At 38.1% G+C, this 72,089-nt stretch overlaps 1 protein-coding gene across 1 annotated transcript; it reads left to right on the top strand.

Moving 5' to 3' along the window:
* Positions 1 to 37,557: 37,557 nt before the first annotated feature.
* On the top strand, positions 37,558 to 67,140 carry gramd2b.L (GRAM domain containing 2B L homeolog; the record flags this gene model as incomplete). Its single annotated transcript, NM_001095481.1, is given in 14 exon segments — positions 37,558 to 37,678; positions 49,268 to 49,387; positions 52,521 to 52,602; positions 53,026 to 53,095; positions 55,714 to 55,817; positions 56,249 to 56,344; positions 56,429 to 56,500; positions 57,011 to 57,094; positions 57,956 to 58,067; positions 58,193 to 58,300; positions 58,379 to 58,457; positions 61,777 to 61,881; positions 62,410 to 62,500; positions 65,699 to 67,140. Coding segments are annotated over 14 exon segments (1,251 nt in total). The 3' UTR covers positions 65,741 to 67,140.
* Positions 67,141 to 72,089: the final 4,949 nt, after the last annotated feature.

Below are 72,089 nucleotides of genomic sequence, written 5' to 3'. Positions count from 1 at the left end.
CTCATCTGCTTTCCACTCCGTATGTCCCAATGTGTATTATAGATTCGGCTGGGCGGCATGCTGCCCCTAAAAATTTGCCGCCTTTGTGGCCTTGCCACAAATTCGGGCCTGAGGAAAAAATCCAAAGGGTGCTTAGAATGGGTAGAATTAACACAAGTGAATAGACAAAAAATACAATTGTTTGTCAGCTAATTTCCCAATTTTCCTAATGCAACAAACAGGTAGCAAGGCATAGAAATAATCTCATAACTCCCTACATTCTCAAACTGAAAATCAGGAATTTCATTCTGAGCCCAGATCAGCCCAGACAAGTCATGACCCAATTTACCTAAACATTCCACTTTCATAAAAGAACTGAAACTTCTGGGGCCCATGATAAGCAATTGTTTCACCTAAATAGGGTCAACTGGATGGTATGGAACCTGGATATAAGTACATAGGTGTGAAATAAAAGTAATGTAGTGTATAGGCTCTGGTTAGTTTGCATGTTTACCTTTGTTTTGCACAATTTTACAACACTTAGTTACACTGTAAAAAGCATGTACTGTATGTACTCTCCGTGCTTGTATGTTTTTTCTCAGAGTTCTCTGGTTTTCTCAAACACTCCAAAAACATACAGACAGATACATTGGCATTGATAGGGATTGTAAACTCCACTGGGGCAGAGGCTGGTGTAAAAGATGTATAATATCTGTTAAGCACTGGCAAATATGTCACATCAGCTAAATAATTGTGCATGAACACTTAATAACTCTTGCACTTCTGCCCAGGGGCCTGTACTGACAATTTGTAGTTTCTTGCAAATGACAGAGGGGCTGCTGTAAGGTGACATAAACAGTCATTATTACTGGGGCAGTGGGGAGTTGGGCCTCTGTGCGCTTGAAATGCCAGACAACCCATCATGCTGAATTCACATGAATACTGAAAACACTTCATTTGTAGCCTGTTTGGCTGGGGTTCATATCATACCATCAGACTGTAAAAGTATTTAAGGGATGTGCGAAAATATTTGTGACAAAGTAAATGAATCAGTAGACTAGGTTCAGATGAGTTTAGGTTCAATTCAGTGTGTCTTCTTTTTATGAAAATGCTATTTAAGGATGAAGTCAGCAGAATCTTCATGGTTCCAGTAAGGTGATTTGATTTGCAGTAGGATATTTTTTGCATATGCCCTGGGTTCCCTTGAAAGTGATACTGTTTATTTGGTAGGTCCTACTGGTTCTAGGTCCACTACATGTAATAATTTACAACGTTTTTCACAGACAGAGAAAGTTAGAGACCTGTATTATTATAATTATTATTAATAATAATAATATAGTGAATAAAGTACCCCCTCTTGTATAATATAAGGATATTAGAAGTTACAGAGTAGTTCCATGACCATATTAAAACACAAGGCTGAAGGCTGAGTGTTTTTAAACAGGTCATGGAACTCTGAGGAGACTTCTAATATCCTTATATTTTACAAGAGGGGGTAGCATTATTTGTCGTTATACACGAGTATCAGCGAGTCATGTGACAGAAATTACATCACTAAGCTCTGATTATAACCAATGACAGCACTAAGTACAGTTTATATAGTGAATATAGTGTAAAATATAAGGATGTTATAAGTTATCGAGGAGTTCCATGACCATATATTCCTGTTTTTATACAGGTCATGGAACTCTGAGGTACAGTAACTTCTAATATCCTCATATTTTGCAACTGGGGGTACTTTATTTATTATAATACACAAGTTTTAGTGAGTCATGTGACAGAAATGACATCAGAACTCACCGTTTATAACTGATGACATCAAAACTGACCCTTTATAAGGATATAATTTACAAGACATTCATGGCTTTTGTGTATTATATCATTACAGAACATAGCTATAATGAGACAATCCCCCACTTTACAATAGAGTTTAGGTTTAAATGAGTAAAGGTAAAGCAGACCATTTTTGCATTCTAACTACAGTAAATGTTTCCCTGATGAGGAAGGGCTTCTTCCATACCATCTAGCTCTACACGTGGTATAGGATGTTCAGAAATATATGTGTCAAAGTGCATGGCTCCCTGAAAAATAGGTTCAGGTGAGTTTAAAAGCAAAATTGTGTATTTCTAGTGAACAGGCAGGCTTTTTTAATTGATACGAAAGTGGAAAACTTCTTCACAGTTTCAGAACTTCACAGTTTTCCCTGTTTTATATGATTTAATTATTATTCAATTGTAACTTAAAATTAATCTAATTCAAACAAATTAATTAATATAAACTCACGACAAGGGGACTCCGTTATTGACCCTTCATCCTCAGTCTTCCCACTGAACCCATTGTTACATACCTTAATGAAACACCAGGGGGCCCATTCACTAAACTCGAGTGAAGGAATAGAGGAAAATAGAGGAAAAATAGTTCGAATTTCGAATGTTTTTTTTGGCTACTTCGACCTTCGACTACGACCTTTGACTTCAAACCGAACGATTCGAACTAAAAATCGTTTGAATATTCGACCATTCGATAATCGAAGTACTGTCTCTTTAAAAAAAACTTTGACCCCCTAGTTCGCCACCTAAAACCTAGGCCAATGTTAGCCTATGGGGAAGGTCCCCATAGGCTTTCCAAGGTTTTTCTGATCGAAGGATAATGCTTCGATCGATGGATTAAAATCCTTCGAATCGTTCGATCGAATGAATTGCGCTAAATCCTTCGAAGTTGAAGGATTTCAATTCGGCAGTCGAATATCGAGGGTTAATTAACCCTCGATATTCGACCCTAGGTAAATGTGCCCCTAAGTGTCAGAAATTATGTAAAATGGACACAGCATTAATTCACATATGTATTAAATAAATAATCTGTTTGTTAAATTAATAGGACCTTGCCAGCCTCACCCCAAGGCAATATTCAAAGGCAGAATTCCATGAGAGATCACTACTATGCTCTGCCGTTCCTCACTGAAGACTTGAGATCAGCATTATGTCAACACTGAGTATTAGGCTGCCTCTACCTATAGAGAGGATGGCCCCAAACTCTGCTACCAGCAAGAGCTGCATCTCCCACTATTAAAAAAAGTTCAGATTATAGGAAATCCAAGCTGGCTGTCACCTAGCACAATCAATAGTAGCATCTGTATCAATCAACCCACCGTGCAGTCACAGGAGAGAACCTTCTTACTTCCTCTTCTAAAATTTCCTGTGCAGTACTCTGTCAAGATCCTACCACTACTGTGACAAAAATACACTAAAAATACATTATCATATATATACTGTTTTGATCCAGAGGAAGACAAAAAACCCAACCTGAAGGTAGTGCCAATTATGCCTCAAGAAGGCAAAAAATTCTTTCTGACCCCAATCCCTGGATCAAATATTTGACATTCACTTAACATGAATTAATACAATGCAGACTTTCACATTTATACTGTATAACCGTACCAAAACCACATGTATATTCAGAACATCCACAACCAGTTATTAATAGATAATATGAGAACATAAAGAAGAGGGTGGTTGGGATGTTTTACCTACTCAGAAGATAAGGAAGTAAACTACTTCTTCCCCTGACATCACGTCCCGCTTTTTCAGCCCCCATCCCAGCTTTCCCCTGCCTTAACTCATTGCTTCTCACCTAATCACAGCTACATCTGATTCTGCCAATCTCTAAACATAAGCCAGTGTCATTTTGCTGCTCTTATAACTCCAGGGCTTTCCTTTCAGAGTAATCGTATGAGCACTTTTGCACTGTTCATGTATATTGCTAGGGAGGCTAAGCTCAGCTAGCTTGATTTGATGGCCCAGAGTTTCAGCAAACCTGTCTTTGCATTTTGTTCTGCACCCTTACTTGAGCCAACTGCCGTATTACCAGACTTATAATGTAAATATCTCAGCAACCTTTAAAATTGTGCTTAGAGATGCACCCTGAGTAATAGTGCATCCCAAAGCCCACAGGACCCATGGGTTTACCTGTGGGTAGGGCGGGTCCGGACCGACACTCACACAAACTATGCGCATGTGACCTAACTGTGCCCCACTTCAGGCAGTTTCTATTTATAGACACATATAATGTTGTCTTTTAGGCGATTGCAAGACCTGGCAGTTTCTCTACCTGCTTTAATATGCAAACAGAGAAACAGCCAACCTGATTCCATCAGCTTCCTCCTGACCACCTGTTGTCACTAGAGACAGGTGATTTTCTATGAAACAAATGATTTAATACATCTCATGGTGGTTGTGATCCTGAAAATATATCTAGAGTCTCTGTCACAAACAAAGAAAGATCTACTTTTGACTGCCAGAAAGAAATTAAGTAAAGTAAAATTATTTAGAGATTGATGGGAGCAGGAACGCCACCTATGAGAGAGATAAGTGTAAAGGTGTGGGTGAGTGTGAGCATATGATTTTGGTTAGCAATGAGGATGTTGCTATATCTGGTATAACTCGTGGCAAGTGCAAGAGGTTCTTAAGGAGGTTCTAGAGAAGCTTCCCCTCTGTGTCACTCAGAAGGAAAGGGGCTGTCCTTGTTAGTCTATATACAGTAGAAGAGTAGTGGGCCATTTGCAAGAAAGGGGATGGCACCATACAGCCTATGATGAGCTAGCTGAGAGAGGTGACAAGGTGAGCAATATATTTAGTTTAGCTAGGGGTAAGCAAGATCTGTGGCGCTCACTGGAAGTAGTGAGAAACAGATGTAGACTAGCTAGTTTAGCAGCTGAGGCTCCACCGATGAAAAAGCAAGGAGTGAGCACCCCAGCGATACCTTACCAGTCAGGGACTCAGTGTATAGTTGTTGCACAGATAGAAAACTTAAAGCAGATCAATATCCTGTGCTGAAAACCTGAGAGCCATTAGAGCCTCTTCATCTAAAGGAAGAGTATCAGAATCGTCGGCAGCAGGAGAGGGAAGGCTGGAGAAGTGGTAGTGACTGTGAATACTCCGGCCCCCCCTGCTGCTCTGGTGCGTCACATTTCTGAGTATGTGTGCAGCACCGGGTCTGTGCACACACACGATGCGCCGGGTTTGTGCGCACACGCGTAGCCTCGTTTGTGCGCACACACTAAAAATTTTTTTCACTTGCCGGCATTAAGAAACGGATCTGGGCCAGTTGGGCCCACAAGAGCCCGGGGCCCACCTGGGTTTACAGAAATCTATAGTTAGTGTATGAGTATATACAGTATGGTTTATGTGAGTGTATGGTGGGGTGATAGGTTTCATAGGGAGCGGTTGAACTTGATGGGCTTTGGTCTTTTTTCAACCCAATCTAACTATGTAACTATGTAATATCCCATTCAGAATTGCCTGGCTTTTCAGAAAGCAATGTGTTCTTCTCAGTAATTCTTAACTATGATACATTTAAGTTTCTGCTTTGTGTTAAAAAAGTATAGCTAATTGTTGTTTTTCTAATCCAAAACGTTTCTACTATGTTGTATTTAAAATTTGACTACCATTGGGCATGTCCACCAGATATAAGACATGTGGCCAGATTCTGATGAGGATTGTCAAAGAAACAACTCCAAAACTATTTTAAAACATTCTTCTCTAGTAATAAAACTCTGTCCCAAATGCTGATCATGTCATTAGGACTCCATCTATTAGTGAGTTGTGCTCAAAATATGCAAAATTAAGAGACTGGACATTAGGTACAGTGCAGATTGTAATAGCTAGTTGATTATATTAGTGTTGCCAGGTTTCAAGACCCCAAAGTTGGCTATCCTGGTTTGCCCACCAGTTATAAATGCTGATCATACAGTATGTCAAAAAGCCAAGTTTTAAAAAACATCTTCAAGCTTTTAGGGCTAGTCCACACTAATAGCCTTGTCTTTTGAGCAACTATCTCTCCGAACTGCCTCAGCGTTTTTCCCCATAGGCTACAACGAAAAGTCGCTCGCGCTAATGCACATGCGGCAATGCGTTTTCAATAGTCGCTATAAGTTGCCTCCAGACATAGGGGTAAATTTACTTATGGTCGAATATCGAGGGTTAATTAATGATATTCAACTGCCGAATGGAAATCCTTTGACTTCAAATATCGAAGTCGAAGGATTTAGCGCAATTAGTTCGATCGAATGAAAAATCGTTAGATCGAACGATTAAATCCTTCGAAACGTTCAATTCTAAGGATTTTTATCCATCGTTCGAACAGTTTTTCTTCGACCATAAAAAGATTGCTAAGCCTATGGGGACCTTCCCCATATGTAACTCAATACAAACTCACGTGCACACTCAGGCCCTTTCAGTCACGATCACGCTCGGTGCACAGCTCCTTAGGGAGACGGCCCTCCCAAAAATTACTGGTAAAGAAACAGAAGCAGGCTGGCACACACAGCTATTCAAACCGGGGTGCAACCCCTGGTACGTTTATTGCGTCACAACGTTTCGGGGGCCACGCCCCCGAAACGTTGTGACGCAATAAACGTACCAGGGGTTGCACCCCAGTTTGAATAGCTGTGTGTGCCAGCCTGCTTCTGTTTCTTGACCTTCCCCATATGCTAACATTGACTTCGGTAGCTTTTAGGTGGCGAACTAGGGGTCGAAGTTTTTTTTAAAGAGACAGTACTTCGACTATCGAATGATCGAATAGTCGAACGATTTTTAGTTCGACTCGTTTGATTTAAAGTCGTAGTCGAAGGTCGAAGTAGCCAATTCGATGGTTGAAGTAGCCAAAAAAAACATTCGAAATTCAAAGTTTTTTTTATTCTATTCCTTCACTCGAACTAAGTAAATGGGCCCCATAATGTGAGCTACATGACTATCCAGGACTGGGAAACTGTGGTGCTTTATACTGTATATCAAGCAGCTGATTTTAGCTCTCTAACTTTATTATAATATAGTGCACAATACTTTACTTATTATCATTATTGGCATGGGATTTAAAAGTCCATTACACAAAGGCTTATGGGACAAGATATTGGGCACATGTTTTTCCACTCAAAAATGCAAATGCGCCAAACAGTTACAACTTAAATGCTGCTAAACTAAGCTAGTTGTACATTTCCAAAAGCTCTACCAAGAATTCCCATTATTTGTGGTTTTTGTCTAGGACACGGAACAGGGGACTATCACATAGTGGACCTTTAGTCACATGCATCTTTTCAGAGTAACATCTTTTCTAGGGCAATCCTTACTAGTTGTCAGAAACTTGGTGTAAAATATAGAACTCTAGGTTCAGTGGGGCTTTACCCAAATAGAAGGTGATTTCTGACTCAAACAAACCAACAGGTCCCTGTTACTGCCTGCTGGCTTCTGTTTATAAAACTGCAGGGTGGGGGGTTATATCATAGTGGACCTTCAATATAGTCCCATCTGTCTCTGTCTTTTCATTTTCATTCCAGGGTAACCCTAGCTAGTTATCTTAAACTTGGTATACAGCATGGAGCTCTTACCCAATTAGGCTTTACCCATCCCATTTTACCCATTTATCTCTAGAAGATGATATCTGACTTCAAGCTTCACTAAAATCAAATCCCAAACTGCTATAAGTGCTTATGGTTGAACTGAAGTAAGTGAACAAACAACACATACTGAAAAGATTTTGTCAAATCCTTTTCTGATACAACAAACAGAGCAATCCATGCAACCTGAATATCAGTAAACGCATTGCTCCTTGCTTTCACTTCCCCACATTGTTTTTTTGTACGATGAAAGCAAATAGGCTTGGGTCATTTTCAGTGTTTACTGTTGTTTTGGCCAATTCTATGACCTTTATTAAACTCTGAAGCAATCTTCCACAAAGATATGGCAGGAACAGAAGAATGCACTTACTGCTGTCTGATTAAATTAATATAATATTTGAAATATATGAAAATATTTAAGTTAAAGTGACAGTTCAGTAGTGCTGAAACAAAGTGTAAAATGTGTTTTTCTATGGATATTTGATGGGATTTCACCAATGGTGTTGCAGATGTCTTTGGCAGAATACTTTTGCTTGCAGAGTGCTAATGCTGCTTAGACCCTTTTTACTATATTTGGTAGCTGCTTTCAAGGCAGAATTGGGGGATATGCAGAAAATAGATAAGATGGCATGAGATGCAACCAACTTTGCATATATGAGGGTGGAGAGTTTAGTTCTCTTTCAAGCTAAGGTCTTTTGGTTTTGGTGGTGCTTTTGGTACATGGCTAACTGGCTAAAAGATTATGCTGCCAATGATACATTGGACTAAGTTTCTAAGTAGCATTTTGTAAGATTCTCTGTTGGGTCGATTTACATTAGGGGGCTGACACATCAACAGCTTTTTTTTTACCAAGCACTAAAACATTGCCAAGGGTTTTGGATGTAATAGTTTATGTTATGCTAAAAGCTCAGGGTGCTTTTCTCATTTTTAGAGATATTTTTATGTTTATATTAACTGACAACGTCATGAATATTGTAACAACAGCCACTTGCTGGTTCTTTTAACTGTACAGAAGTGTGAAGAAGTGTTCTGCTCAGGAAGGAGATGGGGAAGGGCATTTGATGCTTCTGATCTCTGTCCTGACCAGAGCAACAAAAGAACACTTCTTTGTGTTTCTTATATCGGTTATAGTTGCACAAACTGACCAGCAGTATTATATTGGCAGTTTCTAAAAACTTAAATAGCTCTTAAATGGGGGAAAATATGTTAACTGCTAAAAGTGCTTAGAAAAGCACCCTGAGCAATTTAAACATTAGATTTTTTTAATATATGCAGTCTGATTACCCCTTTAATTCTTTTAGTATTATTATACCATTGCATTTTAACACAGTCTTAAATAGCTGTTTTCCATCACGTTTGAGACTTAGATTTCATGTATTTATCTTGATTATAAGTTCAATTCATCTGTTTACTTTGCCCCAGATAAGCCTCCTTATCTATTTTACTCTCACTCTTAATCAGCCACAGGCATCACATGTAGCAGTGTCATAGTCATAGTTTATGAGCCTTTTAGAAAAAGGTAATTGGTCCTGAGGGTATATCTAGACTCCCTGCCACACACCTTAAAGAGGCGTTATTTGAAATAGACATAAAATAGAAATATTTACATGATTACTAGAAAATGGATTCCTTCATGCAAGCATAAAAGTGTCAATAATTTTGTAAAGTAAATTTCACCTCCGTTGTTACCCCAAATTACAGTACTTTACACAATTGTTTTCAGGCACATGTTAACACTTATTTATTCTGATGACAGTATGCATATAAGACATTTTATTATCCACAGACTGCACGGGCAGCATGTGGGTCATAGGTTTAATGCCAACGGGGCAGTTTCTGTATCAGTTTATATACATGGGTCTAGATTTATTTTTACATTTTGCAAGTAAGAAAATAATAATTGTAGCGCATACAGCCTACAAATTATATTTATGGATGTTAATTTTAATTCAGCATGGGACATTCCTGCTCCCTAAATCAGCCACAGTGCTGGGAACCTTATCAAGACTTGTGGTGCATATTTATGTAGCTGCCAAGAAGCCCAGTAATTTCATAAGAAAAAATATATATATTCATTTAATGGACTGTGATTCTATGGAAATTACCGGTAAGGTACAAAGTACTCTTTCCATGTGATATCCTGTTTGATTATGAAAAGGGCTATTAAGACAAGTGCAAAGTCTGTCATTCCTGTCAGCAGATGTTATAGTCAGTTTCCCATAGACTCATGTGACTCACTCACCAAAATTACATCACACCTTTAAATATGAGAAAATTACATAAAACTGACATAGTTTGTTTAAACAGATAATAGCCATAATAATAATATAGTAAGCATTATTGAAACTATAATACTATAGTTCCAATAATGCTTGTTGTATTAAACAGGACTGTCTTGTAAGATATTTTTTATCAATATATTTGCTGAAAGTATAACTGCCAACGCAGCAAACAGCATACAAAAATTTATGATGTTCATCCAAATCAAAGGTTATTATATTGGATACCAGGAAACAGAATTTACTCATTTCTGGAGGAACAGCAATATCCTTTTCTGGTCACCCTTGAGAATGTCCACTTCATATAAGACATATACCCACTGCTCAGTTAATGCAGCACTGTGGATAGTTTATGTAATCCAGACAAAATGTAGTTATTAAGCTTTTTGCTCTTATACCCTACAAATGCACATGGATAGTGATGGGCAAATTTGTCCAGTTTCGATTTGCCGCAAATTTATTCGCAAAACATCGATTTTGACGCTGGCGGCAATTCACCGGTATCAAAATTGGCGGTGTAAAAATTTTGACCACAACGCCGGTTCCAATACCGGCGTCAAAGTTTTTTTGACGCCGGTATTGGAACCGGCGTTGTGGTCAAAATTTTTTGACGTCAGCGAATTTTCGCTGCAAATTTGCAAATTGATTCGCCAGCAGCGAAACGCGCAAATTCGTCCATCACTACACATGGAACTTTCCTCCTGATCCAGTCAGTTGTTCAACAAACTGATTCATGGGATTGTATGGGAAATTACTGGTAAGATCCAAGATAGTGTCTGATTATGGAAAAAAGTATAAAGACACAGAAAAGTCTGTCAATTTTGATAAAAGAAAATACTGAACACCTGGGAATCCTTTTTCTGTAATAGATTTTAATATACGAAAATATTTTATGCTTTTTAAAAAACTGCTGGTGGCTGGTTCTATCTGCACTCCATCAATTGATGGTTTCCTGGATGTGTGACTGTAATATAGGTTACACACCTGTACTTATGATCTAGTGCTGAGGTCCCCAGCATTATTTTTACCAGTGAGCCACACTCCAATGTAAAAAGTGTTGGGTAGCCACACAAGCATGAAAAAGTTCTTTGGAGATGCCAAATACTGATTGTTTAATCAGTAGTCCCATGTAAACTCTTAGCCTATAGGAAATAAACGTATCTTTAAAAATGAGAAACAGGGCCAGAACTAGGGGTAGGCAGAAGAGGCACCAGCCTAGGGTGCAACAACAGGGGGTGCCAGGCATGTACCTGTAAAACCATCTTGTGTCTACCTCTAGTCCCTGTTTGCTGCTCTGTGTCCTGCTCTCCTCCCTCCTCTCTGTGGTTCTCTCCTCCCAGCAGATGCTCTCCCCTCCCTCCCCGACGCTCTTCCCTCTGTCCCCTCCCCTCTGACGCTCTCCCCTCCCATCCAACACTCTTCCACTTCCTCCCCTGACTTCCCTATGCAAATGCGCCTGGAAGCTGGAGGTTTCAAAGGGTTGTGGCAGTGTAGTCTGGCAAGAGATTGGCTAGAGGGTGTGGAAGGGGATAAGAAGAAAAAGCAGTGGAAATCAGCATCATTTTACCTTCTCAGCCCCTTCTGAGCCAAAAGTTGTAGCTACTGGGGTTAGGAAGGTAGTGGAGAGGACTGGGGTCATGGTGGAGGTTGGCTAGGTCTGAGGCTAGGGGTTGCAGAGATTAGCCACTGTTAAAATGGGAGGGACAAAGACATGGGTACTAGCTTCAAGAGTTTTGTTACAATGGTTAGCAGGGCATCTTCATGGGAGCAGCCTACAGCAGCCTATTTTTGAAAATGGAAAGCTATTTGATTGTTCATTTATGTTCATTTATTTAATAAAATTTTCAATCTACTAAAGAAATGTTTGGCTGTATGTTTAGTAAAAGGGGGATAAATGGTTAAGGGGGAGAGGTTCCAAGACTTGATGCAGCCTGTGTCATAGTTTGGTTACCAGGGGGTCTCATGGGTCATAACTGTTTGCTTTTGAATCTGACCTGCATGCTAAAGATCAGTTGCAAGCTCATTGAACAGTTATGTCCCATGTGGCCCCCCTTAAAGTTGCTGACTAACTCAGAGTTAGAGAGCTGAAAAGTAGTGTATCCATAATAGGCAGCACAGTGCCAAGTTGGTTAACATTGCTGCCTTGCATTGTTGGGGTTCAAAATTAAATTTCAGCCTGGGCACTATCATTGAGGAGTTTACATGTTTTCCCTGCGTTTGAGTGTTTTTTTGGGTACTCTAGTTTCCACCCACATTCTAAAAACATATAGAAAGTTTAAATGGCTCCTGATAAAACTGACCATAGTGTGTGTCAATGTGATAGGAACCTGATTGTAAGCTCCAAATATTTGAATTAAAGGTTTTAAAAGAATTTTCTAGAATGCTCTGTTCCTGGAATTTCTGGATAATAGATCATTCTGTAATGTGGATCACCATATTATTCAAATATTTAAACATTAAATAAACCCAATAGGATTGTTTGCCACCAATATGGATTCATGCAGTTTAGCTAGGACAAAGTACAAGTTATAATAAGAGAGAGCCATCAAGAAGCTCATTCTATCGGGAATGGGGTTGTGAAGCACTTATGGGGTTTCAGGCAGGGGCGTAACTACAGAGGAAGCAGACCCTGCGGCTGCAGGGGGGCCCAGGAGGTATAGGGGCCCCATGAGGCCCTAATTAATGAGCAATTTCAATATATATTGGTAAAAAAGGGCAACCTGTGGTTATGTTGGGGGCCATAAAATGAATTTGCTGTGGGGCCCAGTAACATCTAGTTACGCCACTGGTTTCAGGGCTTGGGCATCTGAATGGTCCCTGAAAAATATTAGGTGCATGCCTAAGGCCAGATCTAAGAACAGCACTCAATAGTAAAAACCTATGTCTCACTGAGACACATTCAGTTACATTGAGAAGGAAAAACAGCAGCCTGCCAGAAAGCATTTCTCTCCTAAAGTGCAGGCACAAGTCACATGACTGGGGGCAGCTGGGAAATTGACAAAATGTCTAGCCCCATGTCAGATTTTAAAATTGAATATAAAAAAATCTGTTAGCTCTTTTGAGAAATGGATTTCAGTGCAGAATTCTGCTGGAGCAGCACTATTAACTGATTCATTTTGGAAAAAAATGTTTTTCCCATGACAGTATCCCTTTAAGGACCCATGTCCAATATATATATATATATATATATATATATATATATATATATATATATATATATATATATATATATATATATCACTTTGTAATTAAAATATAACATTAATGATAATGGCTGCAGCATGTTTAACAAAAGAATGCTTTGAGGGTGAAATCCTAACACATCTCTTAACAAATATTCTGTTTTAAAGTAAAAATTGTTTCCTGCCCTCTCTTTGTATAATTCCATAATTCCTCCAAACTAAGTTAATACAATTCCATGTAGATGTCTGCCTAACAGATGATTTTGAAGATGATCCCTAAATACTTCCTTTAATTTAGAGAGACAAGCAATGGTACACCAACGAACTTCCATAATTCATTTTAAAATAATCACATTAACTTCTCTTTCTTCTTGCACAGAAACAGCTATTGTTTCCAGGAAAAAAATAACAGCCCACCATACATTAGCATTGGCATTCTAGATAACATTGTAACAGGATTCTCAGTTAAATGTGCATTTCAGAGCAGAATCATGCAAACCTGCCCCAATACCCCTACACATCTGATAATGAAGAACTATTGTACAAAGGGTTCAAGGTGCAACGTGCAACCTCCAGTATGCTGTTTTGCAGATTGTCAATACAACACTGGTTAAATTGGATATTCCATAGAAGGATTGGTATGTGGGTGTCCCATTAAACACTCCTTGCCTAAGAGGCATTTTGAAGGAGCATCAAGAAGCTAGCACCTAATGTTTGACATAAATAGGCATTAAGTATAGGGCACCTTAGTGTAGAAAGCGCTAACCACTGTGGCTTTGCTCTACCAAGGACTCAACAGGCACAAGCTGCATTGGGGCAAATTCACTTAACGCTGAAGCGTGAATACGCCAGCGTATCGCATTTTCGTTAATTTGCCGATTCACTAACGGACGCTGGCGTAAATTCGCTAGTGTTACTTCGCACCCTTACCCATTTTTTGGGGCTACCCTCCTTCGCCCCTACATTTCCTAACTCATGGCAACTTAACTATACAGTGTAAATTAACCATCGCTAGCGTAACTTTGCTTTGCTTGGCGAATTAACGCTAGCGCAACTTCGCAACCTTATGCTTCCCCTGAGCGCAACTTCGGATTTTAGTGAATTTGCGTAGCACTGGTGAAAATACGCCTGGCGAAAAACCGCCTGGCTAAGTGCGGCGAAGTGGACGCACATAGGGGCCGATTCATCAAGGGTCGAATATCGAGGGTTAATTAACCCTCGATATTCGACTAGGAATTGAAATCCTTCGACTTCGAATATCGAAGTCGAAGGATTTAGCGCAAATTCTTCGATCGAACGATAAAATCCTTCGAATCGTACGATTCGAAGGATTTAAATCCAACGATCGAAGGAATATCCTTCGATCAAAAAAACTTAGGCAAGCCTATGGGGACCTTCCCCATAGGCTAACATTGACTTCGGTAGCTTTTATCTGCCGAACTAGGGGGTCGAAGTTTTTTTTAAAGAGACAGTACTTCGACTATCGAATGGTCGAATAGTCGAACGATTTATACTTCGAATCCTTCGATTCGAAGTCGTAGTCGTAGTCGAAGGTCGAACTAGCCCATTCGATGGTCGAAGTAGCCCAAAAAACACTTCGAAATTCGAAGTTTTTTTACTTCGAATCCTTCACTCGAGCTTGATGAATCGGCCCCATAGTGTATGCAAGTGCAATATACGTCTGAAATTAAAAAAAACACACACAAAGTGACAGGTAGGCAATAGTATTGAAAACCTGTGTTTCAAACATTTCTTGTGCAAGAAAAAAGTAAGGGAACCATTTCAAAGTGAAATAATAATACCTTTCATTGCTATACCGTGTAATAAAGATATGTTAAAAGGCAGCAACCATACACAACTTATATATTGCTTTGCCTATAAACCTACAATGTTTAAAACCATCAGGTGGGGACATGCATAGTTTGTAAATACTAGGAGGGTGGAAGTTTACATTGCAATAAAAATATATTGGAGGCACGGAATGAAAATGTCTTTTGAAAACTGTTCCATTATCTCCTAAAAGCACTTTGAGAGATGCCGGCTATGTTTACTTATTTTTCTCTGGGAAGAAATACTTTATCCTCAACTACCCCCATAGTAAACAATATGGTTTTAACATAACATAGGGCTCTATTGAGCTGCTGTGTTCCTTTGCCTTTTTAAAGCAACATCTTCAAGGCCTTCTACCACCCTCCATTGCCAGAGAGCAGCCTGTTGGCATGCCATCACTGGTATTTCTGTTATTTACATGAACCAATATTTGCTATGTTAACCCCAAGTATTAGCATAAATGCCAGTTTTAATGAAAAAGTTAAAACTAAACGAATTTATACTTTAAAGTAACTAAAATTATATTTAGTAGAATTAAGAATGACCTGGTTCGGCTAGACTAATGCAGAGCGGTTGCACTGAAAGTGTAAAAGAAAAACTTAACTGCAAATCAATATGTATAGACACTGGATTGGTTTATCTGGTGACATTATTGAGGCAGCAGCAAACTCCAAGCTGTTTAAACATCAGCGCATGTGTGTGCTCTTATCAGATTAAAAAGCAAGCTGTGCTCTGGCAATCAACTTCTTTTGCATGGTGGAATATCAGCCCAGTCAAATCTGTATCATTTCTAAATCTTGCAGGTTACTTATTAACAAGCACAGAGACCAGAGTGACATAAATAGTAGACAGCTGTATATTTCCGGAGTCGTAAAAGCTACTGTTTCACGTTTATCTCCAGGCACGTTTGCTGTGTTCTACCCTTGTTTGTCAACTTTTCCATTGTTGCACCTTTATAAAACACTTTGACAATGAAGAAGTCAGTTTTGGACGATTCAGTTTTTATGGAAGACGGTGAATTGCATTTCCAGTACCAGAGCGATCACTCTCCCGTCAGCCTCGCAGAAAGTCTTGACTCAATGTTCCCAAGGTAAGTAATGATTAATTGTTTGCAGCTAAGGGCTTATCACCGCTGGGTCAGAAGCCTGTACAAGCTATTAGTATAGTATGGATAGGGGCAAATAATATAGACTTGTTCTAAGCAATTCATTGTAATTTGCATTCATGTGTGTTTTTGTATACATCATATGATATTAAATGAAGCACACACTTCCAATTATGCACCAAAAATATAGTAATGTACTTTCATATTTATTTTAACTTGGTGTCTTTGCTTTTGGTGGAGTTTTATTCTTTGTAATGCAGTTGCTTACTAAGCAATAGCTGCTTTGATCCTTGATCTTTTTCATGTACTGTAATGCCTTTTCTGTATTCTAATCAGTATACAAACTGTAATGTCTTTGTTGTATGTATACTAATCTAATGGCTGAAGCCATACGGCAACTTTATTGGCACCGATATGGTTGTTGCTAAATTACCAATTGTTAACTCAGCACTGTGCTCTGGAATTTTATTTGGAATGAAGGCCCTTCCATGCCTTCATGAGTCTTCTCTGGACACTTTTGTTTCCTCCCACACTCCTCCTAAAGTCTCAACTGGCTGCCTTTAGTACTGTGCATGTGCAATAGCCCCTATACATGGGCTATTCTGTGCCTCTTCTAGATGCCACTCCCCTACCATTACCTTTTCAGCATCAAAGCAGGTCAAGTGGGGGCTGCAGTGCTAGTGCAAAGAATGTCATTGTGCCTAACACGGCCTTAACTTAGGGCCAGCCTCTGTTGAGGGTAGCCAGTCAAGCAGATTTGCCAAAATACCAACAATGCTGTGGGTAAAAAAAGGCTATTTGATGAAGATCAAATATATCAATTTCAAGCAAATTCAGGTATCACACACCATTCTCTGCTCTTAACTAGTTGGGTGCACCTCTCCCAATGGGGTTGCTAAGACAGAAAAAGCTAGTAGGTTTGTTAATATGCTGAATGACAACTTTTTATTCCAGCTCGTTCAAGAACCTACTAGGAATAACTCTCTTTTGGACCTTATAATAATAACAATACTGAACTGTGTGGGTGAGCATTTAGGGAATAGTGATCATAACATGGTCTCCTTTGAGATTCTGTTGCAGAAGCAATCCTATAAGGGAGTAACTAAAACACTACATTTCAGACGTGCAAACTTTGACAGTATAAGGGCATCTCTGCAACATATTAAGTGGGAAATGCTTTTCACAGGGTTAAACACAGAAAAAAAATGGGAAGTCTTTAAAATGCTGCTTAATAAATATACTTGTCAGTATATTTCACTTGTAAGCAAGGAACGTTGTTGCAAAGCAAAACCTTTTTGGTTCAATAGAAGTGTTGGTGTTGAGGTGGGTAAGATGTGCTTTTAAGGCTTTCAAGTTAGCTGGGACAGCCAAATCATCATTTATAAGGTACAAGGAGGCCAATAAATCATGCAAAGAAGCTATAAGGCAAGCTAAAATTGATATAGAAAAGGATATTGCAGCAAGCAGTAAAAAAAATCCAAAATTATTTTTTAAATATGTTAATAGTAAAAAAATGAAGCAGGAAGGGGTGGGACCCTTACTATCAGAGGGGGGTCAGCTGGCTGATGAAAACAAAATAAAAGCGCAGATTCTGAACTCATATTTTTCATCTGTCTACACAAATGAGGAACCAGTAAGTGAAGGTTTCCTTCTTAACAGTCCCAATTCTAGTAATACAACTAATGATGCATGGTTCACACATGAAGAAATTCAAAAGAGACTAGAACATGTTAAGATTAACAAAGGTCCAGGGCCAGATGGTATTCATCCCAGGGTAATTAGCGAGTTTAGCTCTGTGATTGCCAAACCTCTTTACTTAATTTTTCAGGATTCATTAAGATCTGGCATAGTGCCGAGAGACTGGCGAATTGCTAATGTGGTGCCTCTATTCAAAAAAGGATCCCGTTCTCAGCCTCAAAACAATAGGCCAGTTAGTCTGACGTCAGTGGTAGGAAAGCTATTCGAAGGGTTAATAAAAGATAAGATCCTGGACTTCATAGTAAATCATAATACTATGAGTTTGTGCCAGCATGGTTTTATGCGTAATAGATCTTGCCAGACTAACTTAATTTCTTTTTATGAGAATGTAAGTAGAGACCTCGATTCTGGGATGGCAGTGGATGTGATTTACTTAGACTTTGCTAAAGCATTTGATACAGTGGAACATAGTATTTGTACCTGGATATAGAACTGGCTAAAAGATAGACTACAAAGAGTGGTGGTAAATGGAACATTTTCTAATTGGACCAGTGTTGTAAGTGGAGTACAGCAGGGCTCTGTACTAGGTCCCTTGCTTTTCAACTTGTTTATTAATGACCTGGAGGTGGGCATTGAAAGTACTGTTTCTATTTTTGCAGATGATACTAAATTGTGCAGAACTATAGGTTCCATGCAGGATGCTGCCTCTTTGCAGAGTGATTTGTCTAAACTGAAAAACTGGGCAGCAAACTGGAAAATGAGGTTCAATGTTGATAAATGCAGGTTATGCACTTTGGCAAAAATAATATAGATGCAAGTTATACACTAAATGGCAGTGTGTTGGGAGTTTCCTTAAATGAGAAGGATCTAGGGGTCTTTGTAAATAACAAGTTGTCTAATTCTGGGCAGTGTCATTCTGTGGCTACTAAAGCAAATAAAGTTCTGTCTTGCATAAAAAAGGGCATTAACTCAAGGGATGAAAACATAATTATGCCTCTTTATATGTCCCTGGTAAGGCCTCATCTGGAGTATGCAGTGCAGTTTTGGACTCCAGTCCTTAAGAGGGATATAAATGAGCTGGAGAGAGTGCAGAGACGTGCAACTAAATTGGTTAGAGGGACGGAAGACTTAATTATGAGGGTAGACTGTCACGGTTGGGGTTGTTTTCTCTGGAAAAAAGGCGCTTGCGAGGGGACATGATTACACTTTACAAGTACATTAGAGGACATTATAGACAAATAGCAGGGGACCTTTTTACCCATAAAGTGGATCACCATACCAGAGGCCACCCCTTTAGACTAGAAGAAAAGAACTTTAATTTGAAGCAACGTAGGGGGTTCTTCACAGTCAGGACAGTGAGGTTGTGGAATGCACTGCCGGGTGATGTTGTGATGGCTGATTCAGTTAATGCCTTTAAGAATGGCTTGGATGATTTTTTGGACAGACAGAATATCAAAGGCTATTGTGATACTAAGCTCTATAGTTAGTATAGGTATGGGTATATAGAATTTAATTAAAAGTAGGGAGGGGTGTGTGTATGGAAGCTGGGTTTTCATTTGGAGGGGTTGAACTTGATGGACTTTGTCTTTTTTCAACCCAATTTAACTATGTAACTATGTAATGTCCTTCCACACTTGAGGGCAGATTTACTAAAGGGCGAAGTTGCAGTTGCTAGTGAAAATTTACCAGAAATATCCTGCACAGTGACATCACCAATTCCAAGGACCAATTAGTCAATTTGCTCCTTGGAATTGCTTGTAGAAATCCGAAATCGGCACTTTTCAGCACACTTTCATTAAAAAAAACCTTTATTCTCATTAGCAGGGCAACAATCACAATAACGTTTCAAGCCTGTCATGGCTGTTTATCAAGCTAACATTCAAGCAAAATTAAATATATTCCCTGGACCCTCGCCCTACACTACACCTTCAAAATATCAAAGGGGTTGTTCACCTTTGAGTTAGCGTTTAGTATGATATAGAAAGTGATGCACTGCGACAATTTGCAATTGTTCTTTATTTTTCATAATTTGTGTTTTTTGAGTTATTTAGCTTTTTATTCAGCAGTATTCCAGTTTGCAATTTCAGCAATCTGAATGAGAGATTGGAATATGAATAGGAGAGGCCCTGACTAGAAAGATGACACACATGACACAATATATCACAACAGATCAGACAGAGATAAAGCAGGTCTGGTATATCTTCACCCCCTAGGCAAATGCAGTTCCAGAGGCAAACAGCACCCAACAGTTCCCACAAGCACCCAGAAACTGCAGCTGTCTTTTATTGCTGCAGAGTAAATCAGAACACACAAACAATGCCATTTTCAAAAATCTTATTTTCACTATATGCAATTACTGGATGCTGTTGTAGTACTAAAATAGAAGACATTCCAACGGTACTTTGTATAGGTGATCCCTGGTCATTTTTTACTGAATGCAGTGGGAAGTCTCTCAATTAGCCCTTTACATGCATTTATGCTTCGAAAACATGCCAGATATTAATGCGTTAGAGGCCTACACCGAAAATAAAAGCTTTCACAGAAACAAGACAATGGAACAAGGAGATGATACATATTGGGCATCAAGCATAAAAGAAGGTATAATATGGAAAGGAAAATAGATGTTAGGCTTTTCACTCAACTACCAAAAGTTAAAGGAACAGTAACACCAAAAAATGAAAGTGTTTTAAAGTAATGAAAATATCATGTACTGTACTGATCTGTTTGCTTCAGAAACACTACTATAGTTCATATAAACAAGCTGCTGCGTAGCCATGGCTGAAATTGAAAAAAGGCTATATGGCACAGGTTAAATAGTGGATAACAGATAAAACCATTATGTTCTACAGAGCTTATCTGCTATCTGCTGTGTAACCTGAGCTTTTACTCCTTTGAATGGCTGCCCCCATTGCTACACAGCAGCTTATTTATATATGCAATAGTAGTGTTTCTGAAGCAAACACAGCAGTTTTACCAGTGCAGGGCAACACTGCATTATATTTTCATTACTTTAAAACGCTTTAAAACGCAAGGAGAACTGAACCCTAAAAAAGAATAATGATAGAAATGTCTTATTTTATATAATGAGCTTAATGTGCCAGCATAAATGTTCAGTATCTCTATAAAAGTAATGGAAGTCTTCAAAGTTGTCACAGGAGCTCCCCATCTTGGATTTTGTTAGGAGTATCAATGACACACACATGCTCAACGGGCTCTAGGAAGCTGTTGAGATGCTAAGCTTATGTTTTTTTTGATCAAGCAGAAAATGAGGTTAATCTGTTATAGAAGCCGATGTTACCGGGCTGATTATTAAATACTGATGTAAATTGCACTGGTTTCTGAGCTGCAATGAAATGAGACTCAGAATTAATTACTAATCAGCCTTGTGTTTTTCGACTTTTATATTCTATATATACAGTATATTGTGAGTCAGTCCCTTAGCTCAGGTAACTAACAACAGCACAGAACATGAGCAGTGAATCAGTATTAAAGAAGATGGGGAGCTACTGGGGCATCTTCCGAAGCACAGATCTTCCCTGCTACAGGACTGTGACTGCCTTTGGCTGGTACAAAAGCCCAAACCATAATGTGCAACATACCATACCCTTTTTCTTTGTTAAGTTTTAGCTCTCCTTTAAGACAACTACTGAATTATATGACAACTGCCCAGCTTTGTGAGGTTCCTGTGACAGAATTACCTCTGCACTATTACAGATGACCATTTCTTTCTATTAATCTGCTTTAAGCGGATTGCCCCCCAAAATTAGGAACCTCAAGCAGGAATCATTTTTTTCCCATCACTACCCTAGGCTCCCCATTTGGAACGGTTCTCTTTTTATTTAATCAGTAACAGTCATATCAAATGGATTCCCTTGTTATTATTTTCATTTTTCTTAGCTTTAACTTGACAATATCTGTAATTTGTAATTAACTTGGTGTCTATAACATTAACGATAGGTAAAAGTAAATCAAAAATTTAATGTTTGCTATAACAAGAACATCAATTAGGTGGTAAGTTCTTATTTTTTCTTGCTTTTATCTTGTAAACGCTCTCCAAACAAAAAACAGGATCAGACTGCATATTTTAAAATACATGTTGTTTACTTGACCTATTTGGCAGTATGCCACACTCAGCAAGATAATACTGTAAAATTACTTCCGTATATACGCAGATATACCTTTGATTTGCATTCTGTTACAACATAAGGAAGAGTCATTATAACAACCCTCATTATTTCTGATTTGCAAAACACAAACGATGCATGAGATTCACAGGTCTCATATGTCCAGTTTAGGAATAGCCTAAAAAAAAATAGCATTGAATTAAATAAAATGAAGTCACGTGGGGAAAGCAACAAATTAACGGAGAGTTTTAATACATCCATTGATTATACAATACATTATGTATGTATGTATGTATGTATATTTTTATTTGTATAGCACTCCTTGAGGGCAAAGCACTGTAAAGCAAAACAATAAATTAGGATCACTGCAATAATAAGTAACAATAAGTGCATTATTAGGAATACAATTCACATAAATTTAAAATATAATTACAATACAGTGTACAGCATGTCAAGGAGACAAAAGGATGGAGGACCCTGCCGTAGGGCTTACAGTCTAAATGGGAGGGTAATTTACAGACACGGTTCAGAAGCGTATTAAAGTGCTGTAGGTTACAGTTGGTGACACTGTCAAATAAGTGCAAGTTCCCAGTTCAAGTGTTATCCAGGTGCTCCCAGAGGTAGTCTTTGAATTTAGTTCTAGACATTAAAGAACTAAACCCCCCTTTAGCCAAAAGTCCCCACTGGCCCCCCTCCACAGCTCCCCCCTGCACAGTGTTAGACCAGAATTGTGTCTCCTCTAGAAATACTGACCCGCACACAAGCACCATGTTCGCTAGCCTCAACTTCTTCTGGATCCTATTCTTGCTTTTCGGTAATTTACAGAGCTTTCCAGCTCCAACTGCGTATGCGCCATATATGGACATGTCGGCGCTCACTTAGTGAAGAAGCTGAGGTTGACAAACATTCCGCCAATGTGCTCCGCTGCCCTGTTCTGCATGTGCGGGTCAGTATTTATAGAGGGGACACAATTCTGGTCTAACACTGTGCCGGGGAAGGTGGGCCAGTGGGGACTTTGGCTAAAGGGGGGCTTTAGTTCTCCTTTAAAGGTGGATTCTCTCAGGAGAGCTTCAGGAATGGCATTCCGAATCTAAGGAGCAGCAAGACAGAAGGGTTTGATGCAGGAAACAGCAGTAGTAGTGGGGGTGCAACCATGTGGTTGCTCTGAGAGGATCGGCGTTTTTGGCAGGGAACGTATAGAGACACAAGAGATGAGATGTAGTTAGGTGCATCACTAGGATTTAAAGCACAGTCAGGGCCACTGATGATCAGCGCAAAAAAGAATTACCACATTTTTTCCATGAACAACTTTTCTAACATTGCCAATATGTATTTGAACTGTTCTTCAGAGTAACACACGGGTGCCCCCCTCAGTTCAAAATAAAACACAATAAAGGTCATGTATCAACACTGGGCAAATTTGCCCATGGGCAGTAACCCATGGCAACCAATCAAATTGCTGCATTCATTGTCCTACTTGCAGCTGGCTTTAAAAAGCTAATCACTGATTGGTTGCTATTGGTAACTGCCCATGGGCAAATTTGCCCAGTGTTGATAAATGAGCCCCAATGTTTTCTGCTAATACAGCACAACCTTATCCCAGCACAACACAAAGTAAAAGTAAAGACATTTCTAAATGGTTGTCATGCACAATAAAGGGACATATTCGTAGAAGGGAAAACAAACAGAAATTTGTTGGTAACACAGTGGGGCTCATTTATAAACAGTAGGCAAATTTGCACCTACACAGTAACCCATAGCAACCAATCAGTGATTCCATTTTTTTAAGCCAGCTGCAGGTTGAGCACTGAAAGAAATCATTTGATTGGTTGCCAGGGGTTACTGCCCAGGTGCAAATTTGCCCACTGTTTATAAATGGGCCCCAGTGTTGGTTAATTTTACATTTTTTTCTACTCGTTTGAACAATATGCTTCAGTCTATATACAGTATTTTAAAGCAGATGTGTATTTGCTTTGGAATTTGTAATGAACGAAGAAGCATGTGAGCATTTCAAGAAAAATATTCTTACAATACAGAAAGGGAAATTAATCCCTTGTGCTCTTCATATGAATAGAGTGATTGGAAATAATTGCACAAGTATGCTAGCATGTGATTTCTTCTCAATCTAAGGCTGCTCTGTCCGAGTAAAGTAGGACGCCAGTTGTATTTGTGTCACCAAGGAAACTTTTAATGAAATAAATGAAATTCTTGTGATGATCATTAACTATTGCATACAACATTATGTAATTTTATTACTATACCTACCCTTTTTCCAAGTGGAAACAGAGTTGCTGCTTCAGGTACTGGATTTCCGACTCCGCTTACAAAGTGTGATTGATAAGAAAGATCAAGTATAATCAGTGCAGACACGACAAGTTAATGTGTAGACTATGGGCAATATGAGTTGTAGTTTACACTCCCTGGAAAATATAGATATTCTTATCAATATCTTACAAGTTAATGAAGTTTACTGTCCATGCCAACTCAGTGGTTAAAAGTCCACTATAATCGGAGATTTTTTTACCTTAATTTTTCCAGGATTCTTAATTGCTTGCTCTCACTATACAAGCTCGGAGTACAATAACGGTGGTGTTATTCCAGCAGCTATACCTGGAGAAGCTACCTCTTTTGGGAAACGAAAAAGCATGTAAGATTAGGCCATATCTGGGACTGCTAGGCCACATACACCCAATGCTGGATTATCACATGTCACATGGTGTATGGGAAAATGAAAAGTTTGTGGCCAGACAGGAAGCCCCTACTAGCAATCTGCGGATTGCCACAAGGACTGCAAGGTGCCATAGACAGTAACTATTTATTGGGCCTTTGGGAGCTGTTTGCACCTCTTTGTACTTAAAATTAGGGATGTACTGAATTTTTCAGCAGAATCCTTGTGCCTGGCTGAACCCAATCCAAATCCTTAAAATCATCTGACTTTTCTTCACAAAAGTAAGCGAAAACGTTTTTAACCATGCACATTTGCATATGCATATTAGGGTTCAGATTTGGTTCAGTATTCGGCCGAATGTTTCATGAAGGATTCAGGGATTCGGCCAAATCCAAAATAGTGGATTAGGTCCATGCCTACTTAAAATGTCACTATTTTGAATTCCAATCCGGGCCTGTCAGACAGTCAGAGAACTGGGGGTCTTATACAAGACAGATGTTGCAAACTTAGTCCCTAATACAGAAGGAAGGGAAAACAAAGACCAAGCATTGAGTTTTGGGAAATGGCATTACAAGTAGTAATCAGTAATTTTTTGAAGGACAGACAATGATAAATAAATTCACTTGCTTTATATGATGTAGTAATTACTGTTGTGGTAGATGTTGTCGCTTAGATCTGGCCAAGGCTTTTGATACAGTGCCACATAAACTATTGCTTTCTAAACCAAGGCCAGTTAGTCTTGGCAATGCTCTTTGTACATAGATAGAGAATTGGCTGAATAGATGTGCAAAGAGAGTTGTTGTCAGTGGCACTGTGTAAACTAGAACAAAGGTGAGAAGAATGTCTAGCCAAGTTGGGACTGTTTACAGTGTACCTGAGGCGCTTAAGGTGGAATATGATCATTATATATAAATCCAGAAGGGGACCATATAATAATCTCTATGATGCATTTCTCACCAATAGGACATGAGGGCATCACTTGTGACTGGAAGAAACTAGGTTTCATTTTAATTTGGGAAGTCATTACAGACAGACCTCTGCCAGACCTATTTGACAAGTGAAAAAAATATCCAGGGATTGGTCTTCTTGCCCTTTTGGAATCAAGAAGGATATTCTTCTCTCTATAGCTAAAGCTGGAGATGGCTTCATATAAGGTTTTTTTTTAAACCTCTTATGCTATGTCACTATGTAGTAGGTGATGCAATTTGTTTATTAGGTGACTTTCTCCTGTAAGGTATTCATATACTGCATTCCTCGCATGAGTGAACCATTCTTATCCCTTGTACACTGCTACCTTCTTTTGATAAGGTACCTATTTGTTATAATATTGCAATATCAACAACTTTGGACTTTGGAAGTCACAGATCTTTGCCATCTTGACTCTGTACAAATAGATATTTGGTATGTCTGTGTCTAATTATTTCTGGCCTGTTGTTAGACAGGAAAACAGAAAATCAGACACTTAAAAGAAAGTGGTCTAGTATATATTATCGAAAAAAGTTATACAGCAAGATACGAAATATGGGAAGGCATTTTACCCATAGGGACTGATTTATTATTAATCAACAGTTGATGTCAGGTAATTTTGTTTTAAAGGAAAACTATAGCTTCAAAATGAGTATTAAACCAACTGATTGGGCTGGCAGGACACAGGGGAAAAATCCTGGTGGGCTCCAGCTCTTGTGGTTCTTGCCAACCCAGATCCACTCCCTGCCCAAATTTGTCACTGCTGCCCCTAACATGTCTCTCCAGGCCCGATCGCTGAAACAAAAAATATGTGCAGGGAGGGGGGACGTGGCTGCCCCCCCCCAGTTCAACCATGTTTATATTATAATAAGTGGCTTATTAAAGATTTGTAGAGTCCATATAACTCAAACTAGAAGACAACCCCCAAGCACACAGAGAAATGGAATGGCAATGGGTTTAATATGTTATTGCCCAGTGGCACTTACTACTAGAAAAGTATGTTTTTAATGAAAAGGCTTTATCTGTTTATGTGTTATAGTTATAGTGTTATAGTTTTCCTTCAAAAAAACATTAGCATGTTCAAAACAAGCTGGAGTTTTCATTTAAAATGATTTTTACTGAATTTTCAATAAACATTCAGACTACAATATGACAGTTTAGAAGAATGTTGATACACACTTGCATCTTTTTTATAATTATTGCCTTTATCCAACGGTTAATGAATAATACATCAGCCCTAGAGTGTCCTATTTAAGCATCCAATCCTTAGTTTTTGCTTTTTTTCTTTTTAATAACATAAATGACGTTTGATAAGCTGCATAAATCCATACTAGTGACAATTTAATCATACTGGGTTTTTAAAATGTAAATATATTCTTAAGACATGGGGCTCTAGAGTACAGAAAGATGCCTTATCCAAAAACACCCAAGGTTCTAAGCATTCTGGATTTCACCTGCGTAATTTGGAGGGGGGGTTAACATTTTTATTATACTATACCTTTCCTCATGTTTCTATGTACATTTGTAGCTTGCAGCTGACAGATGACAAAGTGTGTATAATGGTATTTACAATACAGAACCCTGACAGTATTTGTTCATATTATAATATATTGTGTTTTATTGGCATGTGCTTTTATTCTTTGGGCTTCATATCTAATTGTCTCTGCTCACAGCTCTCTGTAGGGAAAAACAGACTTTGCTCATTGTGAATACTGAATGCCTTTGAGGGCCATGGAGTTTATCCATTGTATTGTAAGAGGTCCGTATTTACTGAGTTATGATCTGCAAACTTCCATTTACAATCATTGTGCCTTAATCGCTTTTAGAATGGTGTTCATCTAGATATGTAAAATAGGGAAAACGGAGCTGAGTTTCCTTGGTTTTGCTAAACAAAGAAAGTGTATTATGCCACAGCATTTGTTGGATAAAATTGCCCACCTAACAATGAAATAGAACTGGATATGATAAATGCATTTGTGTGTTCATATAGATTTTTTTTTATTCCCAGGTACTAGCTCATTAAACATTTTATGGTGAGCTCTTTGAAGAATAAGCCATTTTTTAGGGAACTAAAATAATGGAAATACATTTGCATAAATAACAAAATGCATTTTGTATAATTATAGTTACAGTGTTTACACTGTGAATTGACATTACATACTCTTAACACAAATGGAAATGAGGAACGAGTTTTACAGTGCATAAATGTGGTCTTTCTATAAAACCTTTCAACAATACTCTTATGATAAGGGGATGATTTAAATGTTATTTGGAATACCTTTTTGACTCCTGCGACTCAGTCATTCCATACCATTATGCTCAACAGGAATTGTAAAGATGTGTATTTGTACATTGCTTTTGTGCAAACTTTCTTGTTGCCAAGTATTATAAAAGGACAAACACACGCCATGTCACATTTAAAAGCACATGATGACAAATGCTATTAATACGTACAATAATTTGTCTGCAACTTGAGCCTATGCATGGAATATTTTGCTAACAAGTTCTTATTAGCTACCGATGACACTTGCCTTATTTATTGGGGTGATATGTACAGAACAAGGTTAGATAGAGCATATATTATGTGTTTCATTTCTATACACGTTTGTTTGTACTGTGTACAATGTAATAGTGCTATATGCCCTGTATATGGTGCATGGCATTGTGATGTGGATGCACCACCACCTGCATTATGAATACATGTTATGAATACTTGTGTCCACTTGTTTTAGCTCATGGTCCTACTTCATTAACCTTTAACTATTAAAATTACATGTTTTCTATATACAGGTATGGGACCTGGGGTTTTCCAGATAAGGGGTCTTTCCGTAATTTGACTTAGATCTAATAAAATGATTAAAGAATTAATTAAACCCATTAGGATTATTTTGCCACCAATAGGGATTCATTATATCTTAGTTGAGCTCAATTAGAAGGTACTGTTTTATTATTACAGAGAAAAAGGACTCATTTTTAAAAATGTATATTATTTAATTAAAATGGAGTCTATGGGAGATGGCCTTCCCGTAATTCAGAGCTTTCTTGATAATGTATCCCATACCTGTACAAAGGAACAAATGTGAATAGTGTGAAGGTTAGATTGTCACAGATCAGTGTGTAAAAGAAGCTGGAAAAATGCCCTCCCAGGAAAATGCAGGAATAGAAAAATTAGAAATAACGAAATCAGATAAAAAGGAAAAAATTATACTGATACAGATTCTCACAATAGTAGTTTACTCTTAAAACTGTCAGTATAGCCTCCAGATTAATTGATGTACAATAGGCAATGCTTTATACACCAGTGAAATATTAGCAAATATAATAATTGTAGGCTTGTACAGCAAACCTGTGTTTTGTTGGTCCATCACAGAGATATATGGCAAGACAGGACATTTATGTTGGCTATATACACATTCCATTGCGTTTCTAGGATACAATTCTGAATAAAACAGTGAGGTGTAAGAAAGCATAGAAGTAACAAGCTGTTGCTCAGCTGTAACTCAGCACGGATGCGTGAAATATCTAATATAAATAAAATTAAGTGCTACAAAGTCTGTGCTAAAATTCAGGAGTGTCAAAAATGGAAAAGCCTGGTGGCTTGCAGCCTTCTAAATCAAATCTTCCTGATTTACTGCCCAGGCACTTAAATCTTTGTAAATCACCAAGAGAATAGGAGCACTCGTGATTTTTATGGTATTGTTTTTAGTACTAAATTAAACTGTGTACATTGCACATAATTCATTCTACCATTTAAAATATTATTCTTGGACCAATATATTTTTTTTTTAACTTAAATATATTGGTATGTAGGCAGCCATCTCAGGTCTTCAGGTGATTTTACCTGCTCATATGCTTTCAGAAAAAGCCAGCACTTCATGATGGAACTACTTTCAGATAAGCTATTGTTTCTCCTATTCAATGTAACTGAAGGAGCTGTGACTTGGGTTAGCTGGACTTGGATTTTTACTATTGAATGCTGTTCTTATATCTATTACTGGGTGCATTTTTATCAATACCAGTGTCAGGGAGCAGTTAGCTGGTTTCCTTCCCATTGTTCTGCTGATGGGCTGGGGGGGGAGAAAGGAAGGGGGTGATAGCACTCCAACATCACTCTAATTTTCAGTGCAGCAGTAAAGAGTGACTGAAGTTTATCAAAGCATAGGTCACATGACTGGGGGGACCTGGAAAAATTACAACATGTCTAGAGAGCCCCATGTCAGATTTTAATTAATTACATTAAACATTAAAAAATCAGTTTGCTCTTATGACAAACAGACTGCAATGCAAGATTCTGCTGGAGCAGCACTATTAACTGATGCATTTTGTAAAACATGTTTTCCATTGACAGAATCTCAAAAAAACAAATGTATCCCCGTCTTCTGTAACGTCTTGCTTGTTTTTTTACTTCTTCATAACTTCTTACCCTTAATGCACATTTATAGATGCAAAGATTCCTAGCTTTATCTTTAATATAAGCACAACAAAATATAAATAAGTTAATTCTTGCAGTCAAGAAGCCACATGTATGGCTCTGTTGTGCTAGTGCTTCAGTTGCCATTTTGTCATTGTTTTCAGAGGGAATAACTCTGATGATCACTGCTTGCTTGATCATTTTTGAGGTCTGCCTCTTCTGCTCCTTGAGCATTTGTGCATTAGTCAGGATGTCTGCCATTAATCAACTTTACCAGGTACGAGAGGCAGACAGCCTTGACAAAAACCCAAGGAAAGAAAATCTGGAGTATTTTCACAAATAATAAAAAATTTCCAGAGCACCATCAGTTTACTAAAAGGAGAGTGTGAATGCAGTTTGCATTGGTGAACATTTTCTCCAGGTGAAATGTTTTCAGTTAAAATTTGGCAATTTAGCTAAAGCATGAGAATTATATTTCTCCAAACTGCCTTTATAAAGAAAGAGCAGCCAATTTTGCATCTTAACTCCTCCACACTAACATCCCACATGTGATTTTCATTGTGATGCAAATTCACTAGCAAAATTTCTCCACTACAATTGTGTGGGGAAAACCAGAGATGAATTTTAACAGAGAATTTACGACAGGAGAAAAATTGACCAAATTTCTCTCTCACTTATTTTTAGTATATAGTACTGTAGAGATGTGTTGTGAAAATACACCTGACGAGGTGAACTTTGGTTATTCGAGTAGAAAAATCACATTTGAGTAAATATGTCCCAAGAATTGAAATTGAATAAGCACTTCAAATGTAAAGAGTGACCATATAGTAGAAATAAAATGTAGTAGAAAGCACTGTATTCTAATTAAGGTTTGCTGTTGAAAAAACAAGTGATTCCTGCTTATAATGCTTAAACGATTAGATCAAAACCTTCATTCATACTTTACATGTTATAAGAGCTTCTGCAGCATGATAGTATGGGAGAGATTACTTTGCAAATTCGATCAGAACTGAAAACTGCAATTTCATATACTGTAATAGAAGGTTAGTAAATGCTGTGTTTCATTGATCAAGGCCAGCACATACATTCTCATTGTCTAAAGCTGTTGGTGTGTTATCTGTTTATGGCATAATTTGAGTGTTTACACATGCTGATAGCTGTCACATGCCTGTTCTTATCTGCGATTATTGGCCTTTATAGCTTCTTACCTTTTGTGGGTAACTGTCCTTCCTTATTGCTTATATAATGTTACCATTTTATCTGATATCCCAATTTTTGGGTGCAACTGACAGTTCATAATATCCTGACTTGAGTCAAAACAATTATTAGGATAATGTTGGTCACTTACAGATACTTAGCCATAAGCATTGATATATACAGTAACTAACTTGCTAACTGGGCGATTTAGTCACCCCCAAATTGCCTTCCCCTGCCCTCCTGCCAGCTAGAATTTAAATCGCCGGCGGGATGGCACTCGGAGCTCTTCATTTTCTGAAGTCACCCGAATTTTCCTTGTGAGGCGACTTCGGGCGACTTCGGAAATGAAAGCTCCGAGTGCCATCCCGTCGGCGATTTACAATCTAAGTGGGTGTGTAAACTGTAGACACATTTGGGAGGCAAATACCATACCTCCCAACATTTTGGAAGTAAAAAGAGAGACAAAAAAAATGTTTGCATGTAGAACAGCAAATTTTTGACCACGCCCCATGTTCATTTTACAAACTTTGGCAGGTTATGAAAATATTTCTCCTTATCTAAACTGGTTTTTTGTGTCTCAAAATTGTTACAAAGTATCTTATTTGCACCTGTTAGCTGCTCTGTGCTCTCTTCTAAAAGCCAATTAAGTGAGAAACTTTGTTTCTTTTTCTGGCTGTTCAGTGCAGAGAAAATAGGGACTTTCCAGTACAAATGAGGGACTGCAGGTTGAGCTGTCAAAAGAGGGACTGTCCCTCAGAAAAAGGGACAGTTGGGAGGTATGAAATACATGCAAGTCAGTCACAAGGCTGGTTAATGTTAAACTGCATTTACTAAGTAATAGCAGGCTTTTATAGATCATCAGGGAACCTCCCTTCAATTTGTTTATTGCATCTCAGAGCATGTATTTTTTTCACCATCATTTTAAGAAAAGGTTAATATTGAGGTTATGGCACACATGAGCTTTTAGCAAAGAGTATAAGTGGGAGCACTTACCGGTCAGGATTTAGCTCCAATGTGCTGCACAAAACACTGTGATCCCACACAGTCAGGTTCCGCAGAAAGTTCCGAGAAAATGGAGAACAAAAGAAGCCAATGTTAGTACATTAAAATGTAAAATGTATTGAAAAACGCATTGAAAAACGCATGCCTAGGACATATCATAGGCTGCCCGCTTAATGCGTTTTGTGGCTACCAGCCACTTCCTCAGAAGCTAATAGCAGCCCACCTCCATCTTCCTTAAGAAGGCACAGCCCCCACCCATAAAACACATTAACCCCTTCCCACTATTGCAGAATAATATAGTTTATATAGTCCAGCGGTAGGCAATCCGGAGCCTCATGCGGCTCTTCATCCTGCTTGCTGCGGTTCGGTCTTGTCATCTATACAGCCCTCACATCTGCTGCCGGCTTCTTGAGTGTGAGACCGCGGTTAGCTTACCGTGGTCGCACACTCAGGAAGCCGCCAGCAGGTGTGAGGGCTGTATAGACGTCCCAGGAGTGACAGGCAAGACTGAGCCGCAGCAAGATGATTCATCATGGTCATGCGGTCACACACTCAAGACAAGAGAGAGAAGATCAGCATGGAGCTTCAGAAACAGAAGTCACATTAAACAGATGAGAACACTAGCATTTAATAGGGCTATTCAGTGTTTAATTTATTTCAAATTAGGCCTACACATACACACTGCACTTCTGTTTGTTGTATTCTGTTGTAACAGTTAGAATTAAAAAAAGGTTGCGGCTCCAGACTATTTTTCCTTAGTGGAAGAGGGGGCAACATGTCTCTTTTGATAGTAAAGGTTGCTGACCCCTGATATAGTCCTTAAAAAGCAGGATAATTAATGAGCTTTTGCATTTGTTTTTTCTCTTGGGGAAATATAAGTGGTACTAAAATCCAGTGCTGTCAAGTTCACAAATGACTTCTATTTCCCAAAGGTGCCTACTGTAATTTCAACATTAGCACAAAACTTTATAAATGATAATATATCACCATTTACTGGATTTACTGTAGCAGATATTCAGGAATATGCAGTCAAGTGTAAGTGTACACAGATGGTCAGTCTGGAGCCCACCTTCAATCCTGTGCCCTGTCTACCCGCATATAACATGAACCCCAATAGCCTGGGTGCAGTTCAAGGAAGTCCGCAAAATAATACTGCAAATGTATGGTCTTAGAAGAGAATGTTATTAAGGAAACAAAGCATGAAAGAGAAAAAAAAGTGTCACACGCTTGATGTGTACCAAGGTAGACCTAACAATACTAGCAGCTTGTGTGTAATGGGAAAGTTAAACAGTTATTTCTTTGTATTTTATGTTGATACAGTATAGGAAACTTACTATAGCAACACTTGAACTTCCCAAAACAAGCATTAGAATAGTCTATATAAATATGAGTAAGGTCTTAGAAGAGAGGAGCAATATGATAGAGACATTCAAAACCATAACGTGCCTCAGGAAACTGCCAAAAGAAAAGGAGATATCAGAGTAAGAAATTGGCTGAAAGAGAATTCTGAATGGTAACATGCTTTTGGGAAGGCTGGTGGATTTATTGCATAGCCTCTAATGAAAGGAGATAGCATATAGTAAAGTAAAACACTGCTTTCTAGACTACAGGCTCAGCCTTTCATTGGTATAGGCTCCTGTAATGCTGAATACAGAACTTGAGATATGCCTACACTGTACTTTGGAGCAGTAAATTTAAGTTGGTTAAAAGCATGACACTTACTAAGAGAGTGGCAAACCATTTGGAAATGGCAAGATATATTGGACAGTTGAGTATTTTTCATGTTTGTCTTGTTATAAATTAAGTATTGTAAGACGTCTTTACTGACTGCTACATGATAATATGAATGCGTGCTCCATTGTCTTTGCAGAGAACTTAATTGGCCCTATGGTTTTATGCTGAAAAGGGTTGGCCACATGGTATTCATTTTGCAATCAGCCTACATCAGAGAAAGTGTTAGACCATCTATTTATATTAGGCTGTTAACACAGGCAGATATGAAGGTATAAGATGCTTGACTACATTGAAAATCCCAATATTATGAGTCCATGTCAGCATGATTTTATTCGTAACAGATTTTGACAAACGAATGCAAATAATTGCCTTTTATGAGGAGTTGAGCAGAAACCTAGGACTCTGGCATGGCAATGTATGTGGTCTACTTAGACTTTGCTAAAGCATTTGATACACTACCACACAGAAGGTGAGTGGATGAATTAAGTAATATTGGCCTGGAATGTGCTATTTTTACTTGGATACTGAACTGTCTGAAGGATAGATTATAGTGTTTGCAAACATTTCCTAATTGGACCAGAGTTGTTGGTGAAGTACCATAGGGGTCTGTCCTTGGTCCTTTGCTATTTAACTTGTTTATTAATCACCTGTACGTGGGCATTGAAAGCACTGTTTCTGTTTTTGCTAATGCTACTAAATTACACAAAACTATATGTTCCACTCATGGAGCTGCTACCTTGAAGAGCAATTTGGGCAGCAAACTGGAAAAAGAGGTTCAGTGTTAATAAGTTATGCACTTTTGTAGAAATAATAAAAATGTGAGTTATACACTATATGGCAGTGTGTTGGGGGTATTCTTACTTGAGAAGGATCTGGGGATTTTTGTAGATAAGTTGTCTAATTCCAGGCAGTGTCATTTATGGATAAATTCTATGGATAAAATGGCATTAACTCTAGGGATAGAAATATAATTTTGCCTCTTTATATGTCCCTGTAAGGCCTCATCTAGAGTATGCAGTGCAGTTTTGGGCTCTAGTCCTTAAGAAGAATATTAATGAGCTGGAAAGAGTGCAGAGACGTGCAACTAAACTTGTAAGAGAGATGGACCATTTAAACTATGAGGGTAGACTATTATGGTTGGGGTTGGTTTCTCTGGAGATAAGGTGCTCATGATGGGATATGATAACAAGTACCTCAGAGCGCATAGACACATAACAGAGGATCTTTTTTCTCAAAAAAAGTATCAGAACACCAGAGAACTTTCATTTGAATTAGCGTAGGTGGTTCTTCACAGTAAGGTTGTGGAATGTACTGCCCGGATGATGTTGTGGAATTACTGTCTGTATGATGGTGTGATAGCAGATTCTATTAATGCCTTTAAGAGTGGCTCGGATGATTTCTTGAACAAGTATAATATGCGCGTGTTTGTGTGTCTGTGTGTGTACTAGGATTCATTAAAGAGATTGAACTTGTAACTATGTAACTAACCATGTAACTATGAATATTAGCTATTCCCAAGTGAACTTTTCTTATTAATAAGGTGCCAGGTTTATAAAATTGAATAACTTTACAGAAAGGTTTGTAATTTCTTTCTCTGAACTGCTATCCTTAAAATACCACAATCTATGACTATTGTGTTTTTGTAATTCTTTTTCAGCATGAATTATCACCACTGTAGCATGATAGTAGTTACACAAATTTGTTGGGGGGTCTGCCAGGCCAAGAAAAAGATCTTACCATATTGGGGCTTTGTTAGGGTGAAAGTTTGGGATTTCCAGGACAGTGTTTGGAGTTTATAATCTCGAAGTGTTACTTGAGAATGACAGTAAGGTTTTTGAACTAAATTTCAGAGATTTGTAGCCGAACACTCAAGAACACATCACCCAGTTCCTTTTTTGTGTCGTCCACTGGACTGAGCTACTACAACTTCCTGATTGATGCAATTTTGATTGGCGGACCCCCGAGTTAAAAACGGTAAATTCTGCCTAATAAAAGAAGATGTATTTTAAAGCACTTTGCAATATACAGTGATTTTCAATTTGGTTTAAATGGGTGGTTCATATTTCTGTTAACTTTGAGTATGTTATTAGCCAATTCTATGCAACTGGTCTTCATTATTTATTTTTCATAGTTTTTTTTAATTATTTGCCTTTTTTTGTCTGACTCTTTCCAGCAAATGAGGGTCATTGACCCCACCTAAAAACAAAGGCTCTGTAAAGCTACAATAGTATTGTTATTACTATTGTGTATTACTCTCTAATTCATACTCCAGTCTTTTATTCAAAGCAGTGCATGGTTGCTAAGGTAGTTTGAACCCTAGCAACCTAGCTGAAAATGCAAATTGGAGAGCTGCTAAATAAAAAGCTAAATAACTCCAAACAATTACATTTTGCCTCATAATATCACTCTCTGCATCATAGTACAGTTAAAGGAATTATGTCATGATTTTTATGATGTAGTTTTTACTTCTAAGTTATACTGTGCATTCACTTTAAAATATAAAATGTAATTCCTGAACCAGCAAGTGTATTTGATTAGCTGTAATATTGGTGTGTAGGCAGGCATCTCAAGTCACTTTGCCTGGTCATGTGCTTTCAGAAAAAGCCAGCACTTTAGGATGGAACTACTTTCTGGCAGGCTGTTGTTTCGCCTACTCAATGTAACTGAATGTGTTGCAGTGGGACCTGGATTTTATTATTTAGTGCTGTTTTTAGATCAACCAAGCAGCTGTTATTGTGTGTCAAGCATGCTGTTATCTGGTTAATTTCCCATTGTTCTGATGATGGGATGCTGGGGGGGGGGTGATATCACTCCAACTTGCAGTACAGCAGTAAAGAGTGACTGAATTTTATCAGAGCACAGGACACATGACTGGGGGCAGCTGGGAAACTGACAATATGTCCAGACCCATGTCAGATTTCAACATTAAATATAAAAAAATCTGTTTGCTCTTTTGAGAAACGGATTTCAGTGCAGAATTCTGCTGGAGCAGCAATATTAACTGATTCATTTTGAAAAAACGAATTTTGCCATGACATTATCCCTTTAAGTCAAAAGTGAACAACCTCTTTAGGAAATTGAAGCGCCGGGAGTGCATTGGTGCTGGCGTTTTTTCATTATACCCGGCGGAAGGCAGGGGGAAAGCAGTTCGGGGAGATGTTGCCCTGCAGAAGAGATTAGTCGCCAGGCGACTAAATCTCCCCGAATCTCCCCGTGTGCTAGCGCCCTAACATTATTTGTACATGGCATGTGACTGTTACATTCTCTGCACTCCTGGTACAATGTAAGCACAGGCCAACTTGCAGGAGAACTGAATGCTGCTACATTGTTCCAAAAGTCAGGAACAGACACAAGCTGCTTTCAACTGAAGCATTTACAAATAAATGTAAAACCAGTGAAACTTTTTTTTTTTTTTAGACCGTATATTGAACCTTACTGAGAAGTAGATGTTTTTCATTAGGCAAAAAAGATTAAATAAAAAAGATGTTTGTTTGGAGGAGACCCTTTGCTTTAAGCAAACTACAGAATTTGCCATTTGGAATTCGAGTCCAAGCAGGAGCTGTGGGAAGTGTCCAGCAGACAAACAGTTACTGCAGCAGCAGCAGCAAGTCTGACAGACTCATCTTGCCCTGAATCATTAAGCAACACTATTGCACATGGAGGCTGTTCCCTGGGAATGCAGCTTCCCGACTGAATTATTTAAACTTTGAGCTGCAGCGAGAAGCAAAAGAAAGATCCCGAGTTGCCGTTTATCTTCATCATCATAATCATCAAGTTCAGCTGCTCGGGCCTCGCATGTGCAGAGCAATTAGTTTCACCGCCACTTACAGAACTGGTTCTACCATCGAGCAGTATCTGGACTGCTCTGGCTGAGAGCCCGCTGTCTCGGCTGTCTTTGTTCTCGGTTAATAATAAAGGAGCCGGGGGTCGGCAGAGAGAGACTATAAATAGTTCCAGGGCCTCACCCAGAGGGTCTTCTCTCGCGTAGGAACGCAAGTTACAGAGGCGCCTCTAACTGCCCGTGGAAATGGTGGTCATGACTGAGCCGGCCTGTGAGTCTCACGAGCCAATGCTCCTTCTCTCCAGCAAGGAAAACAAACCAGTCCGCTTAGTGTAAGTACTACAAGGTAGTGGGCGGAAGGACATCAGGCTTTTGAACTTTTCCATCAACTATAGGGACTTGTTGGGCGTCTCTAACCCGCTAATACCTCTATGGCTTTGTCACAGATACTTTGTTATAAGGTTTATCTGTTGTATGGCAGCCCGCAATTCACTTTATTTATACCGCTGCTCTGCTAGGCACTTTCTCTTCTCTGTATCTGTACAATTGTAGGAACGTACATTCCTTCTTAAAATAAGTTGTTGTTGTTGCTCCTCCATGATTGTAACCTTAGTAAGATGCACGTGATGCTGCCTGAGTTCCATCAGTTAATATTGACATGTTATGGCTTCTACTAACCCAGTCACACTTTTATTAAAAGAACAGGTGGGCCCAGTGCTAAGGTTCATTACTGGGTTCCCACAGTCCTGCGGCCAATACATCTGCAGTAGAATTGCCTACATTTCTTTTTACCTATACATGCAAATTAGTAATGCTGTTTGTAGAAAGGCAGTTGTCACTAGAGAGGAAGCAGATCCTGTGATAACAGACGGGCCCAGGAGGTATAGGGGCCCCATGAGGCCCTAATTCAATTTCAATAAGGGTCAGGGGGCACACAGGCAGATTCAGGGAGATTAGTTGCCCCCTCGACAAATCTCATCTTTGGGACGACTAATTTCCCCGAATGCCTTCCAGCCAGCTAAAATGTAAATTGCCGGCACGGCAGGATGGCACTCTGTATGATTCATTTCCAGAGTTGCCCGAAGTTTCCTCGTTTGGCGACTTGGGAAAACGATTGCCATCCCACCGGCGATTTGAATTTTAGCAGCGGGGGAGGCAGATCGGGGGAATTTAGTCGCCCAGAAGAAGAGGAGACTAATCTCCCTGAATCTGCCAGTGTGCCCTGACCCTAAATATTGGTAAAACAGGTCAATCGCTTAAGTAATGTCTAGTTATGCCACTGATTTATATATAATAATCTGGGAGTAAAATAAAGTCGACCTGGCCTGCAGGTGCTGTGTACTTAAAGGAATAAGTCAGGGGCCCAGCTCAATTATGGCTTCTGTACCTTTCCAATTATGGATTGCAATGTAGTGCTATTGTACAAGTTGCTTTTTGTTTTTGTTTTTTTAATAAGGGACTGTTCCATAAAAAGCTTAGCTCCTTAAAGGGGGTTTTCACCTTTAAATTAACTTTTTGTATGATGCAGATAGTTATATTCTGCGACATTTGCAATTGGTTTTAATGTTTTTTTTAGTTATTTAGCTGTCCAGTTTATAATTTCAGCTATCTGGTTGCTAGGATCCAAATTACCCTAGCAACCCTGCACTGGTATGAATAAGAGACTGGGCTATGAATAGGAGAGGCCTGAAAAGAAAGATGAGTAATAAAAGTTAGCAGTAACCATCTATTTGTAGCCTTTCAAAGCATGTGTTGTTTAAATGGGGTCAGTGACCCCCATCTGAGAGCTGGAGAGAGTCAGAAGAAAGAAGATAATTAATGCAAAAACTATAAAAAAAAATAAAAAAAAAGTTGCTTAGAATAGACCATTCTATAACATGAAGGTGAACCACTCCTTTAACTTGAGCTAAGCTGAGAAACAAGCAAAAACTAACAGCCCACCTATACACAGGAGTGGACTTCATTTTTCAAATGTATTTCTTTATTATAAATTGCTACTTAAAGTGACGGCACTTGTGTATAAAAACAAGAAAAAATATCCCTTAGGAAAATTAGTGAGCTAACAACAATCCACCTTTGTACAAGTGCACTAGAGGTCTGTGGCCTTTAACCCCTTCTGGCAGTTGCCATCCAGCAGCCCTACTAAGTCACTGGCAGATTCTGAAACATAATATTCTACTTGAACAGTTGCACACCATAATACATAAGTCACTAAGATGTCGTTTTTACTATAGATCAGGCTTGATCTATGGCTCTACAATTGTTTTGAACATCAACTCCCAGCAGCTTTAGTGAGCTAGTTACGTTAAGCCTTTAGCAGACAGTTTGTCATTGTTTATATCACCTGCAGGTGGAAGTTGCCATAGCAAGCAGCCAGATAATGGCTTATAGGACATGTAACATGGATTGTAGTTTAAGATTAATGTACAAAAAGATTGAGTGATGAAAGGCAATGACTATCTGTTTTCATCTAATTCATTCCAGTTGTGTATAGGGTATAATTATTTTATGCATTAAAAGTCAGATGTTTTTTCACAATACTTGTGAAGGCACAGTGTTTAAGCCCTGGATAGATATTTTCCATGCAGGTTTCAGGCCAGCCGTCCCTGTGCTGTAGGTAGTAGTTAGGGCAAATAGTGAATGTTAACCAACTATGTAGCCTCCAGCTCGCAATTCGAGTGAAAGGTTATTGTGAATTTACATGCTTGTTATTACACAGAGAGGTTGCAATGATTTACTGGCAACCTGCTGACTGTTTCCTTTTTTCATTTTATCAATAAATATTTAATTGCACAAATACCTGAATACATTTTTTTATTTTTTTAATAAACATGTTTTCTGATCTAAAAAATACAGGTATGGGACCTGTTATCCAGAATGCTCGGGCCTGGTGTTTTCCTGATTTGGATCTTCATACCTAGTCTACTAGAAAATCGTGTAAACATTGAATAGACCCAATAGGCTGGTTTTGTTTCCAATAAAAAATTATATTTTAGTTTGGGTCAAATACAAGGTACTGTTTTATTATTACCCAGAAAAAGGGGATAGTTTTTTTTTTTTTTTTTTTTAAAAATAAATAAATAAAATTTGGATTGTTAGTGTAAAATGGAGTCTATGGGAGACTTCCTGTAATTCAGAGCTTTCCAGATAACGGATCCCATAGCTGTGTAGCAATTGTAAATAAAGTATGCATGATCTGTAAAGTATAACAATACGCTTCATGCTCAGTGTTTTCTAGTAGAATATTTTTCTGTGATACCTATAGATCAGCCTTTTGTTTTATGGTCTTGGCTCAATGAAATGACCCTTTGAAAGTGTTATCATCATAATTGCTCATGATTTAAATGTGCTTCAGCAACATGAACATTGCATTTGGAGCCATGATTCCTAGTATGCATACTATGCATAACCTTGTGACTTTGTGAAGTGCCACAGGCCAACAATATCGAGGTACAGCCTCTCTGGGCAGCGATGCCTCCAGTTAAGAATTGAGATGTCTCACACTTTGCTACCTACTTAGTGACCTAATAGCGAAGGTTCCAAGACCTTACACAACATTGCCAGCATTAAGTAACTGAGCTGCATTCCTAGCCAGTCTGTATTAGCATAAAGCTGTCTGTCACTCTCGTGTACATGTGCAGTTCCTTGTATAACCATTAAAAACCGTACGGCCGGCATCAGCGTGTATTAGAGTTATATACAATGCATCATAATTGTTGGATTGATGTCCAGTTTGGTTAGGACATGTTATAATTATGAGTAAGATGTGTATTGTGGGATCTTAACTGTCAGAAAATAAACCACACTTGTGTAACGTTTATGCAAAATTTAAAGGACCTGAACATTTTGTGTTTGATATTTGATCCTCTTAACATATCCTTACCAATAATTGCACCATGCAACACTTTTTTTTTTTTTTTTTTTTTTTTACAGATAAATAAAATCTTTCTCCATGTAACAGGGCTGTGACATATTATACCAACACTCTAATTAGCACTCACTCTGCAAGCGTATACGTAAATAACTGTCTCATTTACTAATACTGTGTACTGGGCAATTGTGTGCTGTTCAGTAGCAGTAATCAATTATCTTTAATCTATTATATCCATGAATTATGTGATGGGTTGATTCACAATCGTATATTAGCCTTTCATGTGGACTCAACATCACCCCAGAACCCAGTAACTTGGTAAATATTGGTGCTGCACTCTTAATAATAAAGAATATAAATGGCGCTCACTGCTGGGGTCACTCAAGGAAATAAATGAAAATGATTATTATTGCATAATAACTCAGCATGTTTTGACCCACTTGTTTCAGTGGGCTTCATCAGGGACACATTGCAGTTCCCTGATGAAAGCCTCCAAACTGTTTTTGGGGGAGTTAAAAAAAAACCTTGAGTTATTGTGCAATAAAAATAACCTTATTTACTTTTTCATTGAGTTCCCTGCTTTTAGTTACTTATTTTATAGTGCTAGTGCGCAGGTGCTCCTTCAACCAGTTATTTTATCCTCAAATAGGTTTATTGCATGTTCTAGTTTGTAAATAGCTTTAGACCGATACAGATGAAGTCCTAGCTGTGTGCTTTGTATGTACGTACATCTGTTATTCAGAAAGCTCCAAATTACAGAAAGGCCATTTACCATAGAGTCCATTTTAAAAAAAGGAATTTCAATATTTTTTAATGATTTTCTTTTTCTCTGTAATAGTAAAACAGTAGCTTGTCCTTGATGGTAACTAAGCTGCATGAAACCATACTGGTGGCAAAATTATCCTAATCGGTTTATTTAAGGTTTAAAAATTTTTTAGCAGACTTAAAGTATGATGATCCAAATTACTGAGAGGCACTTACCCAGAAAATCCCAGGTCCCAAGCATTCCAGATAATATATATTTTATACTTTTTATCATAGAGCACTGCTTCTTTTAGTTAGTTCCTATATATGTATTTTTTTGGCAAACATGTTAAAACTGTATGTTATGGATTTGGAGATCTGTTCCGTGAATGAGTAGATTGATACACAACTTCACACTATAGCCATGTATCATTTGAAACACTCGTGGATTATTTCTTAAAATGCATATTCAGTGAGAGTTCCGTGTACAACATAAAACCTATAAAATATGCAGTTGTACATTCAATAATCTGAAATTATTGTGAATTATTTTTGCTTTTTATGTTCAAGGATTTGTCACTCCCAAATCTCCAATTTCTGTATTTAACCATTTTTTTTTCATTCACTTGTGTGAAATATTTGTGTGATGGACCATTGAATTTGATCTGTAAACAAACCATTGCTTAGGTGTTTAGTAGACCAGTGAAGGGGTGCAGTAACTAGACTACCACATCATTGATGTAATTGACCTTTAATGCAGTTTAATCCTAATATTTAGTTTATTATTACTCTCTAATGCCATTGTCTGACAATGTAATTGTGAAATGACCAAACATAAAAGACTTCGTACACGGTCTGTTGAAAGGGAATCGGCTGTCAGGTAGGCTAAGCCTGCCGTTCTATTTATAAGAGGTTATTGAAATTGAGCGCTTGCATGGTAATGACGTTTAGGTGGCTCTGATGTAAGTCACAACAGTATTGTGTGAATATCCTGCAAAAATATATCTTTTGTATAAACAAAATAAGTTGTGCTTGGTGATGTAGTTTGTCACATGACTCTCTTAAAGAGGTTGTTCACCTTTAAATTAACTTTTAGTATGATAGACAGTGATATTCTGAAGCAATTTATGTAAAAAAAAAATATTTTGGGTTTTTTTTTTTTTTTTTTTAGTTACTTAGATTTTTATTCATAAGTTCTCCAGTATGCAATTTCACCAACGTGGTTGCTTTGATGAGTGACTGGAATAGGAGAGAGCTTGAATAGGAAGATAAGTACAGGTAATACAATGTAGCAATAAAGGTCAATTTGTACAGAGCATTTGTTTTTTTTAGGTGGTGACCCCCTGAAAGCTGGAAAGAGTCTGCAAAAGAAGGCAAATAATTCAAAAACTATAAAACAGAAAAACTGAAGACCAATTGAAAAATTGCTTAGAATTAGCCATTCTGTAACATACTAAAAGTTAACTTAAAGGTGAACCACCCCTTTAAACTTGTGTATTCTATATATTAATAGGCACCCAGGAGGTCATAAGCTGTAGGCCTCATGCAGTAGAGTTCCTTGGCGACTTCCACTATCCTTACTGAAATAAACTCTTAATTTCATATGCAGTGCTTCATATAACGTATCGGAATTGCGCAAGTAATGAAGGAATAGTTCTTAAATGTAACCTAAATGTTGCTGACCTGATGATTTAATGAGTCTAACCTGCATGTGTTTCCAGTAGTGATGGGTGAATTTATTCGCCAGGCGTGAATTTGCGCAATTCGCCGCCAGCGAATAAATTCGCGAAACGCCCGCGAAAATTCGCGTCAAAAATTCGCCGGCGTCAAAAAAATTTTTCGAAAAAACTGGCGCCGGCGCCAAAAACGGGCGCCGGCGTCGAGAAAACGGGCGCCGGCGTCAAAAACGAGACGCCGGCGCGATTTTGCGAATTTGACGCAGTTTCGCGAATTTCGCACGAAATTCGTGAATTTTTTGCCGAAGCGGCGCAAATTCACCCATCACTAGTTTCCAGCCAGTACAACAAACCTCATCAGCTATAGAACTATCAGAAACCTCATTAGTGTTTAAATTTGTTACTCTGCTGGTAGTAGAGGAAATCCATGCTAGAATAATAAAAACCTAACAGTCTGTTTACATATATTTTCTGAGATAGTCATGGCTTTGAGGATGCAGTTGATTTTCATAAACACATCCATGCAAACAGACCTCCTTTATAGTAGAAACCGCAACTGCAAAACTTATGTATGTAGTGTATATCCACCCATAAAAAAAGTCATAGAACCTGTTTTAGAGCCCACATTGGTGGCATTGTGACATGCGGATATGTAAAGAGGGAGCTGCTTGGTAGGATGGTTACAGACATCCTGCTTGATGGAATTTAATCAAATTTGCATTTTAAGGCAATGGTGTTTGTTAAGCCTTCTATCCTGCACCAGCAAGTCATTAGCTGCAATGAAGAAAAACTCTCCCTCTATATTGCGCACCCGTACTTTCAATAGTTATTTAAATATTGTGTACCCATTTTGCCTTTGGTTTACTAATTTGAATAAGGTTTTGACTTTAAAATAGTCTGCCTTTAATGTAATGAATGTCCGAAAGACTTCTACTCTTCTCTTCATTTTTTTGCAGGACAGTGCCGATTTTGACACGTCAGCCTGCAGTCCTGGGTTGTTACAGAAATGTCCCGAGTTTCTCTTTTAAACTCCTACACTGACCCCAGAAAAAGTTACAAAATTTCTGAGAGCCCTGAATACTCAGGACCTGCACCTAAATACATTTGTAACAATTTAAAATGAGCAAAGATACAAGTGTAACTATTTAAGATAAGCCGATCTTTTGTCAGAACTGAGACTTGCAGCTTAAAGGGCAATTCACCTTTATTAGCAAAACTGTAATAATAACACAAAACATGACCCTAAAACTCCCAGGATTTTTGCATAATGAAAGACAATGCAACTATAAATTTTTCGATGCCGAATTGCTGTTTTAGCCTATGGGGTACGTCCTGGTATCAATTTGGAGTTGTTTGGAGCCATACTAAAAATCAGAGGAAAAAAAACTGTATTTGAATTTATTTCGAGCTTGCGGGTCGATTCCATTCACCCGAGTTTGAAAAATTTCAAACTGTATTGCAAATTTATTCGCCAGCAGCAAAACTTGGGAATACGCCACAAATTCACGCCTGCCTAGGCATATGCCTAGGGCAGGATGAAGAAGTGCTAGGCACAAATCTCCTTTTATCCACCACTGGTCTGGGCATTTGTTCCTGTCACTGCCACTCACCTGTGCGCACTCCCACCCCTGTGCTTCCTCAGAACTTGTATGCATCCCCCCCCTCCTGCCTGTGCATCCTTGCAGCATGTGAGCCTCCCTTGGTGCAGCTGCCCAGCACGTGCACAATCCATTGTGTATACGGGGGAGTGGGCAAGATGGCCGGCCTGGTTTCCTAGGACACCCGGTTGGCTTGGCCCGGCTCTAATGTTGACACTTTCTAATGTTAATACAAGTAAGGGAAACCCAGGAAGCTCAGAATTACAGAAAGTCCATCTCCCATAGGCTCCATTTTACTTAAATTTTTTAAATTTTTTTTTTAAAAATGATTTCCCTTTTCTCTGTAGTAAAAAAAAAACCCAGTATCTTGTACTTGATCCTAACTAAGATATATAAGTAATCCTTATTGGTGCCAAAACCTAAACTATCTATTGGGTTTAATTAATGTTAACGTTTTTTTCAGTAGACTTAAAAGTATGGAGATTTACGGAAAACCCCAGGTCCTAAGCATTTTGGATAACAGATCCTATATCTATCTATTGGATCAGTTATCCAGAATGCTCTGGCCCTGGGTTTTCTGGATAAGGATCTTTCCATAATTTGCATCTCCATACATTGTTTACTAAAAATAAATTCAACATGAAATAATGGTTAATTGTATCTTATAGACAAATACAAGAGGTCCTCTGCACTCAACCCATTATCAATATATTTAAGACAGCGACATTTTGTGCATACTGCTACTGAAAAATGCCTTACCCTTTAAACAAAACAGGGATTGTTTGTCCATATATTGCAATATATTTAAGCTGGCCAACTACGTCAAAGTCATCCCATATCTGGCCAGTCCTATGCTCAAATTTTCATCTGATTCATTAAGAATTCTATTGCTTTATTATACATTTTACAAAAGGGACCTGCAACTTACTTGCTGCTTTCAAAGTAAAACTCCCAAACTTGGCTGCCCTTTTATTAGACACCAGTGGGATCACCTGACTATAACTGGGAAGGGTGGGAGCTACAACATGGAGCTGGTCACTGCTCCTGTATAAACTAAAACAAGGGAAAGTTATGGGACTGGCCAGATATGTATTTTGTGGTCACAGCTTCATTGCACCCCCCGCCTAATGGTTTTAAAAATTAGTGGTGAGCACAACTTTCCCTTGTTTGTTTAATTGTACCTTAGTTGGGATCAAGTACAGCAAGGTACTGTTTAATACAGAGAAAAGAATATATTTTAGAAATATTAATTGTTTAAAATCTGTGGGAGACTTGGAGCTTTCTGTATAACAGATCCCATACCTGTAACAATTGTAAAAAGCGGTCATCATTTGACACGTTTTTCTGTTGGCACAAATATGCCTTTTCTTACTTTTCCATTCCACATAGCAATCAACGTGACAAGTGCTGTACTAGTAGCACTGCAGGCTCTGATGTCTTTATTGCTCGGGACACTGTATTCCTGAATGAACCCGATGGGTGATGCCAATCACATGATCTTCAGTTTAATTTTCACTTGTGAGCCATGCAGCGGCCGCTGTGCTACTAACTGCATTTTTGTGGTGTGAGTAGAGAACACGTGAGGCAATAGACAAGGTGTTGGGAAAATTGTGAGTCATGCCCCTATAGAGAGACTTCCTCTTGTGTCACTCGTGAATAAAGCAGACCGACATTGTTCATTTGACAGCAGCTAGCACATAGGGAAGGTAAGACTGACTTTGTCTCTTCTGATTAATTCACTTGCGTTCTACTGATGTGTATTTTGCCTGCACAACTTAGACAGGAACCCAGAATTATGTGCTTTTAAGGGCAAGACTTTTAATGGACATATACCTGAATAGTACATGGATATTCCTTGAAACAAGAATGATTTTTGAGGTTTAAGTTACTATTAAGGTTGCAAACTATTGGATTTTGTATGAGCGGTCCTGATATGCTTTTTGGATTCCTTTTTTTTCATTCTTCTTAAAGAAAGGTAGGGTTGAAAATCGTGTATTTCAGTAGTACTGCAGTCGGCAATTTCAAAATAGGTTTTATTTGTTATGATTGACAAATCATTGTTTTTTAGTTCATAAGTAAAAATCTTTTTTTACAAGGACCAGAAATGTTTGGTAAAATATATCTGTCTATATGTTAGAGGGAGGGATATACTGATGGATGTACCAAGTGTAATTTGATGAAGGGCAGTTATTTACAGAATTAGGGCTAGCTGTAATCTAACCTACCATCAAGGTTTGTATCGAAGTCACACTAGGCAAAGGCACATTTTAAATGGATTTGGATGTAAAGCTGTCCACGTTTACATGAATGAATATTCCATCAGTTGGTTTTATAGAAACCCGACAATAGGTAGAAGTGCTGTGAATATAGAAGTTTTTCTTTTTGCTGTTTAGATGAATGCAGTCGACTCGGCACTATATCTATCGGTGCCTTTTATGCACTTTTTAAACTTGTGGCACCAGTTATGTCCCAACATGTGGGAATAAATAAGAAGTTTACATTTGAAGTCTCCCTATTTAAATTAGGAATTGTATCTGTTGCTTATCAAAGCCCATGTTATGACATTTCTGATGTTTGTTGTACAAAAATTCACCATAATCCAGCCCTTTCTATACATTTTATCCTATATATATATATATATATATATATATATATATATATATATATTTATATATATATATATATATATATATATATATATATATATATATATATATATATATATATATACACACATACTGTCATAGCAAATGTGCAATTGTCACGCTTGCTTATGCAATACAGTTCTACAACAGGACTTGTCATTTCATCACCATACCTTAATATTTGCACATTTTTCATTCAAAAGCTGTATATAGTAATCACTGTGCAAGCAATTCACATCTCCTCCTGGCCTACTTCTTTGCCTGTACTCCTCCTCCTTTCTCTCTCCTATTCTCCTTGTTCTGTTCCTTGTGCTTGTTGTTGCTGTTGGCCGGCTGGTATGAGGCCATGAAGCCTATAATGTGACGGTGAATCTCATGGTTTTCTTATTATAATGATATTTTAGACCCTTGTCTTACCGATCTGTTAATGTTTTCTTTCTGTAATTAATGGTACAGGTATAGGATCTATTATCCATAATTATCTGGACCAAGGGTTTTCAGGATAAGGGATTTTACTGGAATATCAGACCTTATATCTGAAAATCATTTTAACATTATATAAACCCAATAGGATTTTAGTTACCATTAAGTACAATGTATTGCTTATTACGACAGAGAAAAAGGAAATGACTTTAAATTAAATAATTTGCTTAAAATGCTTTCTTGAATAATGGGTTTCCAGATAACCAATACCTGTATTGGAAATGTACATTAAAGGGGTTGTTCACTGATGCAGAAAGTGATATTCTGCGATAAATTGCAATTGGTTTGAGTTATTTAGCTTTATATTCTGCAATTTCCAATTTTGCAATTTGGCCAATCCAGTTGCTAGAGCCCAAATGAATAGGCCAGGGCCAGAAATATGAATAGAAAAGGGCCAAAATAGAAAGATGAGTAAGCCTTGCAGAACATTTTTTTTTTTTTTTTAGATGGGGCCAGATCTCCATTTTAAAGCTGGAAAGAAAAAGGCAAATAATTGATGAAAAAAAAACATAAAACCATTCTGTAACATATAACATACAAAGTTACGTTGAAGGTGAACTGCTCCTTTAACAGTTTATTAAAAACTCACTGTGCATTCAGAGAACATTACAGACAATTTGGAATACTCTGCATAAAGCAACTTGTTTGTTGCTAAGTAGGTGGCATTTAACTTTGTATTTCAGTGAGGTTTAGGATCTGATGTTGTGTAATATAGTTCAAAATCGCAATGGCTGGCTGTTTAAGAGTAAAGAAGAGACCATATTAATGGGAAGATTCCTGCTGATGACTTTAAACAAATGAAATGTTAACTATTATAAGTCAAGTTCAATCATGTCAACCAAAATTAAAACCCAATTAAGTAGGATTATAACCTTCATAAATTCACTTTTTATTTTCTTTACAGCTCTGAGACCGAGAATGGGACAGAGGAAAGGAAAATTGGTAAATCACCATGCACCACTCCACAGATTCGGATAAATGATGCAGACTTACTAGACAGCAAAGGAAAGCTACGTTTTTCAGGGTAACTTCATTAACTCATCTTTTAGTATAATGGTGCACTTGTTCCAGTATCTGAGAAAATGAAAAAACAAACCTATTGGGGGTTTATTGTTTAGTTAACCACCAATGCCACTTCACTATACAGAGAAATATATTGCCTTACAGATAATGTGCAGGAATATTCTTGCACAACTGAACTGTAACTTTCTTTATAAAAGACACTTTTAGTTACAAAGTTTTTTAAAGCATGCATAAGCTGATGTGCCCCGTCAAGGCAGCGTCCATGCGTCAGTCCTATCCTAAGTGAAAAAAATAGTTTTATCTTTGGTGGGAGAAAGACCATACCTGCTTTTCTCTTTATTTAGCATGATCTCTTCCAAAGATACCATTTGGCGGGGGCTGGGAGAGTAGTTCCAAATCAAGGGCCAGTAGCTCTAAAAACGCTTAATATTAACATCTATAGAAAATATGTATTTTATTGATCGGTATCAAATAAGATATTTGTTATGTAATCTGTGTACAAAGTGAATGACATTTAAAGGAAAACTAAAGCTTAAAAGGATTCTGTCATGATTTTTTAGATGTGTTTTTTATTTCTAAATTACACGGTTTATGCTAAAAAATAATTCACTCTACAATATAAATTCCTGAACCAGCGAGTGTATTTTTTTCAATTTGTAATATTGGTGTGTAGGCAGCCATTTCAGGTCATTTTGCTTGGTCATGTACTATGAGAAAGAGCCTTTAACTATTGAGTGCTGTTCTACCAGGCAGCTGTTATCTTGTGTTAGGGAGCTGCTTTCTGGTTACCTTCCCATTGTTCAGTTGTTGGGCTGCTGGGGGGGGGGTGATATCACTCCAACTTGCAGTTAAGTGACTGACGATTATCAGAGCACAAGTCACATGACTGGGGCAGCTGGGAAACTGACAATATGTCTAGCTCCATGTCAGAAGTTAAATTTCTCTTTTGAGAAATAGATTTCAGTGCAGAATTCTGCTGGAGCAGAACTATTAACTGACGTGTTTAAAAAAAAAAAAAAAGAGAGAGAGAGAGAGAGAGAGTAAAGTACCCCCTCTTGTAAAATATAAGGATATTATAGTTTTTATACAGGTCATGGAACTCCGAGGTAACTTCTAATATCCTCATATTTTACAACTGGGGGTACTTTATTAATTATAATACTCAAATTTTAGTGAGTCATGTGACAGAAATTACATCACTACTCACCGTTTATAACTGATGACATCACTACTCACCGTTTATAAGGATATAATTTACAAGATATTCATGGCTTTTGTGTATTATATATATATATATATATATATATATATATATATATATATATATATATATATATATATATATATATATATATATATATATATATATATATATATATATATATATATATATATATATATATATATATATATATATATATATATATATATATATAACTTTTTTTTTTTTTTTCCCCTGACCGTATCCCTTTAACTAAAGTAGGGCAGAAATGTACATTATGATTTGAGCTTTTGTACGAGCCCAAGGGACCACAGCCCTTTAACTGTAAAGATCTGTGCCTCTGAAGATGCCCCAGTAGCTCCCCTTCTTCTCCTGATTCACTGCACATGCTCTGTTCTACTGTCACCTACTAAGCTTAGGGACCAGCACACTGGAGATATCCATCTATCAGGCTGAGGGTTAGTAAATAAATATAAGTACATGGCAGCTCAGAAGCCACCACAGTGGGCATCATTTTAATAATCAGCCCTGTAGCATCTGCTTATATGACAGATTAGCCTTATTTTGTGCTTGATTTGCGACAACCCTTAAATTTAGCTTCTCTACAGCTGCTCCGAGCCCACTGAGCATGTGCAGTATCACCTGTAACAAAATCCAGATGGGAAAATCCTGTGACAACTTTGAAGGCCTGGGTCATTACTACTTGGAAATGCTGAACATGACTAGCCCCATGAAGCCTTATATAACCTATATTAGAGCTTCTGAAACAAACCTTAAAGGGATCCTGTCATCGGAAAACATGTTTTTTTCAAAACGCATCAGTTAATAGTGCTGCTCCAGCAGAATTATGCACTGAAATCCATTTCTCAAAAGAGCAAACAGATTTTTTTTTTATATTCAAATTTGAAATCTGACATGGGGCTAGACATTTTGTCAATTTCCTGCACCTTAGGAGAGAAATGCTTTCTGGCAGGCTGCTGTTTTTCCTTCTCAATGTAACTGAATGTGTCTCAGTGGGACATGGGTTTTTACTATTGAGTGCTGTTCTTAGATCTACCAGTCAGCTGTTATTTTGTGTTAGGGTAGGGACACACTGGGCGATTTGGGGAGATTTAGTCGCCTGGCGACTAATCGCAGCGACTTTTCTCCCCGAATGCCTCCCCTCACTCTGCGCCTGGATAAAATGAAAAGTCGCCGGCGCTAATCACACACGGCGATTCGTTTTCCGAAATCGCCCGAAGTTGCCTCACAAGGAAACTTCGGGCGACTTCGGAAAACAAATCGCCGCGTGTGATTAGCGCAGGCGATTTTTCATTTTATCCAGGCGCAGAGTGAGGGGAGGCATTCGGGGAAGATTGGTCGTGGAAAGTTGCGGCGATTAGTCGCCAGGCGACTAAATCTCCCCAAATCGCCCAGTGTGTCCCTACCCTTAGGGAGCTGTTATCTGGTTACCTTCCCATTGTTCTTTTGTTTGGCTGCTGGGGGGAAAAGGGAGGGGGTGATATCACTCCAACTTGCAGTAAAGAGTGATTGAAGTTTATCAGAGCACAAGTCACATGACTTGGGGCAGCTGGGCAATTGACAATATGTCTAGCCCCATGTCAGATTTCAAAATTGAATATAAAAAAATCTGTTTGCTCTTTTGAGAAATGGATTTCAGTGCAGAATTCTACTGGAGCAGTACTATTAACTGATTCATTTTGGAAAGATTTTTTTTCCCATGACAGTATCCCTTTAACAAGTTTTTTACCAGCAAGGGCTAATAGTAAAGCTAATTTAAATTGTATATGGCATTTGCTGTGGCATGACCAGCAGAACATCTGTAGGGCATCCTTGCAACAGAAACACCCAGGGTTGTGTTATATCCTCTGCCTACTTGTTAAAGTCAACTGCCATTTTTTTATTTTTAAAGGCCCGGAATCTATGAATCTGAACTAGTCTTTGACATGAAGCAGGAACTGAAGCGCGAAAGAAAGAAAACCAATTCTGGGCAGGTATGACAAATTGGTGTCCATCCTTTCTCAAAAATGAGTATACTAGGACATTATCTTGATTTAGAAATATTTGCACAGGAATGGGGGCATTAAATGGCATTTCCGAAATTCTGTGCTCACAAATAGTCCAACCGTGTCATTTTAACAAATCGTTCAATCGTGTCATTCTTCATTCAGGTACATTTGTAACAGCATTATAAATGCAAAGTTAACAACATTCATACCAGTGACATGCGTATATTAACAGTGGCTTGTATAAAAACAGGTTTACCTTTGTCTCCAAGCTTTCGTGACAAGCCAGAGATTACATACCATGCATGGTAGCAATGATTGAATAGATGCTGTTCTTTCCCCGCCTAGGCCTTTGTTTCATGCATTGCATGCCTGGTTTGTCCACTCATTTACACCTTTGTTTGTCTTTAGTTTTCAAAGTCAAATGCGCAGTTCCACAAGCTGTTTAAGGATATCGCCAAAGAGGAGCCCCTAATTGAAAGTAAGTTGGATGAACAGATATTAAAAGTTGTTTTAGACTTTTAGATGATGTTTTGTGTTTTTAATATATACTTGAGTGGGAGTTGTGACACTGTTGAAGCAAAGCCAGTTTCTGTATGTCTGTCATGTATCAGCTGTCTAATACTGAATAGGCAATACCATCCAGGGGATGCTGTAGGACACATGCCACCAAAGAACAATTAAGGTAATAGGTCACCCATTAGAATAGACTAGAGATAGGAAGAAGTTGTTTTGGCCTGGGGAATAGCTTTGGTACTTTAAGAAAGAAAAATTGCTACGTTTCCTATCCATTAGTACTGATATCATGCAGCCTTGTCTGCCAAATAGTTACCTGTGGAAGGTGACACAATAGTTATTACTGGTAGGGATTCACCGAATCCAGGATTTGGTTGGGGATTTGGGCTTTTTCAGCAGGATTCAGATTCAACTAAATCCTTGTGTGTGTGCCCGAACCGAATCCTAATTTGCATATGTACATTATGGGGCAAATTTACTTATGGTCGAACATCGAGGGTTAATTAACCCTCGATATTCGACTGCCGAATTGAAATCCTTCGAATATAGAAGTTGAAGGATTTACCACAATTCGTTCGATCGAAAAATCGTTCGATTAAATGCTTCGAAATGTTCGATTCCAAGGATTTTAATCCATCGATCGAACGATTTTTATTCGACTTAAAAAAGCTAGCAAAGCTTATGGGGACCATCCCCATAGGCTGACATTGACTTCGGTAGGATTTAGGTGGCGAACTAGGGGGTCGAAGTGTTTTTTTTTTTTTTTAATTTATTTTTTTTGTTTGTTTTTTTTAAAGAGACAGTACTTCGACTATCGAATAGTCAATCGATTTTTAGTTTGAATCGTTCGGGTCGAAGTAGCCCATTCGATGGTCGAAGTAGCCAAAAAAAACATTCGAAATTCAAAGTTTTTTTTCCTCTATTCCTTCACTCGAGCTAAGTAAATGGGCCCCTTTATGTGGGAAGGGAAATCACGTTACTTTCGTCTCAAAACAAGTAAAACCTTCTTTTTCCACTTTTTCCTTTCCATATTAGGGTTCGGTATTCGGCCGAAACGTTCATGAAGGATTCAGGGATTCGGCCGAATCCTAAATAGTAGAATACCTAATTACTGGAATGCAATGCCAGCCATACACACCTAAAATATTTATATATGTTAGTATGAAGGTTTAGGGTAGGGACACACTGGGCGATTTGGGGAGATTTAGTCGCCTGGCGACTAATCGCAGCGACTTTTCTCCCCTAATGCTTCCCCTCACTCTGCGCCTGGCTAAAATGAAAAATTGCCTGCGCTAATCACACGCGGCGATTCGTTTTCCGAAGTTGCCTCACGAGGAAACTTCGGGCGACTTCGGAAAACGAATCGCCGCGTGTGATTAGCGCAGGCGATTTTTCATTTTAGCCAGGCGCAGAGCGAGGGGAAGCATTTGGGGAAGATTGGTCGTGGAAAGTCGCGGCGATTAGTCGCCAGGCAACTAAATCTCCCCAAATCGCCCAGTGTGTCCCTACCCTTATGTTCTCCACCTGCAAGGTTTGTGGAAGTTAAATTTCAGATGCTCTTTATTATGTGCTTCCATCAGTTCATCTAGAAATGCAAATATTTGCTGAGCTGAATCCAGATATGATTTATAATGTAGTTCAGGGCTGTCCTTCTGGAGTTTGCATTCCAAGAAGCTGTTATGGCCCTCAGACTGCTCAAACTCCGCTGACCTCTGTGGATTGAATTCTTTTATTACCGTAGAGTCCTTACACGTGCAGTAGAGTGAATAACCGGTCTACAGAGTACACTGATATTTCCCTAGCTATTTTTGTTTTCAATGATTTTCTGACTGAAGGACTTGGAGGCCTATTTATAAAAATTCTGATTTGTGTTATTTTAGAGCCTTGACTAAACTCACATTTTAAAATGTGTGTACTTCTTTATTAAAACATCCAAATAAAAATCTCAAAACACAGAATGAACCTGAATATGATATACTCTTGATTATTTTTTTTTTTTTTCTTTTTTGTGCAATTAAAAAAAAAAAAAAAAAGTGAAGAAAACTTTGTAAAATATTGGTTACTGAGGTTTTAACAATTGTTGGATGGTGGTGCTTTTTAGATGGTGTAGTTTTATATATTTTAACCTTTTTTTTTTAAGATCAATAAATATTGAAAAAATGTGTTTTGAAACCTTTATCTGCATGCAAGATTTTTAATGCTAAAAAGTCGTGTAAAAAAAAAAAAATTAATTAAAAAAAAAATGACTTAATAAATTGGCCCCTTGTTGTCACTTACTGTATAATCATTTCAGAAGTCAATAGCCGAGTTGTAAAGATATAGTGCAACCAGTACAAAAAAATGAACCTTACAATTATATACTTAATTTTAAACCCTAATTTTGTAATGTAATAAAAATGGAAATTGTACACCAAATTGTATGCTTTTATTAGCTCTATAAATAGCAGTGCAATATTTACAGCTGTAGGGGTATAATGCCCTTAATTGCTGCAATTGTATCTAAATCCAAAACTCTCTACATTTTCAGCATTTTTGTTCCAAAATCTTATGTCTTAAATCTGATTTTATGTTCCCACCCCTCAGGTTTTACCTGCGCTTTACAAAAGGACCTTTTATACCAAGGAAAACTATACATTTCAGCACGCTGGGTTTGTTTCCATTCAAAGGTTTTCGGAAAGGACACAAAGGTTAGTAAAATGTTTGTAATCCTTTAGCTATAGGATTTATTCTATATATTTTTATTTTGTAGAAACTATAGCAATTTGTATTACCAGCATTTAGTGCTTTTTTTTCAACCCTGCAAATGATAGTTGGGGTCAAACTCAACTTTCATCTGCTACCATTTCAGTTCATGTGTGACTATAATTATGTAAGAAACAGGAAAACTATTTTTATTGACAAACACATTCATTAAGAATGGGCAGCTAACCTCAGGTATGAGGAAGATAACCTAATTGTCGTGACCGCTCCTAGCATTATTCAGCTCAGTTATGTAATGGAGGAATTATACAAACTCATTGCAATTATTTCTGACAATCTTTCTACTACTACTACTGTGCTATTTGTGTACAGTATATTGAATGTGTATACCTGATGCCAATGTGCTTCTTCTTTACAGATTACCATTCCTGTGCTCACCATAACTCATTTCAAGAAAACAAAAACTGCACTTCTTGTGCCAAATGCATTAGTGATCTCTACAATCACAGAAAGGGTACGTTGGCTTTGTTATTTCAATGTTTCCACTAGAGATTTTGTGACTGTTCATTTCTTTAACTGAGATTTTCTCTTTCTGCAGTTTATATTTGTGTCTTTGTTATCCCGAGATACAACATACAAGTTATTGAAATCTATCTGCGGTCATTTAGAGGTTGGTATATAGAGATTTTTTTTTTACAATTTGTATTATATATAATATTACACACTTTTTTTTTTTTTTTTCCCCCCCCCACCATTTCATCCACCTTTCTTCTCCCTGCAGTTTTAAAAAGCTATCAGTATGTTGGGGTAGGTTAGTTTCCAAAAATGTCTTATTGCTCATCTTTCTGTTTCTGTCATCCAAACCAGTGTTTAGTTGCTAGGACCCTTGTATCTGCTTAAATTCAAAATTGGTGAGCAACTCATATTACACAGCTGCGCTACATGGTTTAGAAAAGGAGCTATGTATAATTGAACATAATTTTTAGAATATGCTCATAAAAATTGTGTTTACACTTCACTGAGACATTAATTACTAATGATCAGTGAGTGCGTATTCCAATACATTTAATTTTTCAAGACACACTATAAGGAACAAAACTCTTCTTATAGTGTAAGGATGTGTGTAACTGTACAGTTTGCTCTTATTGCATGGTTTGATTTACTTTTATTTATTTCTCAGCTGGGTGGAAGCACTGGAAACAGTCCAAATCCTTCTCCTATTGAGCAAAGTTACAGAACAGACAGGCCCAACTCATTTCCCCTTGTAAGTAAAACTATTTTTTTCCCTTTGGTCATGGTGATTAAAAATAAATTATGGAAAAAACTCCATATTTTAAAATCACTGCAGGCAAGACTTTATATAGTGTGAGCTATTATACTGGCATACTATTATTGCCCACTCTAACAGATATTGTGACTAATATTAAGCAGCATACATGCAAGCAACTTTTTGTATGACCTGTAGAGTTTTATATTCTTATATTGCCATTTTTATTTGCATTTCGCAGAATAACATAGCTCTGTAGAAAACGGGGTCAAAAACTATTATTATAATAGTTTAATTCCACTGATGATCCTAATGTATGAGCTGTTACCTAATTTTCACAAACATTTCCCAGTCCTCTAGGATTTGCTACCACTTGGCCTGTAGCAATACATGTATGGGATCAGTTATCTGGAAACCAGTTATCCAGATTACGGAAAGGCTGTCTCCCATAGACTCCATTTTATCCAAATAATCAACATTTTTAAAAATGGTTTCCTTTTTCTCTATAATAGTAAAACAGTACCTTGTACGTGATCTAAACTGAAATATAATTAATCCTTATTGGATGCAAAACCAGCCTATTGGGTTTATTAAAAGTTACCATGATTATCTAATAGACTTAAGGTATGAAGATCCAAATTACTGAAACATCCATTATCCAGAAAACCCCAAGCATTCTGGATAACAGGTCCCATACAAGTTTTCCATGCTGATGGTGCGAAAACTTTACTATCTCTTATGGTGGCCATTTTTAATCCATGCATATTTAAGGGCCCTTGGTAGAAAAATGTGTTTCTGTATCCGCACCAGTTGTTGATATGGAGGACATTTAATTAATTTTCCCATGTTCATTTTTAGGATTTTAATGTAGACTTTTCGGAACTAGATGGCTTGATGCGACAAAGGAGAAATGATATTGAAGACTGCAGCAGTACTGGCTCCCAAAGCGCAGAGTCTGAAAACTCACAAGGTTGGTCTTTACTACTTATGGTGTAAAAATTTTTTCCCCCTTTTTTGAAGTTGTTAAATAACGCATGTTTAGAATACTGTGCAATAGGCTCTGAACTCTTACAAACGTGTTTGCTCTTTCGCTAGAATTCAGTCAATCTCAGAATGTACCAAAATCACAGCAAGTGCTAAACCAAGGTGATGTGTTCACAGTCCGAACGCAAGAGCGAATCGACATAACTGAACATAGGAAAGGTATGTATAATTATGGGTTTCCAGAGGTAGACACAGCACATTTCCAAGCCAACAGAAATTGATACTGTGTTTAAACAGGTCCTTGGCGGTTCTGGGCATGTCTGAATATTTGGAAGATGCTGTCAATGAATTCCCTGCTATTTATCTACGCAATTATGTAAGTGTTTGAACATACTTTTCACTTAAACTGTCTCTTAATGTGTTAGCAAACTCCTTATTTTTCATTAAAAAAGATTGCATGTTATCGGTCTGGTTTATTCCTCCTAAGTTTTGAATGAATGATCATCAGCTATGCACTGCGTTCTTAACCACAGTGTCGGACTGGGATACCAGGGGCCCACCCAAAAACCTTAGACCAGGGGCCCACCAAGAAAATTTAGACCAGGTGCCCACTCTCAGTACTATTCTTCCTCTCCTAGCTCAACCTCTATTTATAGTTTTACATACTATAATCTATTATTCCATCTATCTAGCATCTTTGTTCTCATAGAAATAGGGAATGGCCATGAAATTGGCCAAATGTTTAGCAGCTCAAGGGCCCACTGACACCTTGGCCCACCGGGAGTTTTCCTGGTATCCCGGTGGGCCCGTCCGACACTGCTTAACCATACACATTTAGTAGATATTTTTGATGCTACTATCAAACTCCTATAGAGCCTCATAAAGGGGCTTCATCATTAATGTTCTTGCCTTGCTCTAGCGCTTAGTAAGCCTGGTCACCATCTTATGTAGTCTAATCCGTTACATTATGCATATTATGTTCCATAAATCCTCATAAACAGGAAGCAAACTAAAGTAAAAAATATTTGCAGAATGGAAGCAAATTTAATTCTAACCAACATTCCAATATACATGAATACACTGAATTAAAAGTACATGCAGTTGCTATTGAAATCCATATGTCTTTTCTATTTCCTGCACTGCTGGTCCTGACTACATTTTCCATTTAAACAATATCCCAGTAGTCTGCTGTTCTCCATCCAAGATTATATTTCCACAATGCCTTGAATACTCCTGAGATGATTCTTCTTCTTCATGTCTAATAATCTGAGAACATGCAAAACATAATGGGAATTAGTCTTGCCTGTAGGGAACTGACTACTGCAACATTGTTTTAAATTGTACATGCCTGTATAACCAGTGCCAGCAGTACAGGTATTAGCAAGGAAGATACTTCATAAAAGACACCTATCATCCAAAAATGTCCCCCCACATATAAATAGATCCAGCACTCTGGTTGGGAGGAAACCAATCCCCTGCCCCCCCCCAAAAAAAAAACACCTGTGCCAGGAATGGGCTGCCAGTACGGGGGAACATGATGGGACACTAACTATAGTGTCCCAGCCTTTGTCCATTCTGTGCATGCGTGTGATATCATGCATGTGCATAATGAGCAATCGGGGAGACTCACTCATTATGCGAATGCATCTCACTAAACATGGCTGCCTCACTGGAAGCTCTCTCATGGTGTGGGTGGCGTAGTGCTTTATTGGGGGTATTATTATTTTAAATAAAAAAAAAGGTGCATTTTAAAATAGCAATTACATTTACAGATAATTTTGCATATAGCAGGCAACACTTACTGGTTACCTGTTTAAAAGCAAACCTCTCTGGTTGCTATGGGTTAGAGCACATAGGCAAATTGTGCCTTTTGTTACAAATAGAAGTGTTCGTTACAAAACAATTGTTACAATTTGATACATTGGTTGTGGATTATGTATCCAGGTCAACTACTCCTTTCAGAGAAAATCATATGCTGCACACTTTAATTCCTGATATAAATCGACAGATGAATGCCAAAGATTGGGCACCCCTGGATTACATATTTAGTTAAAAGTGAAAAGAAGGAAATTTAATTGTGCAGGAATCCGTTAGACAACCTACTTACATATGTTAATGCGCAGTTACATTTGATTTCACAAACTTTAAACACAGGAACAATGAAAATAGTTATTGAGGTGTTTGGATACCCTTCCAGTTTTTGCTGGGTCCCTTCCCCCTAATTACCTCATTATGAGGCGTTGCATATTGACAATTGCAGAGCTTAATAACATCTGTCACCCCAAACGTTGGGCTGTGACTCGACAACCATGAGCTCTTATTAAGAACTGAGTGAGGATCTGGAAATGATGCCTACAAGCAGGGAAAGGCTACACAAAGTTTGCAAACTTTCCCAAAAATTTCCACTAAATTCCCAAAATAACCATGTTTGTTTTGAGGAAAAAAAGGGCTAGTGTTTGATTACAAAAAAAAACAAAAACCCTTGTCTACTGTTCTACAAAGAGGTGGATCCCCCATGGTTTGGTGTTGTGTAGCAGTCAGTGGAACAGGGATTGTATGTGTAGAGGGAAGAATGGATTCCACCAAATATCTGCAAATTAGGGTATTCAGCTCCTTCAACCAGACCATAATCCTAAACATGCCTCAAAAGCCTCCATGAGCTACTTGCAGAAAAGCAAGCTTACTGTCCCTGACTTAAACGCCACTGAAAATTTTAAACATTCAAGATGGCTCAATAAGATCTTAGAATTTGAAGTAGTGTGCCAGAAAGAGTAGGCAAGAATCCCTAAATATGAATTGAAAGACTTAACAGGAATTAGCAGGATTACAAAGTGTGATCTGTAACAAAGGGGGAATAACTAAATACTGATTTACGAGGGTGTCCCAAACATTTGTACATGCCACAGTTATGGTTTTCTTTTTCTCTGACGTTTGTGAAATAAAATGTAACTGAATTAACAACTGCAAAAATGTTGTTTTTAAAACAGATTCCTGCTGTCCGTTTACTACATTTCATACAATATTACAGATTTATATGCACTCCTGTGTTTTGATAAGAATGTGTTGATTTTTATTTAAAGGAATAGTTCAGTGTGAAAATAAAAACTGGGTAAAGAGGCTGTGCAAAATAAAAAATGTTTCTAATATAGTTAGTTAGCCAAATATGTAATATATAAAGGCTGGAGTGAACAGATGTCTAATAAAACAGCCAGAATCCAACTTCCTGCTTTTCAGCTCTATAACTCTGAGCTAGTCAGCGACTTGAAGGGGGGCCACCTGCTACATTTCTGTTCAGTGAGTTTGTAATTGATCCTCAGCATTCAGCTCAGATTCAAAAGCAACAGATATGACCCATGTGGCCCCCCCCTCAAGTCTCTGATTGGTTACTGCCTGGTAACCAGGGTAACCAGTCAGTGTAAACCAAGAGAGCTGAAAAACAGGAAGTAGTGTTCTGACTGACATGTTATACATCAAATCACTCCAGCCTTTATACATTACATTTTTGCCTAACTAACTATATTAGAAACATTTTTTATTTGGCACAGTCTATTTACCCAGTTTTTATTTTTACACTGAACAATTCCTTTAAGGCCAGTGTTTTGTGAATATGTATGTAAATGTCTGTGTATGTAGACAAACTATAATCAGATCAGTGCTTCAGTTTAATTTCCCATGCTATGTTTTTTATCCTTTAGTGTGTGCATTCTCCTTTTCTCAACTTTATATATGCATTCAAGAATTGAACACTTGGAAGAGAGGCTGTCTTTAACGGGCTCCACTAAAGATTCTCAATTAAATCTGTAAGCATTTGGGGGTTTTTTTTCTCCATGGGCCATTATGTCATAGGGGCTTAATTGGACCAAAACAATTTACTCTAGAAAATTACTACAAATTTGAAAAGGACCGCAAAGATCTGGTTGCTTGGGAGCGCTGTGCCACTTTATCAAATTCACCTATTGTCACCTATGCATGACAGTAATAGCCAATGCAGACTGGCATAGAGGGGTAGCACTTAAGGTGTATCAGACTGACAGCAACGATGATCAACCAAGCTTAAAGAAAAATTAAAATGTAAAATGGATTTGACAGCCAGTTGGGGCAGTGGGTTTCTGGGCAACATACAACCAGTTGTAGTAGTTACTGTAGCTTTTATTTTCAAAATGAAATGTATTTAATACAAAACTATTTCTTCTTATTGGTGGCCATTTTTCTGCAATGTTAGCATCATCACATCCACACATTTATGTAACCGCACAGTCCATGCATTATACAAAGCAGCGTCCTTATTGATGGTTGATGTGAAGTAATTGTTGTTTGTTTATTTATAGATGGTCTGTAGAAAAAGCTGTGGAAGGCTGGCCAATCAATTTTAATACCATATGTGGTGAATTAACAGACAATTTGGAAAAGCTAGACAAGGTAGTGTATCCATGTCCACTATTCTGCACACACTATCCAGTTCTGTATGGTTGCTCAGAACCATACGTTAAAATATTCAGAAACTATTTGGGTTGCCACTTTTTGTAGGCCAGATATTGATCAGGCAGGTGTTGCATTGTCCACATTGATGTGTTGATGCAGTCGTCTCCTAACAGAGCGAGGTACTTGCTAAATGAGACAATCCTTATTTGTTTGGCCCCCTTTAGAGTAATGGTTCACTTAACACTGTGGCAAGGCCCGAGCATAGGGTCGCACAGCTAGAGGGGCTACATGCCTCTGTAACTAATAGCACTTGAATGAGATCCTGTTGGGGCAGGGGTATTGTAGAGGATGGCTTCCTGTGCATCCCATTCCCCCCCCCCCCTCCGTACATGCGATCCTGAGGGGGGCTGGGCAGCAGGGTGCAGGTAACAATGGGAGCTGGATGATGCCGGCCTCTGGTTGCCCACACATGAAAATCTACATTTTGCTGTCATGGACCCATTGGGTGTAGGGTTGCCACCTGGCCGGTAAAAATGATGCTTGATGCCAATGTTATTAATAGGAAAAAACTGCAAGAATATAGGAAGGCCGGTATTTTTTTCCAGAAAAGGTGGCAACCCTAAATGGGTGTAATGAAAAGTTTGATCCAGTTTAAGAAACTCAAATCAGCCAATAGGCAGGTTACATTTGCTGGGCTGCTATTTGAAAGCAAGCCTCTAAAGGTTGCCAGTGGCATAACTATATTGGAAGCAGACCCTGTGGTTGTGGGAGGCTGGACCCTGGGGTCTGCTTACTATATAGCATTTAATCTACCCTCTTCTTCTTTAAATTGTGGTGTGATCACCCATGTGCGCATGTAGCAAGGTTGGGGGGGGCCTTGCTTTGTGGGAGGGGTTGGAGGGGAAGCCGCTTTGGGTGTACTGGCCCCCTTCTGAAGATTCTTTTGGTGGGGGGGGGGCGCTGGTGGTTTCTGTAGGTTACTAGGAGCAAACTGGATGCTTTATTTGATTTGAACATACTATTGTTTCATTATTTGTACTATATCTAGCTCAGGGGTAGGCAACCCGAGGCTCCAGAGCCTCATGCGGCTCTTCACCCTGCTTGCTGCGGCTCGGTCTTGCGGCTTTGTCTGTCACGTCGTCTATACAGCCCTATAACCTGCTGGCAGCTTCTTGAGTGTGCGACCGCGGTAAGGTAACGGTTAGCTTACCACGGTCGCACACTCAGGAAGCCTCCAGTAGGAGCGAGGGCTGTATAGACGTCCCAGGAGTGACAGGCAAGACTGAGCCGCAGCAATATGATTCATCATGGTCATGTGGTCACACACTCAAGACAAGAGAGAGAAGATCATCATGGAGCTTCAGAAACAGAAGTCACATTAAACAGATGAGAACACTAGCATTTAATAGGGCTATTCAGTGTTTAATTTATTTCAAAGTAGGCCTACACATACACACTGCACTTCTGTTTGTTGTATTCTTTTGTTGTAACAGTTAAAATTAAAAAAAGGTTGCAACTTTTAAAAGTTTATTAGCTGTGTTATGTTTTGCTCCCGACTATTTTTCTTTAGTGGAAGAGGGAGCAAAATAGCTCTTTTGATAGTAAAGGTTGCTGACCCCTGATCTAGCTGCTCTGATTTTCATTTAGCAGTCCTCCTTCTTTATTTAATTTTATTTTTGTGTAGCTGCTCATTGATGTTTCTAATGTCAGGGGTAAGCTTATTAATGTACTATGGCAATATTCTTATCAACCCTCTTGGGGGGGGGGGGGCTTTTTTTCAAAGGCAACATTAATTATTCTTTAACTGTCAAAGTTAAATTTTTCTGTCCCGTGTAGTCGGAATTGCCCAACCCTGTTTTTAAGTCTGCTGTTTGACTACTGCAAAATAAATAAATGTCTCTTTATTTTCCTTGCCAAACCAAGCCGGAAAGTCAAACAAGATCAGATCTGAGCGATAAAGAAACATTTCTTTTTCTAGTCCAAGCTAATTTTTTTTATTTACCGTAACTTTTTTTTGTATTCTGCAGTTAATTGTTCCGTATTGTATATTGTTGTTTCTATATAGTAATGACGAGTTAGAGTAACATAGATGGCGTAGTATATCATCCTACATGTCAATATAGGACACTGCACCATATTGAATGTTTAGGGAGTTTATTGATCCAGTTGTAGGAATTAGAAATACCCTGTAGCTGTTTGCACTAATCCAAAATATCAAATGTCTAGTTGTCTAACTTGTACAGGTATGGGATCCATTATCCAGAAAACTGTTATCCAGAAAGCTCCAAATTACAGAATGGCCATCTCCTATAGATTATCCTATATATAGATCCTATATTTTATCCAAATCCCATTTTTTAAAAAATGATTTCCTTTTTCTCTTTAATGATAAAACAGTAGCTTGTAATTGGTCCAAACTAAGACCATTAATCCTTATTGGAAGCAAAACCAGCCTATTGGATTTATTTAATGTTTACTTGATTTATATGGATAATAGGTTCCATACCTGTATCAAGTAGGTTGAACTAAAGTTGTTATGGAAGGCAGAACTTGGAATTAAAGGAGAAGGAAACCCTAAAAATGAATAGGACTAAAAATGCCGTGTTTTATATACTGAATTTATTGCACCAGCCAAAAGTTTCAGCTTCTCAAATAGCAGCAATGATCCAGGACTTCAAACTTGTCACAGGGGGTCACCATCTTGGAAACTGTCTGCAACACTCACATGTTCAGTGGGCTCTGGGCAGCTGTTGAGAAGCTAAGCTTAGGAGTTGTTGCAAATTATCAAGCAGAAAATGAGGTTGGCCTATAATATAAGCTGATGCTACAGGGCTAATTATTAAATTGTAATGCTAGTTGCACTGGTTTCTGAGCTGCTATGTAGTAATTATACATATTAATTACTAATCAGCCTTATATTGTGACATTTCTATTCTATGTGTACTGTATATTGTGAGTTGGTCCCTAAGCTCAGTAAGTGACAGCAGCACAGAGCATGTGCAGTGAATCAGAAAAGAAGATGGGGAGCTACTGGGGCATCTTTGGAGACACAGATCTTTACTGCTAAAGGGCTGTGGTTACCTGGGGCTGGTAGCCCAAAACATAATGTACAACATTTCTAGTCCTTTCCTTGTCCTTTAATTTGATGTGACTTCCCCTACCAGTGGCTAATTCGTATGTTTATATTTCTTTCAGATCCAAAGGAATCTACAAAAACTCCTGGAAGATTCTGAATAGCTTTAGATGAGCTTAAAGATGGACGGACCTTTATAATGAAGTCATTGTTGCACCCAGAAGCCTTCAGATAAGCCACTGCTGGACGGGGGCCGTACTACTGAATCTGTTCAGGAAGCCGTAGCTTCTATCTCAGGAAGATTTGTTCAGTAGATAAAACCATGATCACTAGCTTTATATAGGAATAATAATATTTCAATTCACTGTGAAGATAATGGACTAAATATTTTGCACATGACTAATTCATAACAAACACTCCTTTTTTTATGTGTTCTTTATCTCTAGTGGTTGGTGTAAGCCAAAGATATGATACTTTTGTTCTTTGGGTCTTGTGTTCCAGTTCAAGCAAAACCAAACAGCCATTTTGGACCTATAGGGTAATGTAAAAGTTTGGGGAGGGGGAGACTGTCCCTTTGCCATGATTGTTTGTTTCAAAGACAATTATAGAAATGTTTTATTATTATTAAAATGTACATTCACCTGTAGTGTAAAATCACACAGCAGAGCTCAACGCTTGCAAAGTAGAACAAGATACAAATATGTCGGCCTCATTCCACTGCTAATGTGTGGTTTCTGTGACCACGTGTTTTGCACACTAAATAGGGTGGCCGCCGCATACACTATAACAATGGTTTCTCAAAAACATTTCATGCAGGTTCTTCATTTTCATTTTTTTTTTTTTTCATGTTCTGTGTCCATGCCGTACTGTTACAGCAACGCTGATTTTGTGTGGCTTTTTCCTACAATGTTACTATATTTTGAATTATAAAGATTTCAGCACTTTTTTTTTTTTTTTTATGTATATCCAAAACAATGTTGACATGGTTTGCGCCAGCTATAGCAATTCATAGCAACCAATCAGTTGGTTGTCATGGGTTACTAGACCTGTGGCTTATACTCAACCAACTAGTGTTTTTGCTACAGTTAGCAATTCCTGTTTGACTTTGCAGTTCCCTGTTTCACTGTGTTACTCGTGTGGCTTCTATAGTCAAATATACTGTTTTAGCTCCAGTTATTTTAATCCTCATTAGCATTATCATCGCCTTTCTAAGATTGAACTGTATTGGAGTTTATTTTTTCGTGAAAAAGTAATTTATTAAATAAAATGGGAGCAAGGCATTCTATGTCATGGTGCTTAATTTCAAATGATGTACAGCAAAAATAAAGGTTAAGTGGTACATATCAAAACATGCATTATTTATTATGCCTTTTTAAAGCAACATGTCCCAAAGACAGATCGTATTGTTTCATAAGGCATTAAGTGTGCTGTATAGGAGCAATGCCGGTTCAATATAAATGTTTAATAAAAATTAATAGAAAATTGTTAACCTTTTAGCCATTTCTGTGAAATGTACAGTATGTCAGATTGCTACTTTTGGTAAATAAACGTAAGTTATCCGAGATTTGTGACTTTTTATTTAAGCTGTGTTTGTGTTCTGTTCTGTAAATCATGTAGAGATTTAGATGGGGGGGAAATGGAAGTAAAAATACTAGGGATCCACTATTTTGGATTCAGCCAAACCCCTAAATTTTTGCGATGATTCAGCCAAATACTGAACTGGATCTTAATTTGCATATGCAAATTTGTGTTTGGCCCGGGCAGAAGGAAGTAATGTTCTGGCTATTATGTTAGACATCCAGTCACTCCAGCCTTTATACATTACATTTTTGGCTAACTAAATTAGAAACATTTTTTTTATTTTGCACTGCATATCTATTTACCCAGTTTTTATTTTTATACTGAACAATTCCTTTACGGAAATATAATGCCCCCCCCTTTTATAATTATAGCAAAGGTGAATTCAGAAATTGGCAAAATTGTAATGAGGAGTCTACGAACCAAGCTACTAGGGTGCACCCAGTGTGTAGTGAGCGGGTACATAGAGGGTTGAAATGTGTTGTTAAAGGTAGACACTAGAATTAAAATAAAACTGATTAATATTAATTATAATTAATCGTAGAATTATTATATATTGGTTATTCACAATACAAGGAGAAACACCCATTTTTGTCCACTACGCCTGTGAATTGCTGTGCATACTCCCCAAATCGTTTAGGGGGCTGCTGGCTGCAATTCGTTAAAACAGTTCAATGCCAATGAGCTGCATTAGCCAGAATAATTTGCCCTTTTTTTGCTCGGCAGAGTTATCATTGGAATGAGTTCTCACCCAATCTAATGATACCAGTGACACCTTCACAAAGTCATGCAGGCACATAGGAATAGCCACCAAGGTCATTGTACTTATTTACTGCACAGGAAGATTCCATCCTTGCACAATCAATAACAGGGCATGTGTATTCTATAGATAATTACCCCGGAAGGCTTTCTGACAAAGCTGTAACTGGTTTTTTTTTTATCACCACAGAATGAGGCACAATGTATTCGAATTTCTTAGAGTAAAAAAAATGCATGAAATGCGTAGGGCCCATGGAGATGTGTAAATTTTAAATTATACAAATGAATATTATTTTTACTTTATTTGCATTGGCCCTGGTGGTTCCTTTGAGTACCAGATAGACCCATTTGCTTTGCTAATTTTGTTTTACATTCCCACTCTCTGAGGCTCTGGGGCTGGTGCACCTGGACCACTAGTTCCACTTGGTGAGTTATCGACTGGCACTGTAGCACATCTTCTCCTCTCTTTCTTGTATATTTATACTGCATCCATGCAAAGGTTTATGGAGGCTTTAAAGTACTACTGGATGTCATCACCTCTGAACTAGAAGGCACTTTCACCGGTTTTTATTCACTGTCTCTGTTTACAGCCTTGGATGTTCATGACATTTGTTGCCACCTACTTCAACTTTTACCTCCTGTCTTTAGATTTTGATTGTGCACTTCTTCCCCATGCTTAACGGTCTATCGGCCTTGACCACTTTGCTTCTTCTTTATTCCTGCATAGATTCAGCTCCTCAGGATTTTCTGCCCACTTGAGAGGCACATCATGGGATATTATGCTTTTTACCATAGCAACAACAAACTCCAGATGAAATCCCTTTCATGGGGTATAACCAGGTGAATGATGAAGTTGTGTCCAAAAGAAAGGGCAATGAGCATCATGAGAGGGTTCATATATTAATACAGACTTGATTACTACCATCAGGTTGGCAGTAGTTCTAGTTACAGTGGTGTGAAAAACTATTTGCCCCCTTCCTGATTTCTTATTCTTTTGCATGTTTGTCACACTTAAATGTTTTTGCTCATCAAAAACCGTTAACTATTAGTCAAAGATAACATAATTCAACACAAAATGCAGTTTTTAAATGAAGTTTTACGTTATTAAGGGAGAAAAAAAACTCCAAATCTACTTGGGCCTGTGTGAAAAAGTGATTGCCCCCCTTGTTAAAAAATAACTTAACTGTGGTTTATCACACCTGAGTTCAATTTCAAAGGTTATAAAGCCATTTCTAAAGCTTTGGGACTCCAGCGAACCACAGTGAGAGCCATTATCCACAAATGGCAAAAACATGGAACAGTGGTGAACCTTCCCAGGAGTGGCCGGCCGACCAAAATTACCCCAAGAGCGCAGAGACAACTCATCCGAGAGGCCACAAAAGACCCCAGGACAACATCTAAAGAACTGCAGGCCTCATTTGCCTCAATTAAGGTCAGTGTTCATGACTCCACCATAAGAAAGAGACTGGGCAAAAACGGCCTGCATGGCAGATTTCCAAGGCGCAAACCACTTTTAAGCAAAAAGAACATTAAGGCTCGTCTCAATTTTGCTAAAAAACATCTAAATGATTGCCAAGACTTTTGGGAAAATACCTTGTGGACCGACGAGACAAAAGTTGAACTTTTTGGAAGGTGCGCGTCCCGTTATATCTGGCGTAAAAGTAACACAGCATTTCAGAAAAAGAACATCATACCAACAGTAAAATATGGTGGTGGTAGTGTGATGGTCTGGGCTTGTTTTGCTGCTTCAGGACCTGGAAGACTTGCTGTGATAGATGGAACCATGAATTCTACTGTCTACCAAAAAATCCTGAAGGAGAATGTCCGGCCATCTGTTTGTCAACTCAAGCTGAAGCGATCTTGGGTGCTGCAGCAGGACAATGACCCAAAACACACCAGCAAATCCACCTCTGAATGGCTGAAGAAAAACAAAATGAAGACTTTGGAGTGGCCTAGTCAAAGTCCTGACCTGAATCCTATTGAGATGTTGTGGCATGACCTTAAAAAGGCGGTTCATGCTAGAAAACCCTCAAATAAAGCTGAATTACAACAATTCTGCAAAGATGAGTGGGCCAAAATTCCTCCAGAGCGCTGTAAAAGACTCGCTGCAAGTTATCGCAAACGCTTGATTGCAGTTATTGCTGCTAAGGGTGGCCCAACCAGTTATTAGGTTCAGGGGGCAATTACTTTTTCACACAGGTTTGGATTTCTTTTCTCCCTAAATAATAAAAACCCTCATTTAAAAACTGCATTTTGTGTTTACTTGTGTTATCTTTGACTAATCTTTGATTAATAGTTAAATGTGTTTGATGATCAGAAACATTTTGTGTGACAAACATGCAAAAGAATAAGAAATCAGGAGGGGGCAAATAGTTTTTCACACCACTGTATATCTAGTGATGGGCGAATTTATTCGCCAGGCATGGATTTGTGGCAAATTTCCGGATTTCACCGACTGCAAATGTTTTCATGAAACTGCATTGAATATTCGCAGTGGAAAACTTGCTGCAGCAAAAAAATTGTTGCTCGTCAAAATTGTCGCACGTCTAAATTATTAGGACGCCCATAATGCATTTGCGCGTATAAAAGTTATCGCTCGTGTCAAAGTTGACGCACGTCAAAATAATTTTGACGCCCAGTGCGTTTCACAAAATTTTTGTCGTCTTGCTAATTTTTCTGGAGTTTTGCTAATTTTTCGGCATAGCAAACAGGACAGATTCTCCCATCACTAGTTATATACAGTGAAATCTTGGTAATTAAATATTTGATAGCATATACTTTATGGCACTATACCATATGAGACTATATGAGTATATATTATATGGGACTTTTATGGCTCATCCTTATTTGCAAATGTATTCTGCTGTCTTAAAATACCAACAGGATTATTCAATAATGGGTCGGATTCAATTCAGTGAGAAAAAGTTATCTCATGGCTTATCATAAAAAATCATGAATGAGATTCAATTTGAGGAGAAAGAAATGTTTCTCCTAATTAGGTTCCAGTTTTTTTACATAGACTTCAGAAGAGTTTTCATGTGATAAACCTTTTTCTCAAGGAAATGAATCTGGCCCAATATGTGCGCAGTCAGCTACAGGTCTAGTGATCTATAGACACAAACCATTTAACGGTCACCCGTTTCAAGCGAATATCTTATTGGTTGCTGTGGTTACTGCACCTGGGCAAAACTTGTTTATTATAAATAAAATTAGGAATATCTTAGCTGTAGCAGCCATAGCATTAACAAAGATACTGTATTAAGGGTAGTTTGGGGGCTACCTGAAGCATACTAATACAGAAAGAGTGGTTAATATTCACAGCAATCCTCCTCAATAGTAGCGATGGGTGAATAAATTCGCCAGGCGTGAATTTACAGCAAATTTTGCATTTCGCCGCCGGCCAATACATTTCCCAAATCTGCACCACACTGGAAAATGTGGGCGCGTATTAGAATAGTCGCGGTCATAAAAATTGTTGTGCGTCAAAATTATTCGGACGGCCATTGATTTTAATGCATTTGGACAAAATAGACATGCGTATAAAAATTGTCAGGGGCGCCAAAATTTGTCTGTTGATTTCAATGCGGTTGGCAAATTTTTCTCCGATTTGCACACTTCACTGGAAATTTGCTGATTTTTCCGCAAAGACAAATTCGCCCATTACGACTCAATTGCAAACAGCATGCAGTAGAATTAACTGAATGGGGAATCCATGGCGAATGTTAACATTTAATGCTGATTACTCGGGCAAATATTGCATAATAATGTTGCATTGCTTCACTCATATTTACTTCAAGATGGGTGACTTCGTTTATTTATTCACTATGGTCATATTACTGTGGCTGGATGCAGAGTTTACTATGAACTATATTTCTGGCTTTTAACATAATAGTAGTAACCTACCTGTGTAGTGCTGCAAATAATAAAATTAAAATAAAATTTCAAACATTATACAAGAAATTTTTTTATCTTAATTTTCACATTGTTTTTTGATTGCACTTTTTCGGTTCAAATTATCCTTCGTGAACTATAGTTTAGTCCCCCCTCTCTGATTAAAAAAATATACAGATAACTGAACATTATCAAGTGACCTGCTATAGTGGCAGCAAAACCAGAAGATCAGAAGATCCTACAAACAAAAACTTCTATTGCAAAAATCATGTCAGGTACAAAAAT

This window comes from Xenopus laevis, chromosome 1L (genome assembly GCF_017654675.1).
Source record: "Xenopus laevis strain J_2021 chromosome 1L, Xenopus_laevis_v10.1, whole genome shotgun sequence".
NCBI lineage: Eukaryota > Metazoa > Chordata > Amphibia > Anura > Pipidae > Xenopus > Xenopus laevis.
Note: the sequence above shows the minus strand (reverse complement) of the source record. Positions and strands in the feature narration are given on the sequence as shown.